The sequence below is a fragment of the Panthera onca genome, chromosome B1 (genome assembly GCF_046562875.1).
Source record: "Panthera onca isolate mPanOnc1 chromosome B1, mPanOnc1 haplotype 2, whole genome shotgun sequence".
Lineage (NCBI taxonomy): Eukaryota > Metazoa > Chordata > Mammalia > Carnivora > Felidae > Panthera > Panthera onca.
This window is the reverse complement of record NC_138342.1, coordinates 206,015,911-206,083,415: the sequence shown is the minus strand read 5'-3', so window position 1 is coordinate 206,083,415 and position 67,505 is coordinate 206,015,911.

Here is a 67,505-nt window from a genome sequence, read left to right as displayed (position 1 = left end):
GCTCCGGTCTCGTGATCTCCCTCGAGGGCTGAAGTGAGGGCCCATGCAGCAAGGCGGCTCAAGTGCAGGCTTAGGGTTCGAGGCCGGCTTAGGTGTCGGTGGAGGGTCCCCGTTCGGTGTCGGGTTAGGGTTAGGGTTAGGGTTAGGTCCCAGGAGGCTCGGGGCGCCGAACCCACGGCAGGGCAGTGGTCTCCCCGAAGGGCTGAGTTGAGGACACAAGGGACGGTGCCGGTCAGGATCCGGCTTTGGCTGCCAGGGCCACAGACGTCGATCGGCCCCCGTTCGAGGAGGCCTCCGGAATCCTCTCGCTCAGCTGCAGCCAGGCGGGGAAACCACATGGTGAGCTTCCAGGTTCCATGCCGAGTCAGCCTGCACCACTGCCGGACCCCAGGCGCGTGGTGTTGTCAGACGTTGGCATTGGGTCCCCATGGGGAGGGAGCCTTAGCTAGGGTTAGGGTTCGGCCCAGGGACGTCGCCAGGGCTGAATCGACTCCAGTCTCGTGATCTCCCTCGAGGGCTGAAGTGAGGGCCCATGCCCGAAGGCGGCTCACTTGCAGGGTTAGGGTTCGAGGCAGGCTTAGGTTGCGGTGGAGGGTCCCGGTTCGGGGTACGGTTAGGGTTAGGGTTAGGTCCCAGGAGGCTCCAGGCGCCGAACCCACAGCAGGGCCGTGGTCTCCCCGAAGGGCTGAGTTGAGGGCACAAGGGACCGTGCCGGTCAGGATCCGTCTTTGGCTGCCAAGGCCACACACGTGATTGGGCCCCTGGTCGAGGAGGCCTCCGGAATCCTCTCGGCAGCTGCAGCCGGGCCTGGGATTCGGCATGGTGAGCTTCCAGGTTCCATGCCGAGTCAGCCTGCACCTCTTCCGGACGCCAGGCGCGTGGTGTTGTCCGACGTTGCCATTGGGTCCTCTTGGGGAGAGAGCCTTAGCTAGGGTTAGGGTTCGGTCCAGGGACGTCGCCAGGGCCGAAGCGGCTCCGGTCTCGTGATCTCCCTCGAGGGCTGAAGTGAGGGCCCATGCAGCAAGGCGGCTCAAGTGCAGGCTTAGGGTTCGAGGCCGGCTTAGGTGTCGGTGGAGGGTCCCCGTTCGGTGTCGGGTTAGGGTTAGGGTTAGGGTTAGGTCCCAGGAGGCTCCGGGCGCCGAACCCACGGCAGGGCAGTGGTCTCCCCGAAGGGCTGAGTTGAGGACACAAGGGACGGTGCCGGTCAGGATCCGGCTTTGGCTGCCAGGGCCACAGACGTCGATCGGCCCCCGTTCGAGGAGGCCTCCGGAATCCTCTCGCTCAGCTGCAGCCAGGCGGGGAAACCACATGGTGAGCTTCCAGGTTCCATGCCGAGTCAGCCTGCACCGCTGCCGGACCCCAGGCGCGTGGTGTTGTCAGACGTTGGCATTGGGTCCCCATGGGGAGGGAGCCTTAGCTAGGGTTAGGGTTCGGCCCAGGGACGTCGCCAGGGCTGAATCGACTCCAGTCTCGTGATCTCCCTCGAGGGCTGAAGTGAGGGCCCATGCCCGAAGGCGGCTCACTTGCAGGGTTAGGGTTCGAGGCAGGCTTAGGTTGCGGTGGAGGGTCCCGGTTCGGGGTACGGTTAGGGTTAGGGTTAGGTCCCAGGAGGCTCCAGGCGCCGAACCCACAGCAGGGCCGTGGTCTCCCCGAAGGGCTGAGTTGAGGGCACAAGGGACCGTGCCGGTCAGGATCCGTCTTTGGCTGCCAAGGCCACACACGTGATTGGGCCCCTGGTCGAGGAGGCCTCCGGAATCCTCTCGGCAGCTGCAGCCGGGCCTGGGATTCGGCATGGTGAGCTTCCAGGTTCCATGCCGAGTCAGCCTGCACCTCTTCCGGACGCCAGGCGCGTGGTGTTGTCCGACGTTGCCATTGGGTCCTCTTGGGGAGAGAGCCTTAGCTAGGGTTAGGGTTCGGTCCAGGGACGTCGCCAGGGCCGAAGCGGCTCCGGTCTCGTGATCTCCCTCGAGGGCTGAAGTCAGGGCCCATGCAGCAAGGCGGCTCAAGTGCAGGCTTAGGGTTCGAGGCCGGCTTAGGTGTCGGTGGAGGGTCCCTGTTCGGTGTCGGGTTAGGGTTAGGGTTAGGTCCCAGGAGGCTCGGGGCGCCGAACCCACCGCAGGGCAGTGGTCTCCCCGAAGGGCTGAGTTGAGGACACAAGGGACGGTGCCGGTCAGGATCCGGCTTTGGCTGCCAGGGCCACAGACGTCGATCGGCCCCCGTTCGAGGAGGCCTCCGGAATCCTCTCGCTCAGCAGCAGCCAGGCGGGGAAACCACATGGTGAGCTTCCAGGTTCCATGCCGAGTCAGCCTGCACCGCTGCCGGACCCCAGGCGCGTGGTGTTGTCAGACGTTGGCATTGGGTCCCCATGGGGAGGGAGCCTTAGCTAGGGTTAGGGTTCGGGCCAGGGACGTCGCCAGGGCTGAATCGACTCCAGTCTCGTGATCTCCCTCGAGGGCTGAAGTGAGGGCCCATGCCCGAAGGCGGCTCACTTGCAGGGTTAGGGTTCGAGGCAGGCTTAGGTTGCGGTGGAGGGTCCCGGTTCGGGGTACGGTTAGGGTTAGGGTTAGGTCCCAGGAGGCTCCAGGCGCCGAACCCACAGCAGGGCCGTGGTCTCCCCGAAGGGCTGAGTTGAGGGCACAAGGGACCGTGCCGGTCAGGATCCGTCTTTGGCTGCCAAGGCCACACACGTGATTGGGCCCCTGGTCGAGGAGGCCTCCGGAATCCTCTCGGCAGCTGCAGCCGGGCCTGGGATTCGGCATGGTGAGCTTCCAGGTTCCATGCCGAGTCAGCCTGCACCTCTTCCGGACGCCAGGCGCGTGGTGTTGTCCGACGTTGCCATTGGGTCCTCTTGGGGAGAGAGCCTTAGCTAGGGTTAGGGTTCGGTCCAGGGACGTCGCCAGGGCCGAAGCGGCTCCGGTCTCGTGATCTCCCTCGAGGGCTGAAGTGAGGGCCCATGCAGCAAGGCGGCTCAAGTGCAGGCTTAGGGTTCGAGGCCGGCTTAGGTGTCGGTGGAGGGTCCCCGTTCGGTGTCGGGTTAGGGTTAGGGTTAGGGTTAGGTCCCAGGAGGCTCGGGGCGCCGAACCCACCGCAGGGCAGTGGTCTCCCCGAAGGGTGAGTTGAGGACACAAGGGACGGTGCCGGTCAGGATCCGGCTTTGGCTGCCAGGGCCACAGACGTCGATCGGCCCCCGTTCGAGGAGGCCTCCGGAATCCTCTCGCTCAGCTGCAGCCAGGCGGGGAAACCACATGGTGAGCTTCCAGGTTCCATGCCGAGTCAGCCTGCACCGCTGCCGGACCCCAGGCGCGTGGTGTTGTCAGACGTTGGCATTGGGTCCCCATGGGGAGGGAGCCTTAGCTAGGGTTAGGGTTCGGCCCAGGGACGTCGCCAGGGCTGAATCGACTCCAGTCTCGTGATCTCCCTCGAGGGCTGAAGTGAGGGCCCATGCCCGTAGGCGTCTCACTTGCAGGGTTAGGGTTCGAGGCAGGCTTAGGTTGCGGTGGAGGGTCCCGGTTCGGGGTACGGTTAGGGTTAGGGTTAGGTCCCAGGAGGCTCCAGGCGCCGAACCCACAGCAGGGCCGTGGTCTCCCCGAAGGGCTGAGTTGAGGGCACAAGGGACCGTGCCGGTCAGGATCCGTCTTTGGCTGCCAAGGCCACACACGTGATTGGGCCCCTGGTCGAGGAGGCCTCCGGAATCCTCTCGGCAGCTGCAGCCGGGCCTGGGATTCGGCATGGTGAGCTTCCAGGTTCCATGCCGAGTCAGCCTGCACCTCTTCCGGACGCCAGGCGCGTGGTGTTGTCCGACGTTGCCATTGGGTCCTCTTGGGGAGAGAGCCTTAGCTAGGGTTAGGGTTCGGTCCAGGGACGTCGCCAGGGCCGAAGCGGCTCCGGTCTCGTGATCTCCCTCGAGGGCTGAAGTGAGGGCCCATGCAGCAAGGCGGCTCAAGTGCAGGCTTAGGGTTCGAGGCCGGCTTAGGTGTCGGTGGAGGGTCCCCGTTCGGTGTCGGGTTAGGGTTAGGGTTAGGGTTAGGTCCCAGGAGGCTCGGGGCGCCGAACCCACCGCAGGGCAGTGGTCTCCCCGAAGGGCTGAGTTGAGGACACAAGGGACGGTGCCGGTCAGGATCCGGCTTTGGCTGCCAGGGCCATAGACGTCGATCGGCCCCCGTTCCAGGAGGCCTCCGGAATCCTCTCGCTCAGCTGCAGCCAGGCGGGGAAACCACATGGTGAGCTTCCAGGTTCCATGCCGAGTCAGCCTGCACCGCTGCCGGACCCCAGGCGCGTGGTGTTGTCAGACGTTGGCATTGGGTCCCCATGGGGAGGGAGCCTTAGCTAGGGTTAGGGTTCGGCCCAGGGACGTCGCCAGGGCTGAATCGACTCCAGTCTCGTGATCTCCCTCGAGGGCTGAAGTGAGGGCCCATGCCCGAAGGCGGCTCACTTGCAGGGTTAGGGTTCGAGGCAGGCTTAGGTTGCGGTGGAGGGTCCCGGTTCGGGGTACGGTTAGGGTTAGGGTTAGGTCCCAGGAGGCTCCAGGCGCCGAACCCACAGCAGGGCCGTGGTCTCCCCGAAGGGCTGAGTTGAGGGCACAAGGGACCGTGCCGGTCAGGATCCGTCTTTGGCTGCCAAGGCCACACACGTGATTGGGCCCCTGGTCGAGGAGGCCTCCGGAATCCTCTCGGCAGCTGCAGCCGGGCCTGGGATTCGGCATGGTGAGCTTCCAGGTTCCATGCCGAGTCAGCCTGCACCTCTTCCGGACGCCAGGCGCGTGGTGTTGTCCGACGTTGCCATTGGGTCCTCTTGGGGAGAGAGCCTTAGCTAGGGTTAGGGTTCGGTCCAGGGACGTCGCCAGGGCCGAAGCGGCTCCGGTCTCGTGATCTCCCTCGAGGGCTGAAGTGAGGGCCCATGCAGCAAGGCGGCTCAAGTGCAGGCTTAGGGTTCGAGGCCGGCTTAGGTGTCGGTGGAGGGTCCCCGTTCGGTGTCGGGTTAGGGTTAGGGTTAGGGTTAGGTCCCAGGAGGCTCCGGGCGCCGAACCCACGGCAGGGCAGTGGTCTCCCCGAAGGGCTGAGTTGAGGACACAAGGGACGGTGCCGGTCAGGATCCGGCTTTGGCTGCCAGGGCCACAGACGTCGATCGGCCCCCGTTCGAGGAGGCCTCCGGAATCCTCTCGCTCAGCTGCAGCCAGGCGGGGAAACCACATGGTGAGCTTCCAGGTTCCATGCCGAGTCAGCCTGCACCGCTGCCGGACCCCAGGCGCGTGGTGTTGTCAGACGTTGGCATTGGGTCCCCATGGGGAGGGAGCCTTAGCTAGGGTTAGGGTTCGGCCCAGGGACGTCGCCAGGGCTGAATCGACTCCAGTCTCGTGATCTCCCTCGAGGGCTGAAGTGAGGGCCCATGCCCGAAGGCGGCTCACTTGCAGGGTTAGGGTTCGAGGCAGGCTTAGGTTGCGGTGGAGGGTCCCGGTTCGGGGTACGGTTAGGGTTCGGGTTAGGTCCCAGGAGGCTCCAGGCGCCGAACCCACAGCAGGGCCGTGGTCTCCCCGAAGGGCTGAGTTGAGGGCACAAGGGACCGTGCCGGTCAGGATCCGTCTTTGGCTGCCAAGGCCACACACGTGATTGGGCCCCTGGTCGAGGAGGCCTCCGGAATCCTCTCGGCAGCTGCAGCCGGGCCTGGGATTCGGCATGGTGAGCTTCCAGGTTCCATGCCGAGTCAGCCTGCACCTCTTCCGGACGCCAGGCGCGTGGTGTTGTCCGACGTTGCCATTGGGTCCTCTTGGGGAGAGAGCCTTAGCTAGGGTTAGGGTTCGGTCCAGGGACGTCGCCAGGGCCGAAGCGGCTCCGGTCTCGTGATCTCCCTCGAGGGCTGAAGTCAGGGCCCATGCAGCAAGGCGGCTCAAGTGCAGGCTTAGGGTTCGAGGCCGGCTTAGGTGTCGGTGGAGGGTCCCTGTTCGGTGTCGGGTTAGGGTTAGGGTTAGGTCCCAGGAGGCTCGGGGCGCCGAACCCACCGCAGGGCAGTGGTCTCCCCGAAGGGCTGAGTTGAGGACACAAGGGACGGTGCCGGTCAGGATCCGGCTTTGGCTGCCAGGGCCACAGACGTCGATCGGCCCCCGTTCGAGGAGGCCTCCGGAATCCTCTCGCTCAGCAGCAGCCAGGCGGGGAAACCACATGGTGAGCTTCCAGGTTCCATGCCGAGTCAGCCTGCACCGCTGCCGGACCCCAGGCGCGTGGTGTTGTCAGACGTTGGCATTGGGTCCCCATGGGGAGGGAGCCTTAGCTAGGGTTAGGGTTCGGCCCAGGGACGTCGCCAGGGCTGAATCGACTCCAGTCTCGTGATCTCCCTCGAGGGCTGAAGTGAGGGCCCATGCCCGAAGGCGGCTCACTTGCAGGGTTAGGGTTCGAGGCAGGCTTAGGTTGCGGTGGAGGGTCCCGGTTCGGGGTACGGTTAGGGTTAGGGTTAGGTCCCAGGAGGCTCCAGGCGCCGAACCCACAGCAGGGCCGTGGTCTCCCCGAAGGGCTGAGTTGAGGGCACAAGGGACCGTGCCGGTCAGGATCCGTCTTTGGCTGCCAAGGCCACACACGTGATTGGGCCCCTGGTCGAGGAGGCCTCCGGAATCCTCTCGGCAGCTGCAGCCGGGCCTGGGATTCGGCATGGTGAGCTTCCAGGTTCCATGCCGAGTCAGCCTGCACCTCTTCCGGACGCCAGGCGCGTGGTGTTGTCCGACGTTGCCATTGGGTCCTCTTGGGGAGAGAGCCTTAGCTAGGGTTAGGGTTCGGTCCAGGGACGTCGCCAGGGCCGAAGCGGCTCCGGTCTCGTGATCTCCCTCGAGGGCTGAAGTGAGGGCCCATGCAGCAAGGCGGCTCAAGTGCAGGCTTAGGGTTCGAGGCCGGCTTAGGTGTCGGTGGAGGGTCCCCGTTCGGTGTCGGGTTAGGGTTAGGGTTAGGTCCCAGGAGGCTCGGGGCGCCGAACCCACCGCAGGGCAGTGGTCTCCCCGAAGGGCTGAGTTGAGGACACAAGGGACGGTGCCGGTCAGGATCCGGCTTTGGCTGCCAGGGCCACAGACGTCGATCGGCCCCCGTTCGAGGAGGCCTCCGGAATCCTCTCGCTCAGCTGCAGCCAGGCGGGGAAACCACATGGTGAGCTTCCAGGTTCCATGCCGAGTCAGCCTGCACCACTGCCGGACCCCAGGCGCGTGGTGTTGTCAGACGTTGGCATTGGGTCCCCATGGGGAGGGAGCCTTAGCTAGGGTTAGGGTTCGGCCCAGGGACGTCGCCAGGGCTGAATCGACTCCAGTCTCGTGATCTCCCTCGAGGGCTGAAGTGAGGGCCCATGCCCGAAGGCGGCTCACTTGCAGGGTTAGGGTTCGAGGCAGGCTTAGGTTGCGGTGGAGGGTCCCGGGTCGGGGTACGGTTAGGGTTAGGGTTAGGTCCCAGGAGGCTCCAGGCGCCGAACCCACAGCAGGGCCGTGGTCTCCCCGAAGGGCTGAGTTGAGGGCACAAGGGACCGTGCCGGTCAGGATCCGTCTTTGGCTGCCAAGGCCACACACGTGATTGGGCCCCTGGTCGAGGAGGCCTCCTGAATCCTCTCGGCAGCTGCAGCCGGGCCTGGGATTAGGCATGGTGAGCTTCCAGGTTCCATGCCGAGTCAGCCTGCACCTCTTCCGGACGCCAGGCGCGTGGTGTTGTCCGACGTTGCCATTGGGTCCTCTTGGGGAGAGAGCCTTAGCTAGGGTTAGGGTTCGGTCCAGGGACGTCGCCAGGGCCGAAGCGGCTCCGGTCTCGTGATCTCCCTCGAGGGCTGAAGTGAGGGCCCATGCAGCAAGGCGGCTCAAGTGCAGGCTTAGGGTTCGAGACCGGCTTAGGTGTCGGTGGAGGGTCCCCGTTCGGTGTCGGGTTAGGGTTAGGGTTAGGGTTAGGTCCCAGGAGGCTCCGGGCGCCGAACCCACGGCAGGGCAGTGGTCTCCCCGAAGGGCTGAGTTGAGGACACAAGGGACGGTGCCGGTCAGGATCCGGCTTTGGCTGCCAGGGCCACAGACGTCGATCGGCCCCCGTTCGAGGAGGCCTCCGGAATCCTCTCGCTCAGCTGCAGCCAGGCGGGGAAACCACATGGTGAGCTTCCAGGTTCCATGCCGAGTCAGCCTGCACCGCTGCCGGACCCCAGGCGCGTGGTGTTGTCAGACGTTGGCATTGGGTCCCCATGGGGAGGGAGCCTTAGCTAGGGTTAGGGTTCGGGCCAGGGACGTCGCCAGGGCTGAATCGACTCCAGTCTCGTGATCTCCCTCGAGGGCTGAAGTGAGGGCCCATGCCCGAAGGCGGCTCACTTGCAGGGTTAGGGTTCGAGGCAGGCTTAGGTTGCGGTGGAGGGTCCCGGTTCGGGGTACGGTTAGGGTTAGGGTTAGGTCCCAGGAGGCTCCAGGCGCCGAACCCACAGCAGGGCCGTGGTCTCCCCGAAGGGCTGAGTTGAGGGCACAAGGGACCGTGCCGGTCAGGATCCGTCTTTGGCTGCCAAGGCCACACACGTGATTGGGCCCCTGGTCGAGGAGGCCTCCGGAATCCTCTCGGCAGCTGCAGCCGGGCCTGGGATTCGGCATGGTGAGCTTCCAGGTTCCATGCCGAGTCAGCCTGCACCTCTTCCGGACGCCAGGCGCGTGGTGTTGTCCGACGTTGCCATTGGGTCCTCTTGGGGAGAGAGCCTTAGCTAGGGTTAGGGTTCGGTCCAGGGACGTCGCCAGGGCCGAAGCGGCTCCGGTCTCGTGATCTCCCTCGAGGGCTGAAGTGAGGGCCCATGCAGCAAGGCGGCTCAAGTGCAGGCTTAGGGTTCGAGGCCGGCTTAGGTGTCGGTGGAGGGTCCCTGTTCGGTGTCGGGTTAGGGTTAGGGTTAGGTCCCAGGAGGCTCGGGGCGCCGAACCCACGGCAGGGCAGTGGTCTCCCCGAAGGGCTGAGTTGAGGACACAAGGGACGGTGCCGGTCAGGATCCGGCTTTGGCTGCCAGGGCCACAGACGTCGATCGGCCCCCGTTCGAGGAGGCCTCCGGAATCCTCTCGCTCAGCAGCAGCCAGGCGGGGAAACCACATGGTGAGCTTCCAGGTTCCATGCCGAGTCAGCCTGCACCGCTGCCGGACCCCAGGCGCGTGGTGTTGTCAGACGTTGGCATTGGGTCCCCATGGGGAGGGAGCCTTAGCTAGGGTTAGGGTTCGGCCCAGGGACGTCGCCAGGGCTGAATCGACTCCAGTCTCGTGATCTCCCTCGAGGGCTGAAGTGAGGGCCCATGCCCGAAGGCGGCTCACTTGCAGGGTTAGGGTTCGAGGCAGGCTTAGGTTGCGGTGGAGGGTCCCGGTTCGGGGTACGGTTAGGGTTAGGGTTAGGTCCCAGGAGGCTCCAGGCGCCGAACCCACAGCAGGGCCGTGGTCTCCCCGAAGGGCTGAGTTGAGGGCACAAGGGACCGTGCCGGTCAGGATCCGTCTTTGGCTGCCAAGACCACACACGTGATTGGGCCCCCGTTCGAGGAGGCCTCAGGAATCTTCTCGGCAGCTGCAGCCGGGCCTGGGATTCAGCATGGTGAGCTTCCAGGTTCCATGCCGAGTCAGCCTGCACCTCTTCCGGACGCCAGGCGCGTGGTGTTGTCCGACGTTGCCATTGGGTCCTCTTGGGGAGAGAGCCTTAGCTAGGGTTAGGGTTCGGTCCAGGGACGTCGCCAGGGCCGAAGCGGCTCCGGTCTCGTGATCTCCCTCGAGGGCTGAAGTGAGGGCCCATGCAGCAAGGCGGCTCAAGTGCAGGCTTAGGGTTCGAGGCCGGCTTAGGTGTCGGTGGAGGGTCCCCGTTCGGTGTCGGGTTAGGGTTAGGGTTAGGGTTAGGTCCCAGGAGGCTCGGGGCGCCGAACCCACCGCAGGGCAGTGGTCTCCCCGAAGGGCTGAGTTGAGGACACAAGGGACGGTGCCGGTCAGGATCCGGCTTTGGCTGCCAGGGCCACAGACGTCGATCGGCCCCCGTTCGAGGAGGCCTCCGGAATCCTCTCGCTCAGCTGCAGCCAGGCGGGGAAACCACATGGTGAGCTTCCAGGTTCCATGCCGAGTCAGCCTGCACCGCTGCCGGACCCCAGGCGCGTGGTGTTGTCAGACGTTGGCATTGGGTCCCCATGGGGAGGGAGCCTTAGCTAGGGTTAGGGTTCGGCCCAGGGACGTCGCCAGGGCTGAATCGACTCCAGTCTCGTGATCTCCCTCGAGGGCTGAAGTGAGGGCCCATGCCCGAAGGCGGCTCACTTGCAGGGTTAGGGTTCGAGGCAGGCTTAGGTTGCGGTGGAGGGTCCCGGTTCGGGGTACGGTTAGGGTTAGGGTTAGGTCCCAGGAGGCTCCAGGCGCCGAACCCACAGCAGGGCCGTGGTCTCCCCGAAGGGCTGAGTTGAGGGCACAAGGGACCGTGCCGGTCAGGATCCGTCTTTGGCTGCCAAGGCCACACACGTGATTGGGCCCCTGGTCGAGGAGGCCTCCGGAATCCTCTCGGCAGCTGCAGCCGGGCCTGGGATTCGGCATGGTGAGCTTCCAGGTTCCATGCCGAGTCAGCCTGCACCTCTTCCGGACGCCAGGCGCGTGGTGTTGTCCGACGTTGCCATTGGGTCCTCTTGGGGAGAGAGCCTTAGCTAGGGTTAGGGTTCGGTCCAGGGACGTCGCCAGGGCCGAAGCGGCTCCGGTCTCGTGATCTCCCTCGAGGGCTGAAGTGAGGGCCCATGCAGCAAGGCGGCTCAAGTGCAGGCTTAGGGTTCGAGGCCGGCTTAGGTGTCGGTGGAGGGTCCCCGTTCGGTGTCGGGTTAGGGTTAGGGTTAGGGTTAGGTCCCAGGAGGCTCGGGGCGCCGAACCCACCGCAGGGCAGTGGTCTCCCCGAAGGGCTGAGTTGAGGACACAAGGGACGGTGCCGGTCAGGATCCGGCTTTGGCTGCCAGGGCCACAGACGTCGATCGGCCCCCGTTCGAGGAGGCCTCCGGAATCCTCTCGCTCAGCTGCAGCCAGGCGGGGAAACCACATGGTGAGCTTCCAGGTTCCATGCCGAGTCAGCCTGCACCGCTGCCGGACCCCAGGCGCGTGGTGTTGTCAGACGTTGGCATTGGGTCCCCATGGGGAGGGAGCCTTAGCTAGGGTTAGGGTTCGGCCCAGGGACGTCGCCAGGGCTGAATCGACTCCAGTCTCGTGATCTCCCTCGAGGGCTGAAGTGAGGGCCCATGCCCGAAGGCGGCTCACTTGCAGGGTTAGGGTTCGAGGCAGGCTTAGGTTGCGGTGGAGGGTCCCGGTTCGGGGTACGGTTAGGGTTAGGGTTAGGTCCCAGGAGGCTCCAGGCGCCGAACCCACAGCAGGGCCGTGGTCTCCCCGAAGGGCTGAGTTGAGGGCACAAGGGACCGTGCCGGTCAGGATCCGTCTTTGGCTGCCAAGACCACACACGTGATTGGGCCCCCGTTCGATGAGGCCTCAGGAATCTTCTCGGCAGCTGCAGCCGGGCCTGGGATTCAGCATGGTGAGCTTCCAGGTTCCATGCCGAGTCAGCCTGCACCTCTTCCGGACGCCAGGCGCGTGGTGTTGTCCGACGTTGCCATTGGGTCCTCTTGGGGAGAGAGCCTTAGCTAGGGTTAGGGTTCGGTCCAGGGACGTCGCCAGGGCCGAAGCGGCTCCGGTCTCGTGATCTCCCTCGAGGGCTGAAGTGAGGGCCCATGCAGCAAGGCGGCTCAAGTGCAGGCTTAGGGTTCGAGGCCGGCTTAGGTGTCGGTGGAGGGTCCCCGTTCGGTGTCGGGTTAGGGTTAGGGTTAGGTCCCAGGAGGCTCGGGGCGCCGAACCCACCACAGGGCAGTGGTCTCCCCGAAGGGCTGAGTTGAGGACACAAGGGACGGTGCCGGTCAGGATCCGGCTTTGGCTGCCAGGGCCACAGACGTCGATCGGCCCCCGTTCGAGGAGGCCTCCGGAATCCTCTCGCTCAGCTGCAGCCAGGCGGGGAAACCACATGGTGAGCTTCCAGGTTCCATGCCGAGTCAGCCTGCACCGCTGCCGGACCCCAGGCGCGTGGTGTTGTCAGACGTTGGCATTGGGTCCCCATGGGGAGGGAGCCTTAGCTAGGGTTAGGGTTCGGCCCAGGGACGTCGCCAGGGCTGAATCGACTCCAGTCTCGTGATCTCCCTCGAGGGCTGAAGTGAGGGCCCATGCCCGAAGGCGGCTCACTTGCAGGGTTAGGGTTCGAGGCAGGCTTAGGTTGCGGTGGAGGGTCCCGGTTCGGGGTACGGTTAGGGTTAGGGTTAGGTCCCAGGAGGCTCCAGGCGCCGAACCCACAGCAGGGCCGTGGTCTCCCCGAAGGGCTGAGTTGAGGGCACAAGGGACCGTGCCGGTCAGGATCCGTCTTTGGCTGCCAAGGCCACACACGTGATTGGGCCCCTGGTCGAGGAGGCTTCCGGAATCCTCTCGGCAGCTGCAGCCAGGCCTGGGATTCGGCATGGTGAGCTTCCAGGTTCCATGCCGAGTCAGCCTGCACCTCTTCCGGACGCCAGGCGCGTGGTGTTGTCCGACGTTGCCATTGGGTCATCTTGGGGAGAGAGCCTTAGCTAGGGTTAGGGTTCGGTCCAGCGACGTCGCCAGGGCCGAAGCGGCTCCAGTCTCGTGATCTCCCTCGAGGGCTGAAGTGAGGGCCCATGCAGCAAGGCGGCTCAAGTGCAGGCTTAGGGTTCGAGGCCGGCTTAGGTGTCGGTGGAGGGTCCCCGTTCGGTGTCGGGTTAAGGTTAGGGTTAGGTCCCAGGAGGCTCGGGGCGCCGAACCCACCGCAGGGCAGTGGTCTCCCCGAAGGGCTGAGTTGAGGACACAAGGGACGGTGCCGGTCAGGATCCGGCTTTGGCTGCCAGGGCCACAGACGTCGATCGGCCCCCGTTCGAGGAGGCCTCCGGAATCCTCTCGCTCAGCTGCAGCCAGGCGGGGAAACCACATGGTGAGCTTCCAGGTTCCATGCCGAGTCAGCCTGCACCGCTGCCGGACCCCAGGCGCGTGGTGTTGTCAGACGTTGGCATTGGGTCCCCATGGGGAGGGAGCCTTAGCTAGGGTTAGGGTTCGGCCCAGGGACGTCGCCAGGGCTGAATCGACTCCAGTCTCGTGATCTCCCTCGAGGGCTGAAGTGAGGGCCCATGCCCGTAGGCGTCTCACTTGCAGGGTTAGGGTTCGAGGCAGGCTTAGGTTGCGGTGGAGGGTCCCGGTTCGGGGTACGGTTAGGGTTAGGGTTAGGTCCCAGGAGGCTCCAGGCGCCGAACCCACAGCAGGGCCGTGGTCTCCCCGAAGGGCTGAGTTGAGGGCACAAGGGACCGTGCCGGTCAGGATCCGTCTTTGGCTGCCAAGGCCACACACGTGATTGGGCCCCTGGTCGAGGAGGCCTCCGGAATCCTCTCGGCAGCTGCAGCCGGGCCTGGGATTCGGCATGGTGAGCTTCCAGGTTCCATGCCGAGTCAGCATGCACCTCTTCCGGACGCCAGGCGCGTGTTGTTGTCCGACGTTGCCATTGGGTCCTCTTGGGGAGAGAGCCTTAGCTAGGGTTAGGGTTCGGTCCAGGGACGACGCCAGGGCCGAAGCGGCTCCGGTCTCGTGATCTCCCTCGAGGGCTGAAGTGAGGGCCCATGCAGCAATGCGGCTCAAGTGCAGGCTTAGGGTTCGAGGCCGGCTTAGGTGTCGGTGGAGGGTCCCCGTTCGGTGTCGGGTTAGGGTTAGGGTTAGGGTTAGGTCCCAGGAGGCTCGGGGCGCCGAACCCACCGCAGGGCAGTGGTCTCCCCGAAGGGCTGAGTTGAGGACACAAGGGACGGTGCCGGTCAGGATCCGGCTTTGGCTGCCAGGGCCACAGACGTCGATCGGCCCCCGTTCGAGGAGGCCTCCGGAATCCTCTCGCTCAGCTGCAGCCAGGCGGGGAAACCACATGGTGAGCTTCCAGGTTCCATGCCGAGTCAGCCTGCACCGCTGCCGGACCCCAGGCGCGTGGTGTTGTCAGACGTTGGCATTGGGTCCCCATGGGGAGGGAGCCTTAGCTAGGGTTAGGGTTCGGCCCAGGGACGTCGCCAGGGCTGAATCGACTCCAGTCTCGTGATCTCCCTCGAGGGCTGAAGTGAGGGCCCATGCCCGAAGGCGGCTCACTTGCAGGGTTAGGGTTCGAGGCAGGCTTAGGTTGCGGTGGAGGGTCCCGGTTCGGGGTACGGTTAGGGTTAGGGTTAGGTCCCAGGAGGCTCCAGGCGCCGAACCCACAGCAGGGCCGTGGTCTCCCCGAAGGGCTGAGTTGAGGGCACAAGGGACCGTGCCGGGCAGGATCCGTCTTTGGCTGCCAAGGCCACACACGTGATTGGGCCCCTGGTCGAGGAGGCCTCCGGAATCCTCTCGGCAGCTGCAGCCGGGCCTGGGATTCGGCATGGTGAGCTTCCAGGTTCCATGCCGAGTCAGCCTGCACCTCTTCCGGAAGCCAGGCGCGTGTTGTTGTCCGACGTTGCCATTGGGTCCTCTTGGGGAGAGAGCCTTAGCTAGGGTTAGGGTTCGGTCCAGGGACGACGCCAGGGCCAAAGCGGCTCCGGTCTCGTGATCTCCCTCGAGGGCTGAAGTGAGGGCCCATGCAGCAATGCGGCTCAAGTGCAGGCTTAGGGTTCGAGGCCGGCTTAGGTGTCGGTGGAGGGTCCCCGTTCGGTGTCGGGTAGGGTTATCGTTAGGTCCCAGGAGGTTCGGGGCGCCGAACCCACCGCAGGGCAGTGGTCTCCCCAAAGGGCTGAGTTGAGGACACAAGGGACGGTGCCGGTCAGAATCCGGCTTTGGCTGCCAGGGCCACAGACGTCGATCGGCCCCCGTTCGAGGAGGCCTCCGGAATCCTCTCGCTCAGCTGCAGCCAGGCGGGGAAACCACATGGTGAGCTTCCAGGTTCCATGCCGAGGCAGCCTGCACCGCTGCCGGACCCCAGGCGCGTGGTGTTGTCAGACGTTGGCATTGGGTCCCCATGGGGAGGGAGCCTTAGCTAGGGTTAGGGTTCGGCCCAGGGACGTCGCCAGGGCTGAATCGACTCCAGTCTCGTGATCTCCCTCGAGGGCTGAAGTGAGGGCCCATGCCCGTAGGCGTCTCACTTGCAGGGTTAGGGTTCGAGGCAGGCTTAGGTTGCGGTGGAGGGTCCCGGTTCGGGGTACGGTTAGGGTTAGGGTTAGGTCCCAGGAGGCTCCAGGCGCCGAACCCACAGCAGGGCCGTGGTCTCCCCGAAGGGCTGAGTTGAGGGCACAAGGGACCGTGCCGGTCAGGATCCGTCTTTGGCTGCCAAGGCCACACACGTGATTGGGCCCCTGGTCGAGGAGGCCTCCGGAATCCTCTCGGCAGCTGCAGCCGGGCCTGGGATTCGGCATGGTGAGCTTCCAGGTTCCATGCCGAGTCAGCATGCACCTCTTCCGGACGCCAGGCGCGTGTTGTTGTCCGACGTTGCCATTGGGTCCTCTTGGGGAGAGAGCCTTAGCTAGGGTTAGGGTTCGGTCCAGGGACGACGCCAGGGCCGAAGCGGCTCCGGTCTCGTGATCTCCCTCGAGGGCTGAAGTGAGGGCCCATGCAGCAATGCGGCTCAAGTGCAGGCTTAGGGTTCGAGGCCGGCTTAGGTGTCGGTGGAGAGTCCCCGTTCGGTGTCGGGTTAGGGTTAGGGTTAGGGTTAGGTCCCAGGAGGCTCGGGGCGCCGAACCCACCGCAGGGCAGTGGTCTCCCCGAAGGGCTGAGTTGAGGACACAAGGGACGGTGCCGGTCAGGATCCGGCTTTGGCTGCCAGGGCCACAGACGTCGATCGGCCCCCGTTCGAGGAGGCCTCCGGAATCCTCTCGCTCAGCTGCAGCCAGGCGGGGAAACCACATGGTGAGCTTCCAGGTTCCATGCCGAGTCAGCCTGCACCGCTGCCGGACCCCAGGCGCGTGGTGTTGTCAGACGTTGGCATTGGGTCCCCATGGGGAGGGAGCCTTAGCTAGGGTTAGGGTTCGGCCCAGGGACGTCGCCAGGGCTGAATCGACTCCAGTCTCGTGATCTCCCTCGAGGGCTGAAGTGAGGGCCCATGCCCGAAGGCGGCTCACTTGCAGGGTTAGGGTTCGAGGCAGGCTTAGGTTGCGGTGGAGGGTCCCGGTTCGGGGTACGGTTAGGGTTAGGGTTAGGTCCCAGGAGGCTCCAGGCGCCGAACCCACAGCAGGGCCGTGGTCTCCCCGAAGGGCTGAGTTGAGGGCACAAGGGACCGTGCCGGTCAGGATCCGTCTTTGGCTGCCAAGGCCACACACGTGATTGGGCCCCTGGTCGAGGAGGCCTCCGGAATCCTCTCGGCAGCTGCAGCCGGGCCTGGGATTCGGCATGGTGAGCTTCCAGGTTCCATGCCGAGTCAGCCTGCACCTCTTCCGGACGCCAGGCGCGTGGTGTTGTCCGACGTTGCCATTGGGTCCTCTTGGGGAGAGAGCCTTAGCTAGGGTTAGGGTTCGGTCCAGGGACGTCGCCAGGGCCGAAGCGGCTCCGGTCTCGTGATCTCCCTCGAGGGCTGAAGTGAGGGCCCATGCAGCAAGGCGGCTCAAGTGCAGGCTTAGGGTTCGAGGCCGGCTTAGGTGTCGGTGGAGGGTCCCCGTTCGGTGTCGGGTTAGGGTTAGGGTTAGGTCCCAGGAGGCTCGGGGCGCCGAACCCACCGCAGGGCAGTGGTCTCCCCGAAGGGCTGAGTTGAGGACACAAGGGACGGTGCCGGTCAGGATCCGGCTTTGGCTGCCAGGGCCACAGACGTCGATCGGCCCCCGTTCGAGGAGGCCTCCGGAATCCTCTCGCTCAGCTGCAGCCAGGCGGGGAAACCACATGGTGAGCTTCCAGGTTCCATGCCGAGTCAGCCTGCACCGCTGCCGGACCCCAGGCCCGTGGTGTTGTCAGACGTTGGCATTGGGTCCCCATGGGGAGGGAGCCTTAGCTAGGGTTAGGGTTCGGCCCAGGGACGTCGCCAGGGCTGAATCGACTCCAGTCTCGTGATCTCCCTCGAGGGCTGAAGTGAGGGCCCATGCCCGAAGGCGGCTCACTTGCAGGGTTAGGGTTCGAGGCAGGCTTAGGTTGCGGTGGAGGGTCCCGGTTCGGGGTACGGTTAGGGTTAGGGTTAGGTCCCAGGAGGCTCCAGGCGCCGAACCCACAGCAGGGCCGTGGTCTCCCCGAAGGGCTGAGTTGAGGGCACAAGGGACCGTGCCGGTCAGGATCCGTCTTTGGCTGCCAAGGCCACACACGTGATTGGGCCCCTGGTCGAGGAGGCCTCCGGAATCCTCTCGGCAGCTGCAGCCGGGCCTGGGATTCGGCATGGTGAGCTTCCAGGTTCCATGCCGAGTCAGCCTGCACCTCTTCCGGACGCCAGGCGCGTGGTGTTGTCCGACGTTGCCATTGGGTCCTCTTGGGGAGAGAGCCTTAGCTAGGGTTAGGGTTCGGTCCAGGGACGTCGCCAGGGCCGAAGCGGCTCCGGTCTCGTGATCTCCCTCGAGGGCTGAAGTGAGGGCCCATGCAGCAAGGCGGCTCAAGTGCAGGCTTAGGGTTCGAGGCCGGCTTAGGTGTCGGTGGAGGGTCCCCGTTCGGTGTCGGGTTAGGGTTAGGGTTAGGGTTAGGTCCCAGGAGGCTCCGGGCGCCGAACCCACGGCAGGGCAGTGGTCTCCCCGAAGGGCTGAGTTGAGGACACAAGGGACGGTGCCGGTCAGGATCCGGCTTTGGCTGCCAGGGCCACAGACGTCGATCGGCCCCCGTTCGAGGAGGCCTCCGGAATCCTCTCGCTCAGCTGCAGCCAGGCGGGGAAACCACATGGTGAGCTTCCAGGTTCCATGCCGAGTCAGCCTGCACCGCTGCCGGACCCCAGGCGCGTGGTGTTGTCAGACGTTGGCATTGGGTCCCCATGGGGAGGGAGCCTTAGCTAGGGTTAGGGTTCGGCCCAGGGACGTCGCCAGGGCTGAATCGACTCCAGTCTCGTGATCTCCCTCGAGGGCTGAAGTGAGGGCCCATGCCCGAAGGCGGCTCACTTGCAGGGTTAGGGTTCGAGGCAGGCTTAGGTTGCGGTGGAGGGTCCCGGTTCGGGGTACGGTTAGGGTTAGGGTTAGGTCCCAGGAGGCTCCAGGCGCCGAACCCACAGCAGGGCCGTGGTCTCCCCGAAGGGCTGAGTTGAGGGCACAAGGGACCGTGCCGGTCAGGATCCGTCTTTGGCTGCCAAGGCCACACACGTGATTGGGCCCCTGGTCGAGGAGGCCTCCGGAATCCTCTCGGCAGCTGCAGCCGGGCCTGGGATTCGGCATGGTGAGCTTCCAGGTTCCATGCCGAGTCAGCCTGCACCTCTTCCGGACGCCAGGCGCGTGGTGTTGTCCGACGTTGCCATTGGGTCCTCTTGGGGAGAGAGCCTTAGCTAGGGTTAGGGTTCGGTCCAGGGACGTCGCCAGGGCCGAAGCGGCTCCGGTCTCGTGATCTCCCTCGAGGGCTGAAGTGAGGGCCCATGCAGCAAGGCGGCTCAAGTGCAGGCTTAGGGTTCGAGGCCGGCTTAGGTGTCGGTGGAGGGTCCCTGTTCGGTGTCGGGTTAGGGTTAGGGTTAGGTCCCAGGAGGCTCGGGGCGCCGAACCCACCGCAGGGCAGTGGTCTCCCCGAAGGGCTGAGTTGAGGACACAAGGGACGGTGCCGGTCAGGATCCGGCTTTGGCTGCCAGGGCCACAGACGTCGATCGGCCCCCGTTCGAGGAGGCCTCCGGAATCCTCTCGCTCAGCAGCAGCCAGGCGGGGAAACCACATGGTGAGCTTCCAGGTTCCATGCCGAGTCAGCCTGCACCGCTGCCGGACCCCAGGCGCGTGGTGTTGTCAGACGTTGGCATTGGGTCCCCATGGGGAGGGAGCCTTAGCTAGGGTTAGGGTTCGGCCCAGGGACGTCGCCAGGGCTGAATCGACTCCAGTCTCGTGATCTCCCTCGAGGGCTGAAGTGAGGGCCCATGCCCGAAGGCGGCTCACTTGCAGGGTTAGGGTTCGAGGCAGGCTTAGGTTGCGGTGGAGGGTCCCGGTTCGGGGTACGGTTAGGGTTAGGGTTAGGTCCCAGGAGGCTCCAGGCGCCGAACCCACAGCAGGGCCGTGGTCTCCCCGAAGGGCTGAGTTGAGGGCACAAGGGACCGTGCCGGTCAGGATCCGTCTTTGGCTGCCAAGGCCACACACGTGATTGGGCCCCTGGTCGAGGAGGCCTCCGGAATCCTCTCGGCAGCTGCAGCCGGGCCTGGGATTCGGCATGGTGAGCTTCCAGGTTCCATGCCGAGTCAGCCTGCACCTCTTCCGGACACCAGGCGCGTGGTGTTGTCCGACGTTGCCATTGGGTCCTCTTGGGGAGAGAGCCTTAGCTAGGGTTAGGGTTCGGTCCAGGGACGTCGCCAGGGCCGAAGCGGCTCCGGTCTCGTGATCTCCCTCGAGGGCTGAAGTGAGGGCCCATGCAGCAAGGCGGCTCAAGTGCAGGCTTAGGGTTCGAGGCCGGCTTAGGTGTCGGTGGAGGGTCCCCGTTCGGTGTCGGGTTAGGGTTAGGGTTAGGTCCCAGGAGGCTCGGGGCGCCGAACCCACCGCAGGGCAGTGGTCTCCCCGAAGGGCTGAGTTGAGGACACAAGGGACGGTGCCGGTCAGGATCCGGCTTTGGCTGCCAGGGCCACAGACGTCGATCGGCCCCCGTTCGAGGAGGCCTCCGGAATCCTCTCGCTCAGCAGCAGCCAGGCGGGGAAACCACATGGTGAGCTTCCAGGTTCCATGCCGAGTCAGCCTGCACCGCTGCCGGACCCCAGGCGCGTGGTGTTGTCAGACGTTGGCATTGGGTCCCCATGGGGAGGGAGCCTTAGCTAGGGTTAGGGTTCGGCCCAGGGACGTCGCCAGGGCTGAATCGACTCCAGTCTCGTGATCTCCCTCGAGGGCTGAAGTGAGGGCCCATGCCCGAAGGCGGCTCACTTGCAGGGTTAGGGTTCGAGGCAGGCTTAGGTTGCGGTGGAGGGTCCCGGTTCGGGGTACGGTTAGGGTTAGGGTTAGGTCCCAGGAGGCTCCAGGCGCCGAACCCACAGCAGGGCCGTGGTCTCCCCGAAGGGCTGAGTTGAGGGCACAAGGGACCGTGCCGGTCAGGATCCGTCTTTGGCTGCCAAGGCCACACACGTGATTGGGCCCCTGGTCGAGGAGGCCTCCGGAATCCTCTCGGCAGCTGCAGCCGGGCCTGGGATTCGGCATGGTGAGCTTCCAGGTTCCATGCCGAGTCAGCCTGCACCTCTTCCGGACGCCAGGCGCGTGGTGTTGTCCGACGTTGCCATTGGGTCCTCTTGGGGAGAGAGCCTTAGCTAGGGTTAGGGTTCGGTCCAGGGACGTCGCCAGGGCCGAAGCGGCTCCGGTCTCGTGATCTCCCTCGAGGGCTGAAGTGAGGGCCCATGCAGCAAGGCGGCTCAAGTGCAGGCTTAGGGTTCGAGGCCGGCTTAGGTGTCGGTGGAGGGTCCCTGTTCGGTGTCGGGTTAGGGTTAGGGTTAGGTCCCAGGAGGCTCGGGGCGCCGAACCCACCGCAGGGCAGTGGTCTCCCCGAAGGGCTGAGTTGAGGACACAAGGGACGGTGCCGGTCAGGATCCGGCTTTGGCTGCCAGGGCCACAGACGTCGATCGGCCCCCGTTCGAGGAGGCCTCCGGAATCCTCTCGCTCAGCTGCAGCCAGGCGGGGAAACCACATGGTGAGCTTCCAGGTTCCATGCCGAGTCAGCCTGCACCGCTGCCGGACCCCAGGCGCGTGGTGTTGTCAGACGTTGGCATTGGGTCCCCATGGGGAGGGAGCCTTAGCTAGGGTTAGGGTTCGGCCCAGGGACGTCGCCAGGGCTGAATCGACTCCAGTCTCGTGATCTCCCTCGAGGGCTGAAGTGAGGGCCCATGCCCGAAGGCGGCTCACTTGCAGGGTTAGGGTTCGAGGCAGGCTTAGGTTGCGGTGGAGGGTCCCGGTTCGGGGTACGGTTAGGGTTAGGGTTAGGTCCCAGGAGGCTCCAGGCGCCGAACCCACAGCAGGGCCGTGGTCTCCCCGAAGGGCTGAGTTGAGGGCACAAGGGACCGTGCCGGTCAGGATCCGTCTTTGGCTGCCAAGGCCACACACGTGATTGGGCCCCTGGTCGAGGAGGCCTCCGGAATCCTCTCGGCAGCTGCAGCCGGGCCTGGGATTCGGCATGGTGAGCTTCCAGGTTCCATGCCGAGTCAGCCTGCACCTCTTCCGGACGCCAGGCGCGTGGTGTTGTCCGACGTTGCCATTGGGTCCTCTTGGGGAGAGAGCCTTAGCTAGGGTTAGGGTTCGGTCCAGGGACGTCGCCAGGGCCGAAGCGGCTCCGGTCTCGTGATCTCCCTCGAGGGCTGAAGTGAGGGCCCATGCAGCAAGGCGGCTCAAGTGCAGGCTTAGGGTTCGAGGCCGGCTTAGGTGTCGGTGGAGGGTCCCCGTTCGGTGTCGGGTTAGGGTTAGGGTTAGGGTTAGGTCCCAGGAGGCTCGGGGCGCCGAACCCACGGCAGGGCAGTGGTCTCCCCGAAGGGCTGAGTTGAGGACACAAGGGACGGTGCCGGTCAGGATCCGGCTTTGGCTGCCAGGGCCACAGACGTCGATCGGCCCCCGTTCGAGGAGGCCTCCGGAATCCTCTCGCTCAGCTGCAGCCAGGCGGGGAAACCACATGGTGAGCTTCCAGGTTCCATGCCGAGTCAGCCTGCACCGCTGCCGGACCCCAGGCGCGTGGTGTTGTCAGACGTTGGCATTGGGTCCCCATGGGGAGGGAGCCTTAGCTAGGGTTAGGGTTCGGCCCAGGGACGTCGCCAGGGCTGAATCGACTCCAGTCTCGTGATCTCCCTCGAGGGCTGAAGTGAGGGCCCATGCCCGAAGGCGGCTCACTTGCAGGGTTAGGGTTCGAGGCAGGCTTAGGTTGCGGTGGAGGGTCCCGGTTCGGGGTACGGTTAGGGTTAGGGTTAGGTCCCAGGAGGCTCCAGGCGCCGAACCCACAGCAGGGCCGTGGTCTCCCCGAAGGGCTGAGTTGAGGGCACAAGGGACCGTGCCGGTCAGGATCCGTCTTTGGCTGCCAAGGCCACACACGTGATTGGGCCCCTGGTCGAGGAGGCCTCCGGAATCCTCTCGGCAGCTGCAGCCGGGCCTGGGATTCGGCATGGTGAGCTTCCAGGTTCCATGCCGAGTCAGCCTGCACCTCTTCCGGACGCCAGGCGCGTGGTGTTGTCCGACGTTGCCATTGGGTCCTCTTGGGGAGAGAGCCTTAGCTAGGGTTAGGGTTCGGTCCAGGGACGTCGCCAGGGCCGAAGCGGCTCCGGTCTCGTGATCTCCCTCGAGGGCTGAAGTGAGGGCCCATGCAGCAAGGCGGCTCAAGTGCAGGCTTAGGGTTCGAGGCCGGCTTAGGTGTCGGTGGAGGGTCCCTGTTGGGTGTCGGGTTAGGGTTAGGGTTAGGTCCCAGGAGGCTCGGGGCGCCGAACCCACCGCAGGGCAGTGGTCTCCCCGAAGGGCTGAGTTGAGGACACAAGGGACGGTGCCGGTCAGGATCCGGCTTTGGCTGCCAGGGCCACAGACGTCGATCGGCCCCCGTTCGAGGAGGCCTCCGGAATCCTCTCGCTCAGCTGCAGCCAGGCGGGGAAACCACATGGTGAGCTTCCAGGTTCCATGCCGAGTCAGCCTGCACCGCTGCCGGACCCCAGGCGCGTGGTGTTGTCAGACGTTGGCATTGGGTCCCCATGGGGAGGGAGCCTTAGCTAGGGTTAGGGTTCGGCCCAGGGACGTCGCCAGGGCTGAATCGACTCCAGTCTCGTGATCTCCCTCGAGGGCTGAAGTGAGGGCCCATGCCCGAAGGCGGCTCACTTGCAGGGTTAGGGTTCGAGGCAGGCTTAGGTTGCGGTGGAGGGTCCCGGTTCGGGGTACGGTTAGGGTTAGGGTTAGGTCCCAGGAGGCTCCAGGCGCCGAACCCACAGCAGGGCCGTGGTCTCCCCGAAGGGCTGAGTTGAGGGCACAAGGGACCGTGCCGGTCAGGATCCGTCTTTGGCTGCCAAGGCCACACACGTGATTGGGCCCCTGGTCGAGGAGGCCTCCGGAATCCTCTCGGCAGCTGCAGCCGGGCCTGGGATTCGGCATGGTGAGCTTCCAGGTTCCATGCCGAGTCAGCCTGCACCTCTTCCGGACGCCAGGCGCGTGGTGTTGTCCGACGTTGCCATTGGGTCCTCTTGGGGAGAGAGCCTTAGCTAGGGTTAGGGTTCGGTCCAGGGACGTCGCCAGGGCCGAAGCGGCTCCGGTCTCGTGATCTCCCTCGAGGGCTGAAGTGAGGGCCCATGCAGCAAGGCGGCTCAAGTGCAGGCTTAGGGTTCGAGGCCGGCTTAGGTGTCGGTGGAGGGTCCCCGTTCGGTGTCGGGTTAGGGTTAGGGTTAGGGTTAGGTCCCAGGAGGCTCGGGGCGCCGAACCCACGGCAGGGCAGTGGTCTCCCCGAAGGGCTGAGTTGAGGACACAAGGGACGGTGCCGGTCAGGATCCGGCTTTGGCTGCCAGGGCCACAGACGTCGATCGGCCCCCGTTCGAGGAGGCCTCCGGAATCCTCTCGCTCAGCTGCAGCCAGGCGGGGAAACCACATGGTGAGCTTCCAGGTTCCATGCCGAGTCAGCCTGCACCGCTGCCGGACCCCAGGCGCGTGGTGTTGTCAGACGTTGGCATTGGGTCCCCATGGGGAGGGAGCCTTAGCTAGGGTTAGGGTTCGGCCCAGGGACGTCGCCAGGGCTGAATCGACTCCAGTCTCGTGATCTCCCTCGAGGGCTGAAGTGAGGGCCCATGCCCGAAGGCGGCTCACTTGCAGGGTTAGGGTTCGAGGCAGGCTTAGGTTGCGGTGGAGGGTCCCGGTTCGGGGTACGGTTAGGGTTAGGGTTAGGTCCCAGGAGGCTCCAGGCGCCGAACCCACAGCAGGGCCGTGGTCTCCCCGAAGGGCTGAGTTGAGGGCACAAGGGACCGTGCCGGTCAGGATCCGTCTTTGGCTGCCAAGGCCACACACGTGATTGGGCCCCTGGTCGAGGAGGCCTCCGGAATCCTCTCGGCAGCTGCAGCCGGGCCTGGGATTCGGCATGGTGAGCTTCCAGGTTCCATGCCGAGTCAGCCTGCACCTCTTCCGGACGCCAGGCGCGTGGTGTTGTCCGACGTTGCCATTGGGTCCTCTTGGGGAGAGAGCCTTAGCTAGGGTTAGGGTTCGGTCCAGGGACGTCGCCAGGGCCGAAGCGGCTCCGGTCTCGTGATCTCCCTCGAGGGCTGAAGTGAGGGCCCATGCAGCAAGGCGGCTCAAGTGCAGGCTTAGGGTTCGAGGCCGGCTTAGGTGTCGGTGGAGGGTCCCTGTTGGGTGTCGGGTTAGGGTTAGGGTTAGGTCCCAGGAGGCTCGGGGCGCCGAACCCACCGCAGGGCAGTGGTCTCCCCGAAGGGCTGAGTTGAGGACACAAGGGACGGTGCCGGTCAGGATCCGGCTTTGGCTGCCAGGGCCACAGACGTCGATCGGCCCCCGTTCGAGGAGGCCTCCGGAATCCTCTCGCTCAGCTGCAGCCAGGCGGGGAAACCACATGGTGAGCTTCCAGGTTCCATGCCGAGTCAGCCTGCACCGCTGCCGGACCCCAGGCGCGTGGTGTTGTCAGACGTTGGCATTGGGTCCCCATGGGGAGGGAGCCTTAGCTAGGGTTAGGGTTCGGCCCAGGGACGTCGCCAGGGCTGAATCGACTCCAGTCTCGTGATCTCCCTCGAGGGCTGAAGTGAGGGCCCATGCCCGAAGGCGGCTCACTTGCAGGGTTAGGGTTCGAGGCAGGCTTAGGTTGCGGTGGAGGGTCCCGGTTCGGGGTACGGTTAGGGTTAGGGTTAGGTCCCAGGAGGCTCCAGGCGCCGAACCCACAGCAGGGCCGTGGTCTCCCCGAAGGGCTGAGTTGAGGGCACAAGGGACCGTGCCGGTCAGGATCCGTCTTTGGCTGCCAAGGCCACACACGTGATTGGGCCCCTGGTCGAGGAGGCCTCCGGAATCCTCTCGGCAGCTGCAGCCGGGCCTGGGATTCGGCATGGTGAGCTTCCAGGTTCCATGCCGAGTCAGCCTGCACCTCTTCCGGACGCCAGGCGCGTGGTGTTGTCCGACGTTGCCATTGGGTCCTCTTGGGGAGAGAGCCTTAGCTAGGGTTAGGGTTCGGTCCAGGGACGTCGCCAGGGCCGAAGCGGCTCCGGTCTCGTGATCTCCCTCGAGGGCTGAAGTGAGGGCCCATGCAGCAAGGCGGCTCAAGTGCAGGCTTAGGGTTCGAGGCCGGCTTAGGTGTCGGTGGAGGGTCCCCGTTCGGTGTCGGGTTAGGGTTAGGGTTAGGTCCCAGGAGGCTCGGGGCGCCGAACCCACCGCAGGGCAGTGGTCTCCCCGAAGGGCTGAGTTGAGGACACAAGGGACGGTGCCGGTCAGGATCCGGCTTTGGCTGCCAGGGCCACAGACGTCGATCGGCCCCCGTTCGAGGAGGCCTCCGGAATCCTCTCGCTCAGCAGCAGCCAGGCGGGGAAACCACATGGTGAGCTTCCAGGTTCCATGCCGAGTCAGCCTGCACCGCTGCCGGACCCCAGGCGCGTGGTGTTGTCAGACGTTGGCATTGGGTCCCCATGGGGAGGGAGCCTTAGCTAGGGTTAGGGTTCGGCCCAGGGACGTCGCCAGGGCTGAATCGACTCCAGTCTCGTGATCTCCCTCGAGGGCTGAAGTGAGGGCCCATGCCCGAAGGCGGCTCACTTGCAGGGTTAGGGTTCGAGGCAGGCTTAGGTTGCGGTGGAGGGTCCCGGTTCGGGGTACGGTTAGGGTTAGGGTTAGGTCCCAGGAGGCTCCAGGCGCCGAACCCACAGCAGGGCCGTGGTCTCCCCGAAGGGCTGAGTTGAGGGCACAAGGGACCGTGCCGGTCAGGATCCGTCTTTGGCTGCCAAGGCCACACACGTGATTGGGCCCCTGGTCGAGGAGGCCTCCGGAATCCTCTCGGCAGCTGCAGCCGGGCCTGGGATTCGGCATGGTGAGCTTCCAGGTTCCATGCCGAGTCAGCCTGCACCTCTTCCGGACGCCAGGCGCGTGGTGTTGTCCGACGTTGCCATTGGGTCCTCTTGGGGAGAGAGCCTTAGCTAGGGTTAGGGTTCGGTCCAGGGACGTCGCCAGGGCCGAAGCGGCTCCGGTCTCGTGATCTCCCTCGAGGGCTGAAGTGAGGGCCCATGCAGCAAGGCGGCTCAAGTGCAGGCTTAGGGTTCGAGGCCGGCTTAGGTGTCGGTGGAGGGTCCCTGTTCGGTGTCGGGTTAGGGTTAGGGTTAGGTCCCAGGAGGCTCGGGGCGCCGAACCCACCGCAGGGCAGTGGTCTCCCCGAAGGGCTGAGTTGAGGACACAAGGGACGGTGCCGGTCAGGATCCGGCTTTGGCTGCCAGGGCCACAGACGTCGATCGGCCCCCGTTCGAGGAGGCCTCCGGAATCCTCTCGCTCAGCTGCAGCCAGGCGGGGAAACCACATGGTGAGCTTCCAGGTTCCATGCCGAGTCAGCCTGCACCGCTGCCGGACCCCAGGCGCGTGGTGTTGTCAGACGTTGGCATTGGGTCCCCATGGGGAGGGAGCCTTAGCTAGGGTTAGGGTTCGGCCCAGGGACGTCGCCAGGGCTGAATCGACTCCAGTCTCGTGATCTCCCTCGAGGGCTGAAGTGAGGGCCCATGCCCGAAGGCGGCTCACTTGCAGGGTTAGGGTTCGAGGCAGGCTTAGGTTGCGGTGGAGGGTCCCGGTTCGGGGTACGGTTAGGGTTAGGGTTAGGTCCCAGGAGGCTCCAGGCGCCGAACCCACAGCAGGGCCGTGGTCTCCCCGAAGGGCTGAGTTGAGGGCACAAGGGACCGTGCCGGTCAGGATCCGTCTTTGGCTGCCAAGGCCACACACGTGATTGGGCCCCTGGTCGAGGAGGCCTCCGGAATCCTCTCGGCAGCTGCAGCCGGGCCTGGGATTCGGCATGGTGAGCTTCCAGGTTCCATGCCGAGTCAGCCTGCACCTCTTCCGGACGCCAGGCGCGTGGTGTTGTCCGACGTTGCCATTGGGTCCTCTTGGGGAGAGAGCCTTAGCTAGGGTTAGGGTTCGGTCCAGGGACGTCGCCAGGGCCGAAGCGGCTCCGGTCTCGTGATCTCCCTCGAGGGCTGAAGTGAGGGCCCATGCAGCAAGGCGGCTCAAGTGCAGGCTTAGGGTTCGAGGCCGGCTTAGGTGTCGGTGGAGGGTCCCCGTTCGGTGTCGGGTTAGGGTTAGGGTTAGGTCCCAGGAGGCTCGGGGCGCCGAACCCACCGCAGGGCAGTGGTCTCCCCGAAGGGCTGAGTTGAGGACACAAGGGACGGTGCCGGTCAGGATCCGGCTTTGGCTGCCAGGGCCACAGACGTCGATCGGCCCCCGTTCGAGGAGGCCTCCGGAATCCTCTCGCTCAGCTGCAGCCAGGCGGGGAAACCACATGGTGAGCTTCCAGGTTCCATGCCGAGTCAGCCTGCACCGCTGCCGGACCCCAGGCGCGTGGTGTTGTCAGACGTTGGCATTGGGTCCCCATGGGGAGGGAGCCTTAGCTAGGGTTAGGGTTCGGCCCAGGGACGTCGCCAGGGTTGAATCGACTCCAGTCTCGTGATCTCCCTCGAGGGCTGAAGTGAGGGCCCATGCCCGAAGGCGGCTCACTTGCAGGGTTAGGGTTCGAGGCAGGCTTAGGTTGCGGTGGAGGGTCCCTGTTCGGGGTACGGTTAGGGTTAGGGTTAGGTCCCAGGAGGCTCCAGGCGCCGAACCCACAGCAGGGCCGTGGTCTCCCCGAAGGGCTGAGTTGAGGGCACAAGGGACCGTGCCGGTCAGGATCCGTCTTTGGCTGCCAAGGCCACACACGTGATTGGGCCCCTGGTCGAGGAGGCCTCCGGAATCCTCTCGGCAGCTGCAGCCGGGCCTGGGATTCGGCATGGTGAGCTTCCAGGTTCCATGCCGAGTCAGCATGCACCTCTTCCGGACGCCAGGCGCGTGTTGTTGTCCGACGTTGCCATTGGGTCCTCTTGGGGAGAGAGCCTTAGCTAGGGTTAGGGTTCGGTCCAGGGACGACGCCAGGGCCGAAGCGGCTCCGGTCTCGTGATCTCCCTCGAGGGCTGAAGTGAGGGCCCATGCAGCAATGCGGCTCAAGTGCAGGCTTAGGGTTCGAGGCCGGCTTAGGTGTCGGTGGAGGGTCCCCGTTCGGTGTCGGGTTAGGGTTAGGGTTAGGGTTAGGTCCCAGGAGGCTCGGGGCGCCGAACCCACCGCAGGGCAGTGGTCTCCCCGAAGGGCTGAGTTGAGGACACAAGGGACGGTGCCGGTCAGGATCCGGCTTTGGCTGCCAGGGCCACAGACGTCGATCGGCCCCCGTTCGAGGAGGCCTCCGGAATCCTCTCGCTCAGCTGCAGCCAGGCGGGGAAACCACATGGTGAGCTTCCAGGTTCCATGCCGAGTCAGCCTGCACCGCTGCCGGACCCCAGGCGCGTGGTGTTGTCAGACGTTGGCATTGGGTCCCCATGGGGAGGGAGCCTTAGCTAGGGTTAGGGTTCGGCCCAGGGACGTCGCCAGGGCTGAATCGACTCCAGTCTCGTGATCTCCCTCGAGGGCTGAAGTGAGGGCCCATGCCCGAAGGCGGCTCACTTGCAGGGTTAGGGTTCGAGGCAGGCTTAGGTTGCGGTGGAGGGTCCCGGTTCGGGGTACGGTTAGGGTTAGGGTTAGGTCCCAGGAGGCTCCAGGCGCCGAACCCACAGCAGGGCCGTGGTCTCCCCGAAGGGCTGAGTTGAGGGCACAAGGGACCGTGCCGGTCAGGATGCGTCTTTGGCTGCCAAGGCCACACACGTGATTGGGCCCCTGGTCGAGGAAGCCTCCGGAATCCTCTCGGCAGCTGCAGCCGGGCCTGGGATTCGGCATGGTGAGCTTCCAGGTTCCATGCCGAGTCAGCCTGCACCTCTTCCGGACGCCAGGCGCGTGGTGTTGTCCGACGTTGCCATTGGGTCCTCTTGGGGAGAGAGCCTTAGCTAGGGTTAGGGTTCGGTCCAGGGACGACGCCAGGGCCGAAGCGGCTCCGGTCTCGTGATCTCCCTCGAGGGCTGAAGTGAGGGCCCATGCAGCAAGGCGGCTCAAGTGCAGGCTTAGGGTTCGAGGCCGGCTTAGGTGTCGGTGGAGGGTCCCCGTTCGGTGTCGGGTTAGGGTTAGGGTTAGGGTTAGGTCCCAGGAGGCTCGGGGCGCCGAACCCACCACAGGGCAGTGGTCTCCCCGAAGGGCTGAGTTGAGGACACAAGGGACGGTGCCGGTCAGGATCCGGCTTTGGCTGCCAGGGCCACAGACGTCGATCGGCCCCCGTTCGAGGAGGCCTCCGGAATCCTCTCGCTCAGCTGCAGCCAGGCGGGGAAACCACATGGTGAGCTTCCAGGTTCCATGCCGAGTCAGCCTGCACCGCTGCCGGACCCCAGGCGCGTGGTGTTGTCAGACGTTGGCATTGGGTCCCCATGGGGAGGGAGCCTTAGCTAGGGTTAGGGTTCGGCCCAGGGACGTCGCCAGGGCTGAATCGACTCCAGTCTCGTGATCTCCCTCGAGGGCTGAAGTGAGGGCCCATGCCCGAAGGCGGCTCACTTGCAGGGTTAGGGTTCGAGGCAGGCTTAGGTTGCGGTGGAGGGTCCCGGTTCGGGGTACGGTTAGGGTTAGGGTTAGGTCCCAGGAGGCTCCAGGCGCCGAACCCACAGCAGGGCCGTGGTCTCCCCGAAGGGCTGAGTTGAGGGCACAAGGGACCGTGCCGGTCAGGATCCGTCTTTGGCTGCCAAGGCCACACACGTGATTGGGCCCCTGGTCGAGGAGGCCTCCGGAATCCTCTCGGCAGCTGCAGCCGGGCCTGGGATTCGGCATGGTGAGCTTCCAGGTTCCATGCCGAGTCAGCCTGCACCTCTTCCGGACGCCAGGCGCGTGGTGTTGTCCGACGTTGCCATTGGGTCCTCTTGGGGAGAGAGCCTTAGCTAGGGTTAGGGTTCGGTCCAGGGACGTCGCCAGGGCCGAAGCGACTCCGGTCTCGTGATCTCCCTCGAGGGCTGAAGTGAGGGCCCATGCAGCAAGGCGGCTCAAGTGCAGGCTTAGGGTTCGAGGCCGGCTTAGGTGTCGGTGGAGGGTCCCCGTTCGGTGTCGGGTTAGGGTTAGGGTTAGGTCCCAGGAGGCTCGGGGCGCCGAACCCACCGCAGGGCAGTGGTCTCCCCGAAGGGCTGAGTTGAGGACACAAGGGACGGTGCCGGTCAGGATCCGGCTTTGGCTGCCAGGGCCACAGACGTCGATCGGCCCCCGTTCGAGGAGGCCTCCGGAATCCTCTCGCTCAGCTGCAGCCAGGCGGGGAAACCACATGGTGAGCTTCCAGGTTCCATGCCGAGTCAGCCTGCACCGCTGCCGGACCCCAGGCGCGTGGTGTTGTCAGACGTTGGCATTGGGTCCCCATGGGGAGGGAGCCTTAGCTAGGGTTAGGGTTCGGCCCAGGGACGTCGCCAGGGCTGAATCGACTCCAGTCTCGTGATCTCCCTCGAGGGCTGAAGTGAGGGCCCATGCCCGAAGGCGGCTCACTTGCAGGGTTAGGGTTCGAGGCAGGCTTAGGTTGCGGTGGAGGGTCCCGGTTCGGGGTACGGTTAGGGTTAGGGTTAGGTCCCAGGAGGCTCCAGGCGCCGAACCCACAGCAGGGCCGTGGTCTCCCCGAAGGGCTGAGTTGAGGGCACAAGGGACCGTGCCGGTCAGGATCCGTCTTTGGCTGCCAAGGCCACACACGTGATTGGGCCCCTGGTCGAGGAGGCCTCCGGAATCCTCTCGGCAGCTGCAGCCGGGCCTGGGATTCGGCATGGTGAGCTTCCAGGTTCCATGCCGAGTCAGCATGCACCTCTTCCGGACGCCAGGCGCGTGGTGTTGTCCGACGTTGCCATTGGGTCCTCTTGGGGAGAGAGCCTTAGCTAGGGTTAGGGTTCGGTCCAGCGACGTCGCCAGGGCCGAAGCGGCTCCGGTCTCGTGATCTCCCTCGAGGGCTGAAGTGAGGGCCCATGCAGCAAGGCGGCTCAAGTGCAGGCTTAGGGTTCGAGGCCGGCTTAGGTGTCGGTGGAGGGTCCCCGTTCGGTGTCGGGTTAGGGTTAGGGTTAGGTCCCAGGAGGCTCGGGGCGCCGAACCCACCGCAGGGCAGTGGTCTCCCCGAAGGGCTGAGTTGAGGACACAAGGGACGGTGCCGGTCAGGATCCGGCTTTGGCTGCCAGGGCCACAGACGTCGATCGGCCCCCGTTCGAGGAGGCCTCCGGAATCCTCTCGCTCAGCTGCAGCCAGGCGGGGAAACCACATGGTGAGCTTCCAGGTTCCATGCCGAGTCAGCCTGCACCGCTGCCGGACCCCAGGCGCGTGGTGTTGTCAGACGTTGGCATTGGGTCCCCATGGGGAGGGAGCCTTAGCTAGGGTTAGGGTTCGGCCCAGGGACGTCGCCAGGGCTGAATCGACTCCAGTCTCGTGATCTCCCTCGAGGGCTGAAGTGAGGGCCCATGCCCGAAGGCGGCTCACTTGCAGGGTTAGGGTTCGAGGCAGGCTTAGGTTGCGGTGGAGGGTCCCGGTTCGGGGTACGGTTAGGGTTAGGGTTAGGTCCCAGGAGGCTCCAGGCGCCGAACCCACAGCAGGGCCGTGGTCTCCCCGAAGGGCTGAGTTGAGGGCACAAGGGACCGTGCCGGTCAGGATCCGTCTTTGGCTGCCAAGGCCACACACGTGATTGGGCCCCTGGTCGAGGAGGCCTCCGGAATCCTCTCGGCAGCTGCAGCCGGGCCTGGGATTCGGCATGGTGAGCTTCCAGGTTCCATGCCGAGTCAGCATGCACCTCTTCCGGACGCCAGGCGCGTGTTGTTGTCCGACGTTGCCATTGGGTCCTCTTGGGGAGAGAGCCTTAGCTAGGGTTAGGGTTCGGTCCAGGGACGACGCCAGGGCCGAAGCGGCTCCGGTCTCGTGATCTCCCTCGAGGGCTGAAGTGAGGGCCCATGCAGCAAGGCGGCTCAAGTGCAGGCTTAGGGTTCGAGGCCGGCTTAGGTGTCGGTGGAGGGTCCCCGTTCGGTGTCGGGGTAGGGTTAGGGTTAGGTCCCAGGAGGCTCGGGGCGCCGAACTCACCGCAGGGCAGTGGTCTCCCCGAAGGGCTGAGTTGAGGACACAAGGGACGGTGCCGGTCAGGATCCGGCTTTGGCTGCCAGGGCCACAGACGTCGATCGGCCCCCGTTCGAGGAGGCCTCCGGAATCCTCTCGCTCAGCTGCAGCCAGGCGGGGAAACCACATGGTGAGCTTCCAGGTTCCATGCCGAGTCAGCCTGCACCGCTGCCGGACCCCAGGCGCGTGGTGTTGTCAGACGTTGGCATTGGGTCCCCATGGGGAGGGAGCCTTAGCTAGGGTTAGGGTTCGGCCCAGGGACGTCGCCAGGGCTGAATCGACTCCAGTCTCGTGATCTCCCTCGAGGGCTGAAGTGAGGGCCCATGCCCGTAGGCGTCTCACTTGCAGGGTTAGGGTTCGAGGCAGGCTTAGGTTGCGGTGGAGGGTCCCGGTTCGGGGTACGGTTAGGGTTAGGGTTAGGTCCCAGGAGGCTCCAGGCGCCGAACCCACAGCAGGGCCGTGGTCTCCCCGAAGGGCTGAGTTGAGGGCACAAGGGACCGTGCCGGTCAGGATCCGTCTTTGGCTGCCAAGGCCACACACGTGATTGGGCCCCTGGTCGAGGAGGCCTCCGGAATCCTCTCGGCAGCTGCAGCCGGGCCTGGGATTCGGCATGGTGAGCTTCCAGGTTCCATGCCGAGTCAGCATGCACCTCTTCCGGACGCCAGGCGCGTGTTGTTGTCCGACGTTGCCATTGGGTCCTCTTGGGGAGAGAGCCTTAGCTAGGGTTAGGGTTCGGTCCAGGGACGACGCCAGGGCCGAAGCGGCTCCGGTCTCGTGATCTCCCTCGAGGGCTGAAGTGAGGGCCCATGCAGTAATGCGGCTCAAGTGCAGGCTTAGGGTTCGAGGCCGGCTTAGGTGTCGGTGGAGAGTCCCCGTTCGGTGTCGGGTTAGGGTTAGGGTTAGGGTTAGGTCCCAGGAGGCTCGGGGCGCCGAACCCACCGCAGGGCAGTGGTCTCCCCGAAGGGCTGAGTTGAGGACACAAGGGACGGTGCCGGTCAGGATCCGGCTTTGGCTGCCAGGGCCACAGACGTCGATCGGCCCCCGTTCGAGGAGGCCTCCGGAATCCTCTCGCTCAGCTGCAGCCAGGCGGGGAAACCACATGGTGAGCTTCCAGGTTCCATGCCGAGTCAGCCTGCACCGCTGCCGGACCCCAGGCGCGTGGTGTTGTCAGACGTTGGCATTGGGTCCCCATGGGGAGGGAGCCTTAGCTAGGGTTAGGGTTCGGCCCAGGGACGTCGCCAGGGCTGAATCGACTCCAGTCTCGTGATCTCCCTCGAGGGCTGAAGTGAGGGCCCATGCCCGAAGGCGGCTCACTTGCAGGGTTAGGGTTCGAGGCAGGCTTAGGTTGCGGTGGAGGGTCCCGGTTTGGGGTACGGTTAGGGTTAGGGTTAGGTCCCAGGAGGCTCCAGGCGCCGAACCCACAGCAGGGCCGTGGTCTCCCCGAAGGGCTGAGTTGAGGGCACAAGGGACCGTGCCGGTCAGGATCCGTCTTTGGCTGCCAAGGCCACACACGTGATTGGGCCCCTGGTCGAGGAGGCCTCCGGAATCCTCTCGGCAGCTGCAGCCGGGCCTGGGATTCGGCATGGTGAGCTTCCAGGTTCCATGCCGAGTCAGCATGCACCTCTTCCGGACGCCAGGCGCGTGTTGTTGTCCGACGTTGCCATTGGGTCCTCTTGGGGAGAGAGCCTTAGCTAGGGTTAGGGTTCGGTCCAGGGACGACGCCAGGGCCGAAGCGGCTCCGGTCTCGTGATCTCCCTCGAGGGCTGAAGTGAGGGCCCATGCAGCAAGGCGGCTCAAGTGCAGGCTTAGGGTTCGAGGCCGGCTTAGGTGTCGGTGGAGGGTCCCCGTTCGGTGTCGGGGTAGGGTTAGGGTTAGGTCCCAGGAGGCTCGGGGCGCCGAACTCACCGCAGGGCAGTGGTCTCCCCGAAGGGCTGAGTTGAGGACACAAGGGACGGTGCCGGTCAGGATCCGGCTTTGGCTGCCAGGGCCACAGACGTCGATCGGCCCCCGTTCGAGGAGGCCTCCGGAATCCTCTCGCTCAGCTGCAGCCAGGCGGGGAAACCACATGGTGAGCTTCCAGGTTCCATGCCGAGTCAGCCTGCACCGCTGCCGGACCCCAGGCGCGTGGTGTTGTCAGACGTTGGCATTGGGTCCCCATGGGGAGGGAGCCTTAGCTAGGGTTAGGGTTCGGCCCAGGGACGTCGCCAGGGCTGAATCGACTCCAGTCTCGTGATCTCCCTCGAGGGCTGAAGTGAGGGCCCATGCCCGTAGGCGTCTCACTTGCAGGGTTAGGGTTCGAGGCAGGCTTAGGTTGCGGTGGAGGGTCCCGGTTCGGGGTACGGTTAGGGTTAGGGTTAGGTCCCAGGAGGCTCCAGGCGCCGAACCCACAGCAGGGCCGTGGTCTCCCCGAAGGGCTGAGTTGAGGGCACAAGGGACCGTGCCGGTCAGGATCCGTCTTTGGCTGCCAAGGCCACACACGTGATTGGGCCCCTGGTCGAGGAGGCCTCCGGAATCCTCTCGGCAGCTGCAGCCGGGCCTGGGATTCGGCATGGTGAGCTTCCAGGTTCCATGCCGAGTCAGCATGCACCTCTTCCGGACGCCAGGCGCGTGTTGTTGTCCGACGTTGCCATTGGGTCCTCTTGGGGAGAGAGCCTTAGCTAGGGTTAGGGTTCGGTCCAGGGACGACGCCAGGGCCGAAGCGGCTCCGGTCTCGTGATCTCCCTCGAGGGCTGAAGTGAGGGCCCATGCAGCAATGCGGCTCAAGTGCAGGCTTAGGGTTCGAGGCCGGCTTAGGTGTCGGTGGAGAGTCCCCGTTCGGTGTCGGGTTAGGGTTAGGGTTAGGGTTAGGTCCCAGGAGGCTCGGGGCGCCGAACCCACCGCAGGGCAGTGGTCTCCCCGAAGGGCTGAGTTGAGGACACAAGGGACGGTGCCGGTCAGGATCCGGCTTTGGCTGCCAGGGCCACAGACGTCGATCGGCCCCCGTTCGAGGAGGCCTCCGGAATCCTCTCGCTCAGCTGCAGCCAGGCGGGGAAACCACATGGTGAGCTTCCAGGTTCCATGCCGAGTCAGCCTGCACCGCTGCCGGACCCCAGGCGCGTGGTGTTGTCAGACGTTGGCATTGGGTCCCCATGGGGAGGGAGCCTTAGCTAGGGTTAGGGTTCGGCCCAGGGACGTCGCCAGGGCTGAATCGACTCCAGTCTCGTGATCTCCCTCGAGGGCTGAAGTGAGGGCCCATGCCCGAAGGCGGCTCACTTGCAGGGTTAGGGTTCGAGGCAGGCTTAGGTTGCGGTGGAGGGTCCCGGTTCGGGGTACGGTTAGGGTTAGGGTTAGGTCCCAGGAGGCTCCAGGCGCCGAACCCACAGCAGGGCCGTGGTCTCCCCGAAGGGCTGAGTTGAGGGCACAAGGGACCGTGCCGGTCAGGATCCGTCTTTGGCTGCCAAGGCCACACACGTGATTGGGCCCCTGGTCGAGGAGGCCTCCGGAATCCTCTCGGCAGCTGCAGCCGGGCCTGGGATTCGGCATGGTGAGCTTCCAGGTTCCATGCCGAGTCAGCCTGCACCTCTTCCGGACGCCAGGCGCGTGGTGTTGTCCGACGTTGCCATTGGGTCCTCTTGGGGAGAGAGCCTTAGCTAGGGTTAGGGTTCGGTCCAGGGACGACGCCAGGGCCGAAGCGGCTCCGGTGTCGTGATCTCCCTCGAGGGCTGAAGTGAGGGCCCATGCAGCAATGCGGCTCAAGTGCAGGCTTAGGGTTCGAGGCCGGCTTAGGTGTCGGTGGAGGGTCCCCGTTCGGTGTCGGGTTAGGGTTAGGGTTAGGGTTAGGTCCCAGGAGGCTCGGGGCGCCGAACCCACCGCAGGGCAGTGGTCTCCCCGAAGGGCTGAGTTGAGGACACAAGGGACGGTGCCGGTCAGGATCCGGCTTTGGCTGCCAGGGCCACAGACGTCGATCGGCCCCCGTTCGAGGAGGCCTCCGGAATCCTCTCGCTCAGCTGCAGCCAGGCGGGGAAACCACATGGTGAGCTTCCAGGTTCCATGCCGAGTCAGCCTGCACCGCTGCCGGACCCCAGGCGCGTGGTGTTGTCAGACGTTGGCATTGGGTCCCCATGGGGAGGGAGCCTTAGCTAGGGTTAGGGTTCGGCCCAGGGACGTCGCCAGGGCTGAATCGACTCCAGTCTCGTGATCTCCCTCGAGGGCTGAAGTGAGGGCCCATGCCCGAAGGCGGCTCACTTGCAGGGTTAGGGTTCGAGGCAGGCTTAGGTTGCGGTGGAGGGTCCCGGTTCGGGGTACGGTTAGGGTTAGGGTTAGGTCCCAGGAGGCTCCAGGCGCCGAACCCACAGCAGGGCCGTGGTCTCCCCGAAGGGCTGAGTTGAGGGCACAAGGGACCGTGCCGGTCAGGATGCGTCTTTGGCTGCCAAGGCCACACACGTGATTGGGCCCCTGGTCGAGGAAGCCTCCGGAATCCTCTCGGCAGCTGCAGCCGGGCCTGGGATTCGGCATGGTGAGCTTCCAGGTTCCATGCCGAGTCAGCCTGCACCTCTTCCGGACGCCAGGCGCGTGGTGTTGTCCGACGTTGCCATTGGGTCCTCTTGGGGAGAGAGCCTTATCTAGGGTTAGGGTTCGGTCCAGGGACGACGCCAGGGCCGAAGCGGCTCCGGTCTCGTGATCTCCCTCGAGGGCTGAAGTGAGGGCCCATGCAGCAAGGCGGCTCAAGTGCAGGCTTAGGGTTCGAGGCCGGCTTAGGTGTCGGTGGAGGGTCCCCGTTCGGTGTCGGGTTAGGGTTAGGGTTAGGGTTAGGTCCCAGGAGGCTCGGGGCGCCGAACCCACCACAGGGCAGTGGTCTCCCCGAAGGGCTGAGTTGAGGACACAAGGGACGGTGCCGGTCAGGATCCGGCTTTGGCTGCCAGGGCCACAGACGTCGATCGGCCCCCGTTCGAGGAGGCCTCCGGAATCCTCTCGCTCAGCTGCAGCCAGGCGGGGAAACCACATGGTGAGCTTCCAGGTTCCATGCCGAGTCAGCCTGCACCGCTGCCGGACCCCAGGCGCGTGGTGTTGTCAGACGTTGGCATTGGGTCCCCATGGGGAGGGAGCCTTAGCTAGGGTTAGGGTTCGGCCCAGGGACGTCGCCAGGGCTGAATCGACTCCAGTCTCGTGATCTCCCTCGAGGGCTGAAGTGAGGGCCCATGCCCGAAGGCGGCTCACTTGCAGGGTTAGGGTTCGAGGCAGGCTTAGGTTGCGGTGGAGGGTCCCGGTTCGGGGTACGGTTAGGGTTAGGGTTAGGTCCCAGGAGGCTCCAGGCGCCGAACCCACAGCAGGGCCGTGGTCTCCCCGAAGGGCTGAGTTGAGGGCACAAGGGACCGTGCCGGTCAGGATCCGTCTTTGGCTGCCAAGGCCACACACGTGATTGGGCCCCTGGTCGAGGAGGCCTCCGGAATCCTCTCGGCAGCTGCAGCCGGGCCTGGGATTCGGCATGGTGAGCTTCCAGGTTCCATGCCGAGTCAGCCTGCACCTCTTCCGGACGCCAGGCGCGTGGTGTTGTCCGACGTTGCCATTGGGTCATCTTGGGGAGAGAGCCTTAGCTAGGGTTAGGGTTCGGTCCAGCGACGTCGCCAGGGCCGAAGCGGCTCCGGTCTCGTGATCTCCCTCGAGGGCTGAAGTGAGGGCCCATGCAGCAAGGCGGCTCAAGTGCAGGCTTAGGGTTCGAGGCCGGCTTAGGTGTCGGTGGAGGGTCCCCGTTCGGTGTCGGGTTAGGGTTAGGGTTAGGTCCCAGGAGGCTCGGGGCGCCGAACCCACCGCAGGGCAGTGGTCTCCCCGAAGGGCTGAGTTGAGGACACAAGGGACGGTGCCGGTCAGGATCCGGCTTTGGCTGCCAGGGCCACAGACGTCGATCGGCCCCCGTTCGAGGAGGCCTCCGGAATCCTCTCGCTCAGCTGCAGCCAGGCGGGGAAACCACATGGTGAGCTTCCAGGTTCCATGCCGAGTCAGCCTGCACCGCTGCCGGACCCCAGGCGCGTGGTGTTGTCAGACGTTGGCATTGGGTCCCCATGGGGAGGGAGCCTTAGCTAGGGTTAGGGTTCGGCCCAGGGACGTCGCCAGGGCTGAATCGACTCCAGTCTCGTGATCTCCCTCGAGGGCTGAAGTGAGGGCCCATGCCCGAAGGCGGCTCACTTGCAGGGTTAGGGTTCGAGGCAGGCTTAGGTTGCGGTGGAGGGTCCCGGTTCGGGGTACGGTTAGGGTTAGGGTTAGGTCCCAGGAGGCTCCAGGCGCCGAACCCACAGCAGGGCCGTGGTCTCCCCGAAGGGCTGAGTTGAGGGCACAAGGGACCGTGCCGGTCAGGATCCGTCTTTGGCTGCCAAGGCCACACACGTGATTGGGCCCCTGGTCGAGGAGGCCTCCGGAATCCTCTCGGCAGCTGCAGCCGGGCCTGGGATTCGGCATGGTGAGCTTCCAGGTTCCATGCCGAGTCAGCCTGCACCTCTTCCGGACGCCAGGCGCGTGGTGTTGTCCGACGTTGCCATTGGGTCCTCTTGGGGAGAGAGCCTTAGCTAGGGTTAGGGTTCGGTCCAGGGATGTCGCCAGGGCCGAAGCGACTCCGGTCTCGTTATCTCCCTCGAGGGCTGAAGTGAGGGCCCATGCAGCAAGGCGGCTCAAGTGCAGGCTTAGGGTTCGAGGCCGGCTTAGGTGTCGGTGGAGGGTCCCCGTTCGGTGTCGGGTTAGGGTTAGGGTTAGGTCCCAGGAGGCTCGGGGCGCCGAACCCACCGCAGGGCAGTGGTCTCCCCGAAGGGCTGAGTTGAGGACACAAGGGACGGTGCCGGTCAGGATCCGGCTTTGGCTGCCAGGGCCACAGACGTCGATCGGCCCCCGTTCGAGGAGGCCTCCGGAATCCTCTCGCTCAGCTGCAGCCAGGCGGGGAAACCACATGGTGAGCTTCCAGGTTCCATGCCGAGTCAGCCTGCACCGCTGCCGGACCCCAGGCGCGTGGTGTTGTCAGACGTTGGCATTGGGTCCCCATGGGGAGGGAGCCTTAGCTAGGGTTAGGGTTCGGCCCAGGGACGTCGCCAGGGCTGAATCGACTCCAGTCTCGTGATCTCCCTCGAGGGCTGAAGTGAGGGCCCATGCCCGAAGGCGGCTCACTTGCAGGGTTAGGGTTCGAGGCAGGCTTAGGTTGCGGTGGAGGGTCCCGGTTCGGGGTACGGTTAGGGTTAGGGTTAGGTCCCAGGAGGCTCCAGGCGCCGAACCCACAGCAGGGCCGTGGTCTCCCCGAAGGGCTGAGTTGAGGGCACAAGGGACCGTGCCGGTCAGGATCCGTCTTTGGCTGCCAAGGCCACACACGTGATTGGGCCCCTGGTCGAGGAGGCCTCCGGAATCCTCTCGGCAGCTGCAGCCGGGCCTGGGATTCGGCATGGTGAGCTTCCAGGTTCCATGCCGAGTCAGCATGCACCTCTTCCGGACGCCAGGCGCGTGTTGTTGTCCGACGTTGCCATTGGGTCCTCTTGGGGAGAGAGCCTTAGCTAGGGTTAGGGTTCGGTCCAGGGACGACGCCAGGGCCGAAGCGGCTCCGGTCTCGTGATCTCCCTCGAGGGCTGAAGTGAGGGCCCATGCAGCAAGGCGGCTCAAGTGCAGGCTTAGGGTTCGAGGCCGGCTTAGGTGTCGGTGGAGGGTCCCCGTTCGGTGTCGGGGTAGGGTTAGGGTTAGGTCCCAGGAGGCTCGGGGCGCCGAACTCACCGCAGGGCAGTGGTCTCCCCGAAGGGCTGAGTTGAGGACACAAGGGACGGTGCCGGTCAGGATCCGGCTTTGGCTGCCAGGGCCACAGACGTCGATCAGCCCCCGTTCGAGGAGGCCTCCGGAATCCTCTCGCTCAGCTGCAGCCAGGCGGGGAAACCACATGGTGAGCTTCCAGGTTCCATGCCGAGTCAGCCTGCACCGCTGCCGGACCCCAGGCGCGTGGTGTTGTCAGACGTTGGCATTGGGTCCCCATGGGGAGGGAGCCTTAGCTAGGGTTAAGGTTCGGCCCAGGGACGTCGCCAGGGCTGAATCGACTCCAGTCTCGTGATCTCCCTCGAGGGCTGAAGTGAGGGCCCATGCCCGTAGGCGTCTCACTTGCAGGGTTAGGGTTCGAGGCAGGCTTAGGTTGCGGTGGAGGGTCCCGGTTCGGGGTACGGTTAGGGTTAGGGTTAGGTCCCAGGAGGCTCCAGGCGCCGAACCCACAGCAGGGCCGTGGTCTCCCCGAAGGGCTGAGTTGAGGGCACAAGGGACCGTGCCGGTCAGGATCCGTCTTTGGCTGCCAAGGCCACACACGTGATTGGGCCCCTGGTCGAGGAGGCCTCCGGAATCCTCTCGGCAGCTGCAGCCGGGCCTGGGATTCAGCATGGTGAGCTTCCAGGTTCCATGCCGAGTCAGCATGCACCTCTTCCGGACGCCAGGCGCGTGTTGTTGTCCGACGTTGCCATTGGGTCCTCTTGGGGAGAGAGCCTTAGCTAGGGTTAGGGTTCGGTCCAGGGACGACGCCAGGGCCGAAGCGGCTCCGGTCTCGTGATCTCCCTCGAGGGCTGAAGTGAGGGCCCATGCAGCAATGCGGCTCAAGTGCAGGCTTAGGGTTCGAGGCCGGCTTAGGTGTCGGTGGAGAGTCCCCGTTCGGTGTCGGGTTAGGGTTAGGGTTAGGGTTAGGTCCCAGGAGGCTCGGGGCGCCGAACCCACCGCAGGGCAGTGGTCTCCCCGAAGGGCTGAGTTGAGGACACAAGGGACGGTGCCGGTCAGGATCCGGCTTTGGCTGCCAGGGCCACAGACGTCGATCGGCCCCCGTTCGAGGAGGCCTCCGGAATCCTCTCGCTCAGCTGCAGCCAGGCGGGGAAACCACATGGTGAGCTTCCAGGTTCCATGCCGAGTCAGCCTGCACCGCTGCCGGACCCCAGGCGCGTGGTGTTGTCAGACGTTGGCATTGGGTCCCCATGGGGAGGGAGCCTTAGCTAGGGTTAGGGTTCGGCCCAGGGACGTCGCCAGGGCTGAATCGACTCCAGTCTCGTGATCTCCCTCGAGGGCTGAAGTGAGGGCCCATGCCCGAAGGCGGCTCACTTGCAGGGTTAGGGTTCGAGGCAGGCTTAGGTTGCGGTGGAGGGTCCCGGTTCGGGGTACGGTTAGGGTTAGGGTTAGGTCCCAGGAGGCTCCAGGCGCCGAACCCACAGCAGGGCCGTGGTCTCCCCGAAGGGCTGAGTTGAGGGCACAAGGGACCGTGCCGGTCAGGATCCGTCTTTGGCTGCCAAGGCCACACACGTGATTGGGCCCCTGGTCGAGGAGGCCTCCGGAATCCTCTCGGCAGCTGCAGCCGGGCCTGGGATTCGGCATGGTGAGCTTCCAGGTTCCATGCCGAGTCAGCCTGCACCTCTTCCGGACGCCAGGCGCGTGGTGTTGTCCGACGTTGCCATTGGGTCATCTTGGGGAGAGAGCCTTAGCTAGGGTTAGGGTTCGGTCCAGCGACGTCGCCAGGGCCGAAGCGGCTCCGGTCTCGTGATCTCCCTCGAGGGCTGAAGTGAGGGCCCATGCAGCAAGGCGGCTCAAGTGCAGGCTTAGGGTTCGAGGCCGGCTTAGGTGTCGGTGGAGGGTCCCCGTTCGGTGTCGGGTTAGGGTTAGGGTTAGGTCCCAGGAGGCTCGGGGCGCCGAACTCACCGCAGGGCAGTGGTCTCCCCGAAGGGCTGAGTTGAGGACACAAGGGACGGTGCCGGTCAGGATCCGGCTTTGGCTGCCAGGGCCACAGACTTCGATCGGCCCCCGTTCGAGGAGGCCTCCGGAATCCTCTCGCTCAGCTGCAGCCAGGCGGGGAAACCACATGGTGAGCTTCCAGGTTCCATGCCGAGTCAGCCTGCACCGCTGCCGGACCCCAGGCGCGTGGTGTTGTCAGACGTTGGCATTGGGTCCCCATGGGGAGGGAGCCTTAGCTAGGGTTAGGGTTCGGCCCAGGGACGTCGCCAGGGCTGAATCGACTCCAGTCTCGTGATCTCCCTCGAGGGCTGAAGTGAGGGCCCATGCCCGTAGGCGTCTCACTTGCAGGGTTAGGGTTCGAGGCAGGCTTAGGTTGCGGTGGAGGGTCCCGGTTCGGGGTACGGTTAGGGTTAGGGTTAGGTCCCAGGAGGCTCCAGGCGCCGAACCCACAGCAGGGCCGTGGTCTCCCCGAAGGGCTGAGTTGAGGGCACAAGGGACCGTGCCGGTCAGGATCCGTCTTTGGCTGCCAAGGCCACACACGTGATTGGGCCCCTGGTCGAGGAGGCCTCCGGAATCCTCTCGGCAGCTGCAGCCGGGCCTGGGATTCGGCATGGTGAGCTTCCAGGTTCCATGCCGAGTCAGCATGCACCTCTTCCGGACGCCAGGCGCGTGTTGTTGTCCGACGTTGCCATTGGGTCCTCTTGGGGAGAGAGCCTTAGCTAGGGTTAGGGTTCGGTCCAGGGACGACGCCAGGGCCGAAGCGGCTCCGGTCTCGTGATCTCCCTCGAGGGCTGAAGTGAGGGCCCATGCAGCAATGCGGATCAAGTGCAGGCTTAGGGTTCGAGGCCGGCTTAGGTGTCGGTGGAGGGTCCCCGTTCGGTGTCGGGTTAGGGTTAGGGTTAGGTCCCAGGAGGTTCGGGGCGCCGAACCCACCGCAGGGCAGTGGTCTCCCCAAAGGGCTGAGTTGAGGACACAAGGGACGGTGCCGGTCAGGATCCGGCTTTGGCTGCCAGGGCCACAGACGTCGATCGGCCCCCGTTCGAGGAGGCCTCCGGAATCCTCTCGCTCAGCTGCAGCCAGGCGGGGAAACCACATGGTGTGCTTCCAGGTTCCATGCCAAGTCAGCCTGCACCGCTGCCGGACCTCAGGCGCGTGGTGTTGTCAGACGTTGGCATTGGGTCCCCATGCGGAGGGAGCCTTAGCTAGGGTTAGGGTTCGGCCCAGGGACGTCGCCAGGGCTGAATCGACTCCAGTCTCGTGATCTCCCTCGAGGGCTGAAGTGAGGGCCCATGCCCGAAGGCGGCTCACTTGCAGGGTTAGGGTTCGAGGCAGGCTTAGGTTGCGGTGGAGGGTCCCGGTTCGGGGTACGGTTAGGGTTAGGGTTAGGTCCCAGGAGGCTCCAGGCGCCGAACCCACAGCAGGGCCGTGGTCTCCCCGAAGGGCTGAGTTGAGGGCACAAGGGACCGTGCCGATCAGGATCCGTCTTTGGCTGCCAAGGCCACACACGTGATTGGGCCCCTGGTCGAGGAGGCCTCCGGAATCCTCTCGGCAGCTGCAGCCGGGCCTGGGATTCGGCATGGTGAGCTTCCAGGTTCCATGCCGAGTCAGCATGAACCTCTTCCGGACGCCAGGCGCGTGGTGTTGTCCGACGTTGCCATTGGGTCATCTTGGGGAGAGAGCCTTAGCTAGGGTTAGGGTTCGGTCCAGCGACGTCGCCAGGGCCGAAGCGGCTCCGGTCTCGTGATCTCCCTCGAGGGCTGAAGTCAGGGCCCATGCAGCAAGGCGGCTCAAGTGCAGGCTTAGGGTTCGAGGCCGGCTTAGGTGTCGGTGGAGGGTCCCCGTTCGGTGTCGGGTTAGGGTTAGGGTTAGGGTTAGGTCCCAGGAGGCTCGGGGCGCCGAACCCTCCGCAGGGCAGTGGTCTCCCCGAAGGGCTGAGTTGAGGACACAAGGGACGGTGCCGGTCAGGATCCGGCTTTGGCTGCCAGGGCCACAGACGTCGATCGGCCCCCGTTCGAGGAGGCCTCCGGAATCCTCTCGCTCAGCTGCAGCCAGGCGGGGAAACCACATGGTGAGCTTCCAGGTTCCATGCCGAGTCAGCCTGCACCGCTGCCGGACCCCAGGCGCGTGGTGTTGTCAGACGTTGGCATTGGGTCCCCATGGGGAGGGAGCCTTAGCTAGGGTTAGGGTTCGGCCCAGGGACGTCGCCAGGGCTGAATCGACTCCAGTCTCGTGATCTCCCTCGAGGGCTGAAGTGAGGGCCCATGCCCGAAGGCGGCTCACTTGCAGGGTTAGGGTTCGAGGCAGGCTTAGGTTGCGGTGGAGGGTCCCGGTTCGGGGTACGGTTAGGGTTAGGGTTAGGTTCCAGGAGGCTCCAGGCGCCGAACCCACAGCAGGGCCGTGGTCTCCCCGAAGGGCTGAGTTGAGGGCACAAGGGACCGTGCCGGTCAGGATCCGTCTTTGGCTGCCAAGGCCACACACGTGATTGGGCCCCTGGTCGAGGAGGCCTCCGGAATCCTCTCGGCAGCTGCAGCCGGGCCTGGGATTCGGCATGGTGAGCTTCCAGGTTCCATGCCGAGTCAGCCTGCACCTCTTCCGCACGCCAGGCGCGTGGTGTTGTCCGACGTTGCCATTGGGTCCTCTTGGGGAGAGAGCCTTAGCTAGGGTTAGGGTTCGGTCCAGGGACGTCGCCAGGGCCGAAGCGGCTCCGGTCTCGTGATCTCCCTCGAGGGCTGAAGTGAGGGCCCATGCAGCAAGGCGGCTCAAGTGCAGGCTTAGGGTTCGAGGCCGGCTTAGGTGTCGGTGGAGGGTCCCCGTTCGGTGTCGGGTTAGGGTTAGGGTTAGGTCCCAGGAGGCTCGGGGCGCCGAACCCACCGCAGGGCAGTGGTCTCCCCGAAGGGCTGAGTTGAGGACACAAGGGACGGTGCCGGTCAGGATCCGGCTTTGGCTGCCAGGGCCACAGACGTCGATCGGCCCCCGTTCGAGGAGGCCTCCGGAATCCTCTCGCTCAGCTGCAGCCAGGCGGGGAAACCACATGGTGAGCTTCCAGGTTCCATGCCAAGTCAGCCTGCACCGCTGCCGGACCCCAGGCGCGTGGTGTTGTCAGACGTTGGCATTGGGTCCCCATGGGGAGGGAGCCTTAGCTAGGGTTAGGGTTCGGCCCAGGGACGTCGCCAGGGCTGAATCGACTCCAGTCTCGTGATCTCCCTCGAGGGCTGAAGTGAGGGCCCATGCCCGAAGGCGGCTCACTTGCAGGGTTAGGGTTCGAGGCAGGCTTAGGTTGCGGTGGAGGGTCCCGGTTCGGGGTACGGTTAGGGTTAGGGTTAGGTCCCAGGAGGCTCCAGGCGCCGAACCCACAGCAGGGCCGTGGTCTCCCCGAAGGGCTGAGTTGAGGGCACAAGGGACCGTGCCGGTCAGGATCCGTCTTTGGCTGCCAAGGCCACACACGTGATTGGGCCCCTGGTCGAGGAGGCCTCCGGAATCCTCTCGGCAGCTGCAGCCGGGCCTGGGATTCGGCATGGTGAGCTTCCAGGTTCCATGCCGAGTCAGCCTGCACCTCTTCCGGACGCCAGGCGCGTGGTGTTGTCCGACGTTGCCATTGGGTCCTCTTGGGGAGAGAGCCTTAGCTAGGGTTAGGGTTCGGTCCAGGGACGACGCCAGGGCCGAAGCGGCTCCGGTCTCGTGATCTCCCTCGAGGGCTGAAGTGAGGGCCCATGCAGCAAGGCGGCTCAAGTGCAGGCTTAGGGTTCGAGGCCGGCTTAGGTGTCGGTGGAGGGTCCCCGTTCGGTGTCGGGTTAGGGTTAGGGCTAGGTCCCAGGAGGCTCGGGGCGCCGAACCCACCGCAGGGCAGTGGTCTCCCCGAAGGGCTGAGTTGAGGACACAAGGGACGGTGCCGGTCAGGATCCGGCTTTGGCTGCCAGGGCCACAGACGTCGATCGGCCCCCGTTCGAGGAGGCCTCCGGAATCCTCTCGCTCAGCTGCAGCCAGGCGGGGAAACCACATGGTGAGCTTCCAGGTTCCATGCCGAGTCAGCCTGCACCGCTGCCGGACCCCAGGCGCGTGGTGTTGTCAGACGTTGGCATTGGGTCCCCATGGGGAGGGAGCCTTAGCTAGGGTTAGGGTTCGGCCCAGGGACGTCGCCAGGGCTGAATCGACTCCAGTCTCGTGATCTCCCTCGAGGGCTGAAGTGAGGGCCCATGCCCGAAGGCGGCTCACTTGCAGGGTTAGGGTTCGAGGCAGGCTTAGGTTGCGGTGGAGGGTCCCGGTTCGGGGTACGGTTAGGGTTAGGGTTAGGTCCCAGGAGGCTCCAGGCGCCGAACCCACAGCAGGGCCGTGGTCTCCCCGAAGGGCTGAGTTGAGGGCACAAGGGACCGTGCCGGTCAGGATCCGTCTTTGGCTGCCAAGGCCACACACGTGATTGGGCCCCTGGTCGAGGAGGCCTCCGGAATCCTCTCGGCAGCTGCAGCCGGGCCTGGGATTCGGCATGGTGAGCTTCCAGGTTCCATGCCGAGTCAGCCTGCACCTCTTCCGGACGCCAGGCGCGTGGTGTTGTCCGACGTTGCCATTGGGTCCTCTTGGGGAGAGAGCCTTAGCTAGGGTTAGGGTTCGGTCCAGGGACGTCGCCAGGGCCGAAGCGGCTCCGGTCTCGTGATCTCCCTCGAGGGCTGAAGTGAGGGCCCATGCAGCAAGGCGGCTCAAGTGCAGGCTTAGGGTTCGAGGCCGGCTTAGGTGTCGGTGGAGGGTCCCCGTTCGGTGTCGGGTTAGGGTTAGGGTTAGGGCTAGGTCCCAGGAGGCTCGGGGCGCCGAACCCACCGCAGGGCAGTGGTCTCCCCGAAGGGCTGAGTTGAGGACACAAGGGACGGTGCCGGTCAGGATCCGGCTTTGGCTGCCAGGGCCACAGACGTCGATCGGCCCCCGTTCGAGGAGGCCTCCGGAATCCTCTCGCTCAGCTGCAGCCAGGCGGGGAAACCACATGGTGAGCTTCCAGGTTCCATGCCGAGTCAGCCTGCACCGCTGCCGGACCCCAGGCGCGTGGTGTTGTCAGACGTTGGCATTGGGTCCCCATGGGGAGGGAGCCTTAGCTAGGGTTAGGGTTCGGCCCAGGGACGTCGCCAGGGCTGAATCGACTCCAGTCTCGTGATCTCCCTCGAGGGCTGAAGTGAGGGCCCATGCCCGAAGGCGGCTCACTTGCAGGGTTAGGGTTCGAGGCAGGCTTAGGTTGCGGTGGAGGGTCCCGGTTCGGGGTACGGTTAGGGTTAGGGTTAGGTCCCAGGAGGCTCCAGGCGCCGAACCCACAGCAGGGCCGTGGTCTCCCCGAAGGGCTGAGTTGAGGGCACAAGGGACCTTTCCGGTCAGGATCCGTCTTTGGCTGCCAAGGCCACACACGTGATTGGGCCCCTGCTCGAGGAGGCCTCCGGAATCCTCTCGCCAGCTGCAGCCGGGCCTGGGATTCGGCATGGTGAGCTTCCAGGTTCCATGCCGAGTCAGCCTGCACCTCTTCCGGACGCCAGGCGCGTGGTGTTGTCCGACGTTGCCATTGGGTCCTCTTGGGGAGAGAGCCTTAGCTAGGGTTAGGGTTCGGTCCAGGGACGTCGCCAGGGCCGAAGCGGCTCCGGTCTCGTGATCTCCCTCGAGGGCTGAAGTGAGGGCCCATGCAGCAAGGCGGCTCAAGTGCAGGCTTAGGGTTCGAGGCCGGCTTAGGTGTCGGTGGAGGGTCCCCGTTCGGTGTCGGGTTAGGGTTAGGGTTAGGGTTAGGTCCCAGGAGGCTCGGGGCGCCGAACCCACCGCAGGGCAGTGGTCTCCCCGAAGGGTTGAGTTGAGGACACAAGGGACGGTGCCGGTCAGGATCCGGCTTTGGCTGCCAGGGCCACAGACGTCGATCGGCCCCCGTTCGAGGAGGCCTCCGGAATCCTCTCGCTCAGCTGCAGCCAGGCGGGGAAACCACATGGTGAGCTTCCAGGTTCCATGCCGAGTCAGCCTGCACCGCTGCCGGACCCCAGGCGCGTGGTGTTGTCAGACGTTGGCATTGGGTCCCCATGGGGAGGGAGCCTTAGCTAGGGTTAGGGTTCGGCCCAGGGACGTCGCCAGGGCTGAATCGACTCCAGTCTCGTGATCTCCCTCGAGGGCTGAAGTGAGGGCCCATGCCCGAAGGCGGCTCACTTGCAGGGTTAGGGTTCGAGGCAGGCTTAGGTTGCGGTGGAGGGTCCCGGGTCGGGGTACGGTTAGGGTTAGGGTTAGGTCCCAGGAGGCTCCAGGCGCCGAACCCACAGCAGGGCCGTGGTCTCCCCGAAGGGCTGAGTTGAGGGCACAAGGGACCGTGCCGGTCAGGATCCGTCTTTGGCTGCCAAGGCCACACACGTGATTGGGCCCCTGGTCGAGGAGGCCTCCGGAATCCTCTCGGCAGCTGCAGCCGGGCCTGGGATTCGGCATGGTGAGCTTCCAGGTTCCATGCCGAGTCAGCCTGCACCTCTTCCGGACGCCAGGCGCGTGGTGTTGTCCGACGTTGCCATTGGGTCCTCTTGGGGAGAGAGCCTTAGCTAGGGTTAGGGTTCGGTCCAGGGATGTCGCCAGGGCCGAAGCGGCTCCGGTCTCGTGATCTCCCTCGAGGGCTGAAGTGAGGGCCCATGCAGCAAGGCGGCTCAAGTGCAGGCTTAGGGTTCGAGGCCGGCTTAGGTGTCGGTGGAGGGTCCCCGTTCGGTGTCGGGTTAGGGTTAGGGTTAGGTCCCAGGAGGCTCGGGGCGCCGAACCCACCGCAGGGCAGTGGTCTCCCCGAAGGGCTGAGTTGAGGACACAAGGGACGGTGCCGGTCAGGATCCGGCTTTGGCTGCCAGGGCCACAGACGTCGATAGGCCCCCGTTCGAGGAGGCCTCCGGAATCCTCTCGCTCAGCTGCAGCCAGGCGGGGAAACCACATGGTGAGCTTCCAGGTTCCATGCCGAGTCAGCCTGCACCGCTGCCGGACCCCAGGCGCGTGGTGTTGTCAGACGTTGGCATTGGGTCCCCATGGGGAGGGAGCCTTAGCTAGGGTTAGGGTTCGGCCCAGGGACGTCGCCAGGGCTGAATCGACTCCAGTCTCGTGATCTCCCTCGAGGGCTGAAGTGAGGGCCCATGCCCGAAGGCGGCTCACTTGCAGGGTTAGGGTTCGAGGCAGGCTTAGGTTGCGGTGGAGGGTCCCGGTTCGGGGTACGGTTAGGGTTAGGGTTAGGTTCCAGGAGGCTCCAGGCGCCGAACCCACAGCAGGGCCGTGGTCTCCCCGAAGGGCTGAGTTGAGGGCACAAGGGACCGTGCCGGTCAGGATCCGTCTTTGGCTGCCAAGGCCACACACGTGATTGGGCCCCTGGTCGAGGAGGCCTCCGGAATCCTCTCGGCAGCTGCAGCCGGGCCTGGGATTCGGCATGGTGAGCTTCCAGGTTCCATGCCGAGTCAGCCTGCACCTCTTCCGGACGCCAGGCGCGTGGTGTTGTCCGACGTTGCCATTGGGTCCTCTTGGGGAGAGAGCCTTAGCTAGGGTTAGGGTTCGGTCCAGGGACGTCGCCAGGGCCGAAGCGGCTCCGGTCTCGTGATCTCCCTCGAGGGCTGAAGTGAGGGCCCATGCAGCAAGGCGGCTCAAGTGCAGGCTTAGGGTTCGAGGCCGGCTTAGGTGTCGGTGGAGGGTCCCCGTTCGGTGTCGGGTTAGGGTTAGGGTTAGGGTTAGGTCCCAGGAGGCTCGGGGCGCCGAACCCACCGCAGGGCAGTGGTCTCCCCGAAGGGCTGAGTTGAGGACACAAGGGACGGTGCCGGTCAGGATCCGGCTTTGGCTGCCAGGGCCACAGACGTCGATCGGCCCCCGTTCGAGGAGGCCTCCGGAATCCTCTCGCTCAGCTGCAGCCAGGCGGGGAAACCACATGGTGAGCTTCCAGGTTCCATGCCGAGTCAGCCTGCACCGCTGCCGGACCCCAGGCGCGTGGTGTTGTCAGACGTTGGCATTGGGTCCCCATGGGGAGGGAGCCTTAGCTAGGGTTAGGGTTCGGCCCAGGGACGTCGCCAGGGCTGAATCGACTCCAGTCTCGTGATCTCCCTCGAGGGCTGAAGTGAGGGCCCATGCCCGAAGGCGGCTCACTTGCAGGGTTAGGGTTCGAGGCAGGCTTAGGTTGCGGTGGAGGGTCCCGGGTCGGGGTACGGTTAGGGTTAGGGTTAGGTCCCAGGAGGCTCCAGGCGCCGAACCCACAGCAGGGCCGTGGTCTCCCCGAAGGGCTGAGTTGAGGGCACAAGGGACCGTGCCGGTCAGGATCCGTCTTTGGCTGCCAAGGCCACACACGTGATTGGGCCCCTGGTCGAGGAGGCCTCCGGAATCCTCTCGGCAGCTGCAGCCGGGCCTGGGATTCGGCATGGTGAGCTTCCAGGTTCCATGCCGAGTCAGCCTGCACCTCTTCCGGACGCCAGGCGCGTGGTGTTGTCCGACGTTGCCATTGGGTCCTCTTGGGGAGAGAGCCTTAGCTAGGGTTAGGGTTCGGTCCAGGGACGTCGCCAGGGCCGAAGCGGCTCCGGTCTCGTGATCTCCCTCGAGGGCTGAAGTGAGGACCCATGCAGCAAGGCGGCTCAAGTGCAGGCTTAGGGTTCGAGGCCGGCTTAGGTGTCGGTGGAGGGTCCCCGTTCGGTGTCGGGTTAGGGTTAGGGTTAGGGTTAGGTCCCAGGAGGCTCGGGGCGCCGAACCCACCACAGGGCAGTGGTCTCCCCGAAGGGCTGAGTTGAGGACACAAGGGACGGTGCCGGTCAGGATCCGGCTTTGGCTGCCAGGGCCACAGACGTCGATCGGCCCCCGTTCGAGGAGGCCTCCGGAATCCTCTCGCTCAGCTGCAGCCAGGCGGGGAAACCACATGGTGAGCTTCCAGGTTCCATGCCGAGTCAGCCTGCACCGCTGCCGGACCCCAGGCGCGTGGTGTTGTCAGACGTTGGCATTGGGTCCCCATGGGGAGGGAGCCTTAGCTAGGGTTAGGGTTCGGCCCAGGGACGTCGCCAGGGCTGAATCGACTCCAGTCTCGTGATCTCCCTCGAGGGCTGAAGTGAGGGCCCATGCCCGAAGGCGGCTCACTTGCAGGGTTAGGGTTCGAGGCAGGCTTAGGTTGCGGTGGAGGGTCCCGGTTCGGGGTACGGTTAGGGTTAGGGTTAGGTCCCAGGAGGCTCCAGGCGCCGAACCCACAGCAGGGCCGTGGTCTCCCCGAAGGGCTGAGTTGAGGGCACAAGGGACCGTGCCGGTCAGGATCCGTCTTTGGCTGCCAAGGCCACACACGTGATTGGGCCCCTGGTCGAGGAGGCCTCCGGAATCCTCTCGGCAGCTGCAGCCGGGCCTGGGATTCGGCATGGTGAGATTCCAGGTTCCATGCCGAGTCAGCCTGCACCTCTTCCGGACGCCAGGCGCGTGGTGTTGTCCGACGTTGCCATTGGGTCCTCTTGGGGAGAGAGCCTTAGCTAGGGTTAGGGTTCGGTCCAGGGACGTCGCCAGGGCCGAAGCGGCTCCGGTCTCGTGATCTCCCTCGAGGGCTGAAGTGAGGGCCCATGCAGCAAGGCGGCTCAAGTGCAGGCTTAGGGTTCGAGGCCGGCTTAGGTGTCGGTGGAGGGTCCCCGTTCGGTGTCGGGTTAGGGTTAGGGTTAGGGTTAGGTCCCAGGAGGCTCGGGGCGCCGAACCCACCGCAGGGCAGTGGTCTCCCCGAAGGGCTGAGTTGAGGACACAAGGGACGGTGCCGGTCAGGATCCGGCTTTGGCTGCCAGGGCCACAGACGTCGATCGGCCCCCGTTCGAGGAGGCCTCCGGAATCCTCTCGCTCAGCTGCAGCCAGGCGGGGAAACCACATGGTGAGCTTCCAGGTTCCATGCCGAGTCAGCCTGCACCGCTGCCGGACCCCAGGCGCGTGGTGTTGTCAGACGTTGGCATTGGGTCCCCATGGGGAGGGAGCCTTAGCTAGGGTTAGGGTTCGGCCCAGGGACGTCGCCAGGGCTGAATCGACTCCAGTCTCGTGATCTCCCTCGAGGGCTGAAGTGAGGGCCCATGCCCGAAGGCGGCTCACTTGCAGGGTTAGGGTTCGAGGCAGGCTTAGGTTGCGGTGGAGGGTCCCGGTTCGGGGTACGGTTAGGGTTAGGGTTAGGTCCCAGGAGGCTCCAGGCGCCGAACCCACAGCAGGGCCGTGGTCTCCCCGAAGGGCTGAGTTGAGGGCACAAGGGACCGTGCCGGTCAGGATCCGTCTTTGGCTGCCAAGGCCACACACGTGATTGGGCCCCTGGTCGAGGAGGCCTCCGGAATCCTCTCGGCAGCTGCAGCCGGGCCTGGGATTCGGCATGGTGAGCTTCCAGGTTCCATGCCGAGTCAGCCTGCACCTCTTCCGGACGCCAGGCGCGTGGTGTTGTCCGACGTTGCCATTGGGTCCTCTTGGGGAGAGAGCCTTAGCTAGGGTTAGGGTTCGGTCCAGGGACGTCGCCAGGGCCGAAGCGGCTCCGGTCTCGTGATCTCCCTCGAGGGCTGAAGTGAGGGCCCATGCAGCAAGGCGGCTCAAGTGCAGGCTTAGGGTTCGAGGCCGGCTTAGGTGTCGGTGGAGGGTCCCCGTTCGGTGTCGGGTTAGGGTTAGGGTTAGGGCTAGGTCCCAGGAGGCTCGGGGCGCCGAACCCACCGCAGGGCAGTGGTCTCCCCGAAGGGCTGAGTTGAGGACACAAGGGACGGTGCCGGTCAGGATCCGGCTTTGGCTGCCAGGGCCACAGACGTCGATCGGCCCCCGTTCGAGGAGGCCTCCGGAATCCTCTCGCTCAGCTGCAGCCAGGCGGGGAAACCACATGGTGAGCTTCCAGGTTCCATGCCGAGTCAGCCTGCACCGCTGCCGGACCCCAGGCGCGTGGTGTTGTCAGACGTTGGCATTGGGTCCCCATGGGGAGGGAGCCTTAGCTAGGGTTAGGGTTCGGCCCAGGGACGTCGCCAGGGCTGAATCGACTCCAGTCTCGTGATCTCCCTCGAGGGCTGAAGTGAGGGCCCATGCCCGAAGGCGGCTCACTTGCAGGGTTAGGGTTCGAGGCAGGCTTAGGTTGCGGTGGAGGGTCCCGGTTCGGGGTACGGTTAGGGTTAGGGTTAGGTCCCAGGAGGCTCCAGGCGCCGAACCCACAGCAGGGCCGTGGTCTCCCCGAAGGGCTGAGTTGAGGGCACAAGGGACCTTTCCGGTCAGGATCCGTCTTTGGCTGCCAAGGCCACACACGTGATTGGGCCCCTGCTCGAGGAGGCCTCCGGAATCCTCTCGCCAGCTGCAGCCGGGCCTGGGATTCGGCATGGTGAGCTTCCAGGTTCCATGCCGAGTCAGCCTGCACCTCTTCCGGACGCCAGGCGCGTGGTGTTGTCCGACGTTGCCATTGGGTCCTCTTGGGGAGAGAGCCTTAGCTAGGGTTAGGGTTCGGTCCAGGGACGTCGCCAGGGCCGAAGCGGCTCCGGTCTCGTGATCTCCCTCGAGGGCTGAAGTGAGGGCCCATGCAGCAAGGCGGCTCAAGTGCAGGCTTAGGGTTCGAGGCCGGCTTAGGTGTCGGTGGAGGGTCCCCGTTCGGTGTCGGGTTAGGGTTAGGGTTAGGGTTAGGTCCCAGGAGGCTCGGGGCGCCGAACCCACCGCAGGGCAGTGGTCTCCCCGAAGGGTTGAGTTGAGGACACAAGGGACGGTGCCGGTCAGGATCCGGCTTTGGCTGCCAGGGCCACAGACGTCGATCGGCCCCCGTTCGAGGAGGCCTCCGGAATCCTCTCGCTCAGCTGCAGCCAGGCGGGGAAACCACATGGTGAGCTTCCAGGTTCCATGCCGAGTCAGCCTGCACCGCTGCCGGACCCCAGGCGCGTGGTGTTGTCAGACGTTGGCATTGGGTCCCCATGGGGAGGGAGCCTTAGCTAGGGTTAGGGTTCGGCCCAGGGACGTCGCCAGGGCTGAATCGACTCCAGTCTCGTGATCTCCCTCGAGGGCTGAAGTGAGGGCCCATGCCCGAAGGCGGCTCACTTGCAGGGTTAGGGTTCGAGGCAGGCTTAGGTTGCGGTGGAGGGTCCCGGGTCGGGGTACGGTTAGGGTTAGGGTTAGGTCCCAGGAGGCTCCAGGCGCCGAACCCACAGCAGGGCCGTGGTCTCCCCGAAGGGCTGAGTTGAGGGCACAAGGGACCGTGCCGGTCAGGATCCGTCTTTGGCTGCCAAGGCCACACACGTGATTGGGCCCCTGGTCGAGGAGGCCTCCGGAATCCTCTCGGCAGCTGCAGCCGGGCCTGGGATTCGGCATGGTGAGCTTCCAGGTTCCATGCCGAGTCAGCCTGCACCTCTTCCGGACGCCAGGCGCGTGGTGTTGTCCGACGTTGCCATTGGGTCCTCTTGGGGAGAGAGCCTTAGCTAGGGTTAGGGTTCGGTCCAGGGATGTCGCCAGGGCCGAAGCGGCTCCGGTCTCGTGATCTCCCTCGAGGGCTGAAGTGAGGGCCCATGCAGCAAGGCGGCTCAAGTGCAGGCTTAGGGTTCGAGGCCGGCTTAGGTGTCGGTGGAGGGTCCCCGTTCGGTGTCGGGTTAGGGTTAGGGTTAGGGCTAGGTCCCAGGAGGCTCGGGGCGCCGAACCCACCGCAGGGCAGTGGTCTCCCCGAAGGGCTGAGTTGAGGACACAAGGGACGGTGCCGGTCAGGATCCGGCTTTGGCTGCCAGGGCCACAGACGTCGATCGGCCCCCGTTCGAGGAGGCCTCCGGAATCCTCTCGCTCAGCTGCAGCCAGGCGGGGAAACCACATGGTGAGCTTCCAGGTTCCATGCCGAGTCAGCCTGCACCGCTGCCGGACCCCAGGCGCGTGGTGTTGTCAGACGTTGGCATTGGGTCCCCATGGGGAGGGAGCCTTAGCTAGGGTTAGGGTTCGGCCCAGGGACGTCGCCAGGGCTGAATCGACTCCAGTCTCGTGATCTCCCTCGAGGGCTGAAGTGAGGGCCCATGCCCGAAGGCGGCTCACTTGCAGGGTTAGGGTTCGAGGCAGGCTTAGGTTGCGGTGGAGGGTCCCGGTTCGGGGTACGGTTAGGGTTAGGGTTAGGTCCCAGGAGGCTCCAGGCGCCGAACCCACAGCAGGGCCGTGGTCTCCCCGAAGGGCTGAGTTGAGGGCACAAGGGACCGTGCCGGTCAGGATCCGTCTTTGGCTGCCAAGGCCACACACGTGATTGGGCCCCTGGTCGAGGAGGCCTCCGGAATCCTCTCGGCAGCTGCAGCCGGGCCTGGGATTCGGCATGGTGAGCTTCCAGGTTCCATGCCGAGTCAGCCTGCACCTCTTCCGGACGCCAGGCGCGTGGTGTTGTCCGACGTTGCCATTGGGTCCTCTTGGGGAGAGAGCCTTAGCTAGGGTTAGGGTTCGGTCCAGGGACGTCGCCAGGGCCGAAGCGGCTCCGGTCTCGTGATCTCCCTCGAGGGCTGAAGTGAGGGCCCATGCAGCAAGGCGGCTCAAGTGCAGGCTTAGGGTTCGAGGCCGGCTTAGGTGTCGGTGGAGGGTCCCCGTTCGGTGTCGGGTTAGGGTTAGGGTTAGGGTTAGGTCCCAGGAGGCTCGGGGCGCCGAACCCACCGCAGGGCAGTGGTCTCCCCGAAGGGTTGAGTTGAGGACACAAGGGACGGTGCCGGTCAGGATCCGGCTTTGGCTGCCAGGGCCACAGACGTCGATCGGCCCCCGTTCGAGGAGGCCTCCGGAATCCTCTCGCTCAGCTGCAGCCAGGCGGGGAAACCACATGGTGAGCTTCCAGGTTCCATGCCGAGTCAGCCTGCACCGCTGCCGGACCCCAGGCGCGTGGTGTTGTCAGACGTTGGCATTGGGTCCCCATGGGGAGGGAGCCTTAGCTAGGGTTAGGGTTCGGCCCAGGGACGTCGCCAGGGCTGAATCGACTCCAGTCTCGTGATCTCCCTCGAGGGCTGAAGTGAGGGCCCATGCCCGAAGGCGGCTCACTTGCAGGGTTAGGGTTCGAGGCAGGCTTAGGTTGCGGTGGAGGGTCCCGGGTCGGGGTACGGTTAGGGTTAGGGTTAGGTCCCAGGAGGCTCCAGGCGCCGAACCCACAGCAGGGCCGTGGTCTCCCCGAAGGGCTGAGTTGAGGGCACAAGGGACCGTGCCGGTCAGGATCCGTCTTTGGCTGCCAAGGCCACACACGTGATTGGGCCCCTGGTCGAGGAGGCCTCCGGAATCCTCTCGGCAGCTGCAGCCGGGCCTGGGATTCGGCATGGTGAGCTTCCAGGTTCCATGCCGAGTCAGCCTGCACCTCTTCCGGACGCCAGGCGCGTGGTGTTGTCCGACGTTGCCATTGGGTCCTCTTGGGGAGAGAGCCTTAGCTAGGGTTAGGGTTCGGCCCAGGGACGTCGCCAGGGCTGAATCGACTCCAGTCTCGTGATCTCCCTCGAGGGCTGAAGTGAGGGCCCATGCCCGAAGGCGGCTCAAGTGCAGGCTTAGGGTTCGAGGCCGGCTTAGGTGTCGGTGGAGGGTCCCCGTTCGGTGTCGGGTTAGGGTTAGGCTTAGGTCCCAGGAGGCTCGGGGCGCCGAACCCACCACAGGGCAGTGGTCTCCCCGAAGGGCTGAGTTGAGGACACAAGGGACGGTGCCGGTCAGGATCCGGCTTTGGCTGCCAGGGCCACAGACGTCGATCGGCCCCCGTTCGAGGAGGCCTCCGGAATCCTCTCGCTCAGCTGCAGCCAGGCGGGGAAACCACATGGTGAGCTTCCAGGTTCCATGCCGAGTCAGCCTGCACCGCTGCCGGACCCCAGGCGCGTGGTGTTGTCAGACGTTGGCATTGGGTCCCCATGGGGAGGGAGCCTTAGCTAGGGTTAGGGTTCGGCCCAGGGACGTCGCCAGGGCTGAATCGACTCCAGTCTCGTGATCTCCCTCGAGGGCTGAAGTGAGGGCCCATGCCCGAAGGCGGCTCACTTGCAGGGTTAGGGTTCGAGGCAGGCTTAGGTTGCGGTGGAGGGTCCCGGTTCGGGGTACGGTTAGGGTTAGGGTTAGGTCCCAGGAGGCTCCAGGCGCCGAACCCACAGCAGGGCCGTGGTCTCCCCGAAGGGCTGAGTTGAGGGCACAAGGGACCGTGCCGGTCAGGATCCGTCTTTGGCTGCCAAGGCCACACACGTGATTGGGCCCCTGGTCGAGGAGGCCTCCGGAATCCTCTCGGCAGCTGCAGCCGGGCCTGGGATTCGGCATGGTGAGCTTCCAGGTTCCATGCCGAGTCAGCCTGCACCTCTTCCGGACGCCAGGCGCGTGGTGTTGTCCGACGTTGCCATTGGGTCCTCTTGGGGAGAGAGCCTTAGCTAGGGTTAGGGTTCGGCCCAGGGACGTCGCCAGGGCTGAATCGACTCCAGTCTCGTGATCTCCCTCGAGGGCTGAAGTGAGGGCCCATGCCCGAAGGCGGCTCAAGTGCAGGCTTAGGGTTCGAGGCCGGCTTAGGTGTCGGTGGAGGGTCCCCGTTCGGTGTCGGGTTAGGGTTAGGCTTAGGTCCCAGGAGGCTCGGGGCGCCGAACCCACCGCAGGGCAGTGGTCTCCCCGAAGGGCTGAGTTGAGGACACAAGGGACGGTGCCGGTCAGGATCCGGCTTTGGCTGCCAGGGCCACAGACGTCGATCGGCCCCCGTTCGAGGAGGCCTCCGGAATCCTCTCGCTCAGCTGCAGCCAGGCGGGGAAACCACATGGTGAGCTTCCAGGTTCCATGCCGAGTCAGCCTGCACCGCTGCCGGACCCCAGGCGCGTGGTGTTGTCAGACGTTGGCATTGGGTCCCCATGGGGAGGGAGCCTTAGCTAGGGTTAGGGTTCGGCCCAGGGACGTCGCCAGGGCTGAATCGACTCCAGTCTCGTGATCTCCCTCGAGGGCTGAAGTGAGGGCCCATGCCCGAAGGCGGCTCACTTGCAGGGTTAGGGTTCGAGGCAGGCTTAGGTTGCGGTGGAGGGTCCCGGTTCGGGGTACGGTTAGGGTTAGGGTTAGGTCCCAGGAGGCTCCAGGCGCCGAACCCACAGCAGGGCCGTGGTCTCCCCGAAGGGCTGAGTTGAGGGCACAAGGGACCGTGCCGGTCAGGATCCGTCTTTGGCTGCCAAGGCCACACACGTGATTGGGCCCCTGGTCGAGGAGGCCTCCGGAATCCTCTCGGCAGCTGCAGCCGGGCCTGGGATTCGGCATGGTGAGCTTCCAGGTTCCATGCCGAGTCAGCCTGCACCTCTTCCGGACGCCAGGCGCGTGGTGTTGTCCGACGTTGCCATTGGGTCCTCTTGGGGAGAGAGCCTTAGCTAGGGTTAGGGTTCGGTCCAGGGACGTCGCCAGGGCCGAAGCGGCTCCGGTCTCGTGATCTCCCTCGAGGGCTGAAGTGAGGGCCCATGCAGCAAGGCGGCTCAAGTGCAGGCTTAGGGTTCGAGGCCGGCTTAGGTGTCGGTGGAGGGTCCCCGTTCGGTGTCGGGTTAGGGTTAGGGTTAGGGTTAGGTCCCAGGAGGCTCGGGGCGCCGAACCCACCGCAGGGCAGTGGTCTCCCCGAAGGGTTGAGTTGAGGACACAAGGGACGGTGCCGGTCAGGATCCGGCTTTGGCTGCCAGGGCCACAGACGTCGATCGGCCCCCGTTCGAGGAGGCCTCCGGAATCCTCTCGCTCAGCTGCAGCCAGGCGGGGAAACCACATGGTGAGCTTCCAGGTTCCATGCCGAGTCAGCCTGCACCGCTGCCGGACCCCAGGCGCGTGGTGTTGTCAGACGTTGGCATTGGGTCCCCATGGGGAGGGAGCCTTAGCTAGGGTTAGGGTTCGGCCCAGGGACGTCGCCAGGGCTGAATCGACTCCAGTCTCGTGATCTCCCTCGAGGGCTGAAGTGAGGGCCCATGCCCGAAGGCGGCTCACTTGCAGGGTTAGGGTTCGAGGCAGGCTTAGGTTGCGGTGGAGGGTCCCGGGTCGGGGTACGGTTAGGGTTAGGGTTAGGTCCCAGGAGGCTCCAGGCGCCGAACCCACAGCAGGGCCGTGGTCTCCCCGAAGGGCTGAGTTGAGGGCACAAGGGACCGTGCCGGTCAGGATCCGTCTTTGGCTGCCAAGGCCACACACGTGATTGGGCCCCTGGTCGAGGAGGCCTCCGGAATCCTCTCGGCAGCTGCAGCCGGGCCTGGGATTCGGCATGGTGAGCTTCCAGGTTCCATGCCGAGTCAGCCTGCACCTCTTCCGGACGCCAGGCGCGTGGTGTTGTCCGACGTTGCCATTGGGTCCTCTTGGGGAGAGAGCCTTAGCTAGGGTTAGGGTTCGGCCCAGGGACGTCGCCAGGGCTGAATCGACTCCAGTCTCGTGATCTCCCTCGAGGGCTGAAGTGAGGGCCCATGCCCGAAGGCGGCTCAAGTGCAGGCTTAGGGTTCGAGGCCGGCTTAGGTGTCGGTGGAGGGTCCCCGTTCGGTGTCGGGTTAGGGTTAGGCTTAGGTCCCAGGAGGCTCGGGGCGCCGAACCCACCACAGGGCAGTGGTCTCCCCGAAGGGCTGAGTTGAGGACACAAGGGACGGTGCCGGTCAGGATCCGGCTTTGGCTGCCAGGGCCACAGACGTCGATCGGCCCCCGTTCGAGGAGGCCTCCGGAATCCTCTCGCTCAGCTGCAGCCAGGCGGGGAAACCACATGGTGAGCTTCCAGGTTCCATGCCGAGTCAGCCTGCACCGCTGCCGGACCCCAGGCGCGTGGTGTTGTCAGACGTTGGCATTGGGTCCCCATGGGGAGGGAGCCTTAGCTAGGGTTAGGGTTCGGCCCAGGGACGTCGCCAGGGCTGAATCGACTCCAGTCTCGTGATCTCCCTCGAGGGCTGAAGTGAGGGCCCATGCCCGAAGGCGGCTCACTTGCAGGGTTAGGGTTCGAGGCAGGCTTAGGTTGCGGTGGAGGGTCCCGGTTCGGGGTACGGTTAGGGTTAGGGTTAGGTCCCAGGAGGCTCGGGGCGCCGAACCCACCGCAGGGCAGTGGTCTCCCCGAAGGGCTGAGTTGAGGACACAAGGGACGGTGCCGGTCAGGATCCGGCTTTGGCTGCCAGGGCCACAGACGTCGATCGGCCCCCGTTCGAGGAGGCCTCCGGAATCCTCTCGCTCAGCTGCAGCCAGGCGGGGAAACCACATGGTGAGCTTCCAGGTTCCATGCCGAGTCAGCCTGCACCGCTGCCGGACCCCAGGCGCGTGGTGTTGTCAGACGTTGGCATTGGGTCCCCATGGGGAGGGAGCCTTAGCTAGGGTTAGGGTTCGGCCCAGGGACGTCGCCAGGGCTGAATCGACTCCAGTCTCGTGATCTCCCTCGAGGGCTGAAGTGAGGGCCCATGCCCGAAGGCGGCTCACTTGCAGGGTTAGGGTTCGAGGCAGGCTTAGGTTGCGGTGGAGGGTCCCGGTTCGGGGTACGGTTAGGGTTAGGGTTAGGTCCCAGGAGGCTCCAGGCGCCGAACCCACAGCAGGGCCGTGGTCTCCCCGAAGGGCTGAGTTGAGGGCACAAGGGACCGTGCCGGTCAGGATCCGTCTTTGGCTGCCAAGGCCACACACGTGATTGGGCCCCTGGTCGAGGAGGCCTCCGGAATCCTCTCGGCAGCTGCAGCCGGGCCTGGGATTCGGCATGGTGAGCTTCCAGGTTCCATGCCGAGTCAGCCTGCACCTCTTCCGGACGCCAGGCGCGTGGTGTTGTCCGACGTTGCCATTGGGTCCTCTTGGGGAGAGAGCCTTAGCTAGGGTTAGGGTTCGGTCCAGGGACGTCGCCAGGGCCGAAGCGGCTCCGGTCTCGTGATCTCCCTCGAGGGCTGAAGTGAGGGCCCATGCAGCAAGGCGGCTCAAGTGCAGGCTTAGGGTTCGAGGCCGGCTTAGGTGTCGGTGGAGGGTCCCCGTTCGGTGTCGGGTTAGGGTTAGGGTTAGGGCTAGGTCCCAGGAGGCTCGGGGCGCCGAACCCACCGCAGGGCAGTGGTCTCCCCGAAGGGCTGAGTTGAGGACACAAGGGACGGTGCCGGTCAGGATCCGGCTTTGGCTGCCAGGGCCACAGACGTCGATCGGCCCCCGTTCGAGGAGGCCTCCGGAATCCTCTCGCTCAGCTGCAGCCAGGCGGGGAAACCACATGGTGAGCTTCCAGGTTCCATGCCGAGTCAGCCTGCACCGCTGCCGGACCCCAGGCGCGTGGTGTTGTCAGACGTTGGCATTGGGTCCCCATGGGGAGGGAGCCTTAGCTAGGGTTAGGGTTCGGCCCAGGGACGTCGCCAGGGCTGAATCGACTCCAGTCTCGTGATCTCCCTCGAGGGCTGAAGTGAGGGCCCATGCCCGAAGGCGGCTCACTTGCAGGGTTAGGGTTCGAGGCAGGCTTAGGTTGCGGTGGAGGGTCCCGGTTCGGGGTACGGTTAGGGTTAGGGTTAGGTCCCAGGAGGCTCCAGGCGCCGAACCCACAGCAGGGCCGTGGTCTCCCCGAAGGGCTGAGTTGAGGGCACAAGGGACCTTTCCGGTCAGGATCCGTCTTTGGCTGCCAAGGCCACACACGTGATTGGGCCCCTGCTCGAGGAGGCCTCCGGAATCCTCTCGCCAGCTGCAGCCGGGCCTGGGATTCGGCATGGTGAGCTTCCAGGTTCCATGCCGAGTCAGCCTGCACCTCTTCCGGACGCCAGGCGCGTGGTGTTGTCCGACGTTGCCATTGGGTCCTCTTGGGGAGAGAGCCTTAGCTAGGGTTAGGGTTCGGTCCAGGGACGTCGCCAGGGCCGAAGCGGCTCCGGTCTCGTGATCTCCCTCGAGGGCTGAAGTGAGGGCCCATGCAGCAAGGCGGCTCAAGTGCAGGCTTAGGGTTCGAGGCCGGCTTAGGTGTCGGTGGAGGGTCCCCGTTCGGTGTCGGGTTAGGGTTAGGGTTAGGGTTAGGTCCCAGGAGGCTCGGGGCGCCGAACCCACCGCAGGGCAGTGGTCTCCCCGAAGGGTTGAGTTGAGGACACAAGGGACGGTGCCGGTCAGGATCCGGCTTTGGCTGCCAGGGCCACAGACGTCGATCGGCCCCCGTTCGAGGAGGCCTCCGGAATCCTCTCGCTCAGCTGCAGCCAGGCGGGGAAACCACATGGTGAGCTTCCAGGTTCCATGCCGAGTCAGCCTGCACCGCTGCCGGACCCCAGGCGCGTGGTGTTGTCAGACGTTGGCATTGGGTCCCCATGGGGAGGGAGCCTTAGCTAGGGTTAGGGTTCGGCCCAGGGACGTCGCCAGGGCTGAATCGACTCCAGTCTCGTGATCTCCCTCGAGGGCTGAAGTGAGGGCCCATGCCCGAAGGCGGCTCACTTGCAGGGTTAGGGTTCGAGGCAGGCTTAGGTTGCGGTGGAGGGTCCCGGGTCGGGGTACGGTTAGGGTTAGGGTTAGGTCCCAGGAGGCTCCAGGCGCCGAACCCACAGCAGGGCCGTGGTCTCCCCGAAGGGCTGAGTTGAGGGCACAAGGGACCGTGCCGGTCAGGATCCGTCTTTGGCTGCCAAGGCCACACACGTGATTGGGCCCCTGGTCGAGGAGGCCTCCGGAATCCTCTCGGCAGCTGCAGCCGGGCCTGGGATTCGGCATGGTGAGCTTCCAGGTTCCATGCCGAGTCAGCCTGCACCTCTTCCGGACGCCAGGCGCGTGGTGTTGTCCGACGTTGCCATTGGGTCCTCTTGGGGAGAGAGCCTTAGCTAGGGTTAGGGTTCGGCCCAGGGACGTCCCAGGGCTGAATCGACTCCAGTCTCGTGATCTCCCTCGAGGGCTGAAGTGAGGGCCCATGACCGAAGGCGGCTCAAGTGCAGTCTTAGGGTTCGAGGCCGGCTTAGGTGTCGGTGGAGGGTCCCCGTTCGGTGTCGGGTTAGGGTTAGGCTTAGGTCCCAGGAGGCTCGGGGCGCCGAACCCACCGCAGGGCAGTGGTCTCCCCGAAGGGCTGAGTTGAGGACACAAGGGACGGTGCCGGTCAGGATCCGGCTTTGGCTGCCAGGGCCACAGACGTCGATCGGCCCCCGTTCGAGGAGGCCTCCGGAATCCTCTCGCTCAGCTGCAGCCAGGCGGGGAAACCACATGGTGAGCTTCCAGGTTCCATGCCGAGTCAGCCTGCACCGCTGCCGGACCCCAGGCGCGTGGTGTTGTCAGACGTTGGCATTGGGTCCCCATGGGGAGGGAGCCTTAGCTAGGGTTAGGGTTCGGCCCAGGGACGTCGCCAGGGCTGAATCGACTCCAGTCTCGTGATCTCCCTCGAGGGCTGAAGTGAGGGCCCATGCCCGAAGGCGGCTCACTTGCAGGGTTAGGGTTCGAGGCAGGCTTAGGTTGCGGTGGAGGGTCCCGGTTCGGGGTACGGTTAGGGTTAGGGTTAGGTCCCAGGAGGCTCCAGGCGCCGAACCCACAGCAGGGCCGTGGTCTCCCCGAAGGGCTGAGTTGAGGGCACAAGGGACCGTGCCGGTCAGGATCCGTCTTTGGCTGCCAAGGCCACACACGTGATTGGGCCCCTGGTCGAGGAGGCCTCCGGAATCCTCTCGGCAGCTGCAGCCGGGCCTGGGATTCGGCATGGTGAGCTTCCAGGTTCCATGCCGAGTCAGCCTGCACCTCTTCCGGACGCCAGGCGCGTGGTGTTGTCCGACGTTGCCATTGGGTCCTCTTGGGGAGAGAGCCTTAGCTAGGGTTAGGGTTCGGTCCAGGGACGTCGCCAGGGCCGAAGCGGCTCCGGTCTCGTGATCTCCCTCGAGGGCTGAAGTGAGGGCCCATGCAGCAAGGCGGCTCAAGTGCAGGCTTAGGGTTCGAGGCCGGCTTAGGTGTCGGTGGAGGGTCCCCGTTCGGTGTCGGGTTAGGGTTAGGGTTAGGGCTAGGTCCCAGGAGGCTCGGGGCGCCGAACCCACCGCAGGGCAGTGGTCTCCCCGAAGGGCTGAGTTGAGGACACAAGGGACGGTGCCGGTCAGGATCCGGCTTTGGCTGCCAGGGCCACAGACGTCGATCGGCCCCCGTTCGAGGAGCCTCCGGAATCCTCTCGCTCAGCTGCAGCCAGGCGGGGAAACCACATGGTGAGCTTCCAGGTTCCATGCCGAGTCAGCCTGCACCGCTGCCGGACCCCAGGCGCGTGGTGTTGTCAGACGTTGGCATTGGGTCCCCATGGGGAGGGAGCCTTAGCTAGGGTTAGGGTTCGGCCCAGGGACGTCGCCAGGGCTGAATCGACTCCAGTCTCGTGATCTCCCTCGAGGGCTGAAGTGAGGGCCCATGCCCGAAGGCGGCTCACTTGCAGGGTTAGGGTTCGAGGCAGGCTTAGGTTGCGGTGGAGGGTCCCGGTTCGGGGTACGGTTAGGGTTAGGGTTAGGTCCCAGGAGGCTCCAGGCGCCGAACCCACAGCAGGGCCGTGGTCTCCCCGAAGGGCTGAGTTGAGGGCACAAGGGACCGTGCCGGTCAGGATCCGTCTTTGGCTGCCAAGGCCACACACGTGATTGGGCCCCTGGTCGAGGAGGCCTCAGGAATCCTCTCGGCAGCTGCAGCCGGGCCTGGGATTCGGCATGGTGAGCTTCCAGGTTCCATGCCGAGTCAGCCTGCACCTCTTCCGGACGCCAGGCGCGTGGTGTTGTCCGACGTTGCCATTGGGTCCTCTTTGGGAGAGAGCCTTAGCTAGGGTTAGGGTTCGGTCCAGGGACGTCGCCAGGGCCGAAGCGGCTCCGGTCTCGTGATCTCCCTCGAGGGCTGAAGTCAGGGCCCATGCAGCAAGGCGGCTCAAGTGCAGGCTTAGGGTTCGAGGCCGGCTTAGGTGTCGGTGGAGGGTCCCCGTTCGGTGTCGGGTTAGGGTTAGGGTTAGGGCTAGGTCCCAGGAGGCTCGGGGCGCCGAACCCACCGCAGGGCAGTGGTCTCCCCGAAGGGCTGAGTTGAGGACACAAGGGACGGTGCCGGTCAGGATCCGGCTTTGGCTGCCAGGGCCACAGACGTCGATCGGCCCCCGTTCGAGGAGGCCTCCGGAATCCTCTCGCTCAGCTGCAGCCAGGCGGGGAAACCACATGGTGAGCTTCCAGGTTCCATGCCGAGTCAGCCTGCACCGCTGCCGGACCCCAGGCGCGTGGTGTTGTCAGACGTTGGCATTGGGTCCCCATGGGGAGGGAGCCTTAGCTAGGGTTAGGGTTCGGCCCAGGGACGTCGCCAGGGCTGAATCGACTCCAGTCTCGTGATCTCCCTCGAGGGCTGAAGTGAGGGCCCATGCCCGAAGGCGGCTCACTTGCAGGGTTAGGGTTCGAGGCAGGCTTAGGTTGCGGTGGAGGGTCCCGGTTCGGGGTACGGTTAGGGTTAGGGTTAGGTCCCAGGAGGCTCCAGGCGCCGAACCCACAGCAGGGCCGTGGTCTCCCCGAAGGGCTGAGTTGAGGGCACAAGGGACCGTGCCGGTCAGGATCCGTCTTTGGCTGCCAAGGCCACACACGTGATTGGGCCCCTGGTCGAGGAGGCCTCCGGAATCCTCTCGGCAGCTGCAGCCGGGCCTGGGATTCGGCATGGTGAGCTTCCAGGTTCCATGCCGAGTCAGCCTGCACCTCTTCCGGACGCCAGGCGCGTGGTGTTGTCCGACGTTGCCATTGGGTCCTCTTGGGGAGAGAGCCTTAGCTAGGGTTAGGGTTCGGTCCAGGGACGTCGCCAGGGCCGAAGCGGCTCCGGTCTCGTGATCTCCCTCGAGGGCTGAAGTCAGGGCCCATGCAGCAAGGCGGCTCAAGTGCAGGCTTAGGGTTCGAGGCCGGCTTAGGTGTCGGTGGAGGGTCCCCGTTCGGTGTCGGGTTAGGGTTAGGGTTAGGTCCCAGGAGGCTCGGGGCGCCGAACCCACCGCAGGGCAGTGGTCTCCCCGAAGGGCTGAGTTGAGGACACAAGGGACGGTGCCGGTCAGGATCCGGCTTTGGCTGCCAGGGCCACAGACGTCGATCGGCCCCCGTTCGAGGAGGCCTCCGGAATCCTCTCGCTCAGCTGCAGCCAGGCGGGGAAACCACATGGTGAGCTTCCAGGTTCCATGCCGAGTCAGCCTGCACCGCTGCCGGACCCCAGGCGCGTGGTGTTGTCAGACGTTGGCATTGGGTCCCCATGGGGAGGGAGCCTTAGCTAGGGTTAGGGTTCGGCCCAGGGACGTCGCCAGGGCTGAATCGACTCCAGTCTCGTGATCTCCCTCGAGGGCTGAAGTGAGGGCCCATGCCCGTAGGCGGCTCACTTGCAGGGTTAGGGTTCGAGGCAGGCTTAGGTTGCGGTGGAGGGTCCCGGTTCGGGGTACGGTTAGGGTTAGGGTTAGGTCCCAGGAGGCTCCAGGCGCCGAACCCACAGCAGGGCCGTGGTCTCCCCGAAGGGCTGAGTTGAGGGCACAAGGGACCGTGCCGGTCAGGATCCGTCTTTGGCTGCCAAGGCCACACACGTGATTGGGCCCCTGGTCGAGGAGGCCTCAGGAATCCTCTCGGCAGCTGCAGCCGGGCCTGGGATTCGGCATGGTGAGCTTCCAGGTTCCATGCCGAGTCAGCCTGCACCTCTTCCGGACGCCAGGCGCGTGGTGTTGTCCGACGTTGCCATTGGGTCCTCTTTGGGAGAGAGCCTTAGCTAGGGTTAGGGTTCGGTCCAGGGACGTCGCCAGGGCCGAAGCGGCTCCGGTCTCGTGATCTCCCTCGAGGGCTGAAGTCAGGGCCCATGCAGCAAGGCGGCTCAAGTGCAGGCTTAGGGTTCGAGGCCGGCTTAGGTGTCGGTGGAGGGTCCCCGTTCGGTGTCGGGTTAGGGTTAGGGTTAGGGCTAGGTCCCAGGAGGCTCGGGGCGCCGAACCCACCGCAGGGCAGTGGTCTCCCCGAAGGGCTGAGTTGAGGACACAAGGGACGGTGCCGGTCAGGATCCGGCTTTGGCTGCCAGGGCCACAGACGTCGATCGGCCCCCGTTCGAGGAGGCCTCCGGAATCCTCTCGCTCAGCTGCAGCCAGGCGGGGAAACCACATGGTGAGCTTCCAGGTTCCATGCCGAGTCAGCCTGCACCGCTGCCGGACCCCAGGCGCGTGGTGTTGTCAGACGTTGGCATTGGGTCCCCATGGGGAGGGAGCCTTAGCTAGGGTTAGGGTTCGGCCCAGGGACGTCGCCAGGGCTGAATCGACTCCAGTCTCGTGATCTCCCTCGAGGGCTGAAGTGAGGGCCCATGCCCGAAGGCGGCTCACTTGCAGGGTTAGGGTTCGAGGCAGGCTTAGGTTGCGGTGGAGGGTCCCGGTTCGGGGTACGGTTAGGGTTAGGGTTAGGTCCCAGGAGGCTCCAGGCGCCGAACCCACAGCAGGGCCGTGGTCTCCCCGAAGGGCTGAGTTGAGGGCACAAGGGACCGTGCCGGTCAGGATCCGTCTTTGGCTGCCAAGGCCACACACGTGATTGGGCCCCTGGTCGAGGAGGCCTCCGGAATCCTCTCGGCAGCTGCAGCCGGGCCTGGGATTCGGCATGGTGAGCTTCCAGGTTCCATGCCGAGTCAGCCTGCACCTCTTCCGGACGCCAGGCGCGTGGTGTTGTCCGACGTTGCCATTGGGTCCTCTTGGGGAGAGAGCCTTAGCTAGGGTTAGGGTTCGGTCCAGGGACGTCGCCAGGGCCGAAGCGGCTCCGGTCTCGTGATCTCCCTCGAGGGCTGAAGTGAGGGCCCATGCAGCAAGGCGGCTCAAGTGCAGGCTTAGGGTTCGAGGCCGGCTTAGGTGTCGGTGGAGGGTCCCCGTTCGGTGTCGGGTTAGGGTTAGGGTTAGGTCCCAGGAGGCTCGG